General features: G+C 39.9%; 1 long non-coding RNA gene across 2 annotated transcripts; it reads left to right on the forward strand.

Annotated features, from left to right (window-relative positions):
* The first annotated feature begins 8,346 nt into the window (after window positions 1-8,346).
* Window positions 8,347-30,935, forward strand: LOC127868084 (uncharacterized). 2 transcript variants are annotated; one of them, XR_008043879.1, is made up of 3 exons: window positions 8,347-8,440; window positions 24,307-24,456; window positions 29,987-30,935. It is a non-coding gene; the product is annotated as an uncharacterized LOC127868084 (long non-coding RNA). The 2 variants fall into 2 exon arrangements; XR_008043878.1 differs by lacking the exon at window positions 8,347-8,440 and adding an exon at window positions 14,875-14,968.
* Window positions 30,936-72,089: the final 41,154 nt, after the last annotated feature.

The following is a 72,089-nucleotide window of genomic DNA, read 5'->3' on the forward strand; positions in this document are numbered from 1 at the left end:
TAGCGTATTACGCGACATTTTGCCTCTGAGTGGGTATGCTCCTTTAAGGCCCCTTTCGGACGAACAAGAGTTATCCCCCGGAAGCGACCTAGTGCACGCTAACCAGCCGTCGACTGCATATCGGGCTGAACTAGATTCGGCCTGGACTTTTAATTAGGATCGGAGTCAGGTGCAGCCTATTTAGCGTATTACGCGACATTTTGCCTGTGAGTGGGCATGCCCCTTTAAGGGCCCCTTTCGGACGAACAAGAGTTATCCCCCCGGAAGCGACCTAGTGCACGCTGACCAGCCGTCGACTGCCGATCGGGCTGAACTAGTTTCGGCCGGGACTTTTAATTAGGATCGGAGTCAGGTGCAGCCTATTGAGCGTATTACGCGACATTTTGCCTGTGAGTGGGCAAGCCCCTTTAAGGGCCCCTTTCGGACGAACAAGAGTTATCCCACGGATGCGACCTAGTGCACGCTGACCAGCCGTCGACTGCCTATCGGGCTGAACTAGTTTCGACCGGGACTTTTAATTAGGATCGGAGTCAGGTGCAGCCTATTGAGCGTATTACGCGACATTTTGCCTGTGAGTGAGAATGCCCCTTTAAGGGCCCCTTTCGGACGAACAAGAGCTATCCCCCGGAAGCGACCTAGTGCACGCTGACCAGCCGTCGACTGCCTATCGGGCTGAACTAGTTTCGGCCGGGACTTTTAATTAGGATGGGAGTCAAGTGCAGCCTATTTAGCGTATGACGCGACATTTTGCCTCTGAGTGGGCATGCCCGTTTAAGGGTCCCTATCGGACGAACAAGAGTTATCCCCCGGAAGCGACCTAGTGCACGCTGACCAGCCGTCGACTGCCTATCGGGCTGAAACGTGTGTGAAGTAAGCCTATTAATCCTATTTATCAAGTTTAGTTCATAGGTTAAAACTTTCATCCTATTTAGCATATTTAACACCCTTTTCAGCCTATTTGGACTAATTAACAAGTTAAGTACATACGTTGACACATGCACCCTATTTAGCCTATTTAGCAAGGTTAGGACATATGTTATAACATACATCATATCAAGCCTATTTAGCCTATTTAGCACCCTGTTCAGCCTATTTAGCCTATTTAACAAGTTAAGTACATAGGATGACACATGCATCATATTTAGCCTATTTAGCACCCTTTTCTGCCTATTAAGCATATTTAACAAGTTTAGTACATAGGTTGACACATGCATTCTATTTAGCCTATCTAGCGTATTTATCACCCTTTTCAGCCTATTTAGCCTATTTAAACAGTTTAGTACATAGATTTACATATGCATCCTATTTAGGCTTTTTAGCATATTTAGCATCCTTTTCTTCCTATATAGCCCTTTTACAAATCTATTACATAGGTTTAAAACATGCATCCTATTTAGCCTGTTTAGCCTATTTACCACCATTTTCTGCCTATTTAGCCTTTTTAACAAAACTTGTACATAGCTTGACACAGACATCCCATTTAGCCTATTTAGTACCCTTTTCAGCCTATATAGCCTATTTAGCAAGTTAGGTGCAAAAAAAGGTTGACACATGCACCATATTGAGCCTATTTGGCATCCTTTTCAGCCTATTTAGCCTATTTAACAAGTTAAGTGCATACCGGTAGGTTGGAACATGCATCCTATCTAGCCTATTTAGTGCCCTTTTTAGCATATTTAGCCTATTTAGCAAGTTAAGTACAAAGGTTGACACATGCATCATAATGAGCCTATTTAGCTTATTTGGCACAATATTCAGCCTATTTAGCCTATTTAACAAGTTTAGTACAAAGGTTGAAACATGAATCCTATTTAACCTTTTTAGCCTATTTTTACACCATTTTCAGCCTATTTGCCTATTTAACAAGTCTAGTACATAGGTTTAAACATGCATCCTATTTAGTCTATTCGAAGGATATATTCGATTTGAATGGATCACTTTCTATGGCTTCGCCCATGAGAGACTTGATAACACTCGTGTCAAAACTTTCTTACAGCTTAAATTAAATCGGCTTGTTTCGCTATTTAGTAATGCAACAATTAATGGAATTCGAAGGATATATTCAATGTGAATGAAGCACTTTCTGGATCTCGACAGTTTGACATGGCAAAACTGGCATACTGATGATACTGGTATTTTTAGTTATCAATGTAAGTAACATTTTGCTTTATAAATTTTGTTTAAACATTTTGCGACTTATTGAATGGCTATGATACCAGATATCAACATGTCATATGGGATTTGCATATCACCAAGCTATCCTGAAATACAACATTGAATACAAACTCTTTACTCAAATTACTGGTAAGTATGAATTCTTTCTTCTTTCTAATTAAGTAGTTGATGTCATTACAGTCAAAATAATTAGACGTAATTTACCGTTTAGTCCATGTATATTGACCTCATATTCATAGGATTAGATATTATGTTAAAAGGGGCCTTTTCACAGATTTTGACATGTTTTGAAGTAAGTCATTAAATGCTTTATATTGATAAATGTAAACATTGGATATTAAAAGCTCCAGTTAAAAATCCAGAATAAAATTCTTTAAAAAAAAGTAGTCCGCAGCAGGGCTCGAACCAGTGACCCCCTTAGTCCTGGAGTAAAAACGCATTAGCCTGCTCGACTATTCTGCCAAGTATAAATGGTTGACGTATTTTATACCAAGTATAAGCAATCTTTGTAGTTTCACACAATTAAACAACAACAACATAACTCTCCAAATTATTCAATCGTTTCGCGTTGCAACGCTTTATAATTTTTAAATCGTTAAAAGATGCACATAATGGCTATATTAGACCATGGTAAATGTTCAGTAATACTGTTTCCTAAAAATAACATAACTAAAACGAAAATTTGCAAATCCGATACAACTTTTTTCAATTTTTGTCAATTTACCAAAACGTGAAAAGATCCCTTTAACGTTAAATGAACCATATCCCAGTAAAAGAGACATTGAAGCGATTGTGGCCAGTTTAGATCCAGTTCAGCCTGCAGTTGCTTGAAAGCTGTTTGCTTAAGAGCGGTTTTCTGACAATGACAAATAGTTTAATTGGATACTGATTAGACTGCCCTTTTCCTGTGACCTGGCTAATTAAATTCAGATGCCTGGTAACAGTTTAACGTTAATGTTACCAATGTGTCAGACCAGGGCCTGGATTTTGAAATCTAGGACATGCATGGTCAGAAGATGTCATTAAAGATTATACATTTTTTCAAACACATACAAATGCATACAAATATAAATAGTAAAATGCACTAAGTCAGAAGGCATTTGACTTCGGCTGGTGCCTTGGCACACCAGGTGTTTCGGTTGCAATAGTTTCATGGACTCACTACTTGGATGTGTAGTTACATTATTTACAGTATATCAAACAGTATTTAGCATGAACCAATGATTTTTTCAAACATAAATTATTGATGTAAAATGCTTGAAGGAATAATATTTAAGGTTTAACTCTTTCAGTGCTGGAACCCAATTTTGAAGGTCTTTGCAAACAGTTTGGATCCAGATGAGACGCCACAGAACGTGGCGTCTCATCTGGATCAAAACTGTTTGCTATTCTGATAGTATTCTTTGAAAAAAATTGAAGAAAATGCTAATTTTAGAAATTCAGCAGACAACATTTTAGCAGACTACAAATTTCCCAGAATGCAAAGGGTTAAGAAGGCATTTTCTTTTTGTTTAAAGGATATCTTTTAAAATTATATTTTTCATGATTTTTTTGGCAACAAGGGATAATGCATTTTTTAAAAATGTGATTAATTTTCTGACAAAAAACTGGTACCATGAGTAGCATGAAACAATAATTTTTTAAACATTTGTAATTGATGAAAAATGATTGCAAAAATAATATCTAAGGTCATATAAAGCATTTGTATGCCCCCCTTCGAAGAAGAGGGGGTTTATTGCTTTGCACATGTCGGTCAGTCTGTCGGTCTGTCGCTCCGTCCACCAGGTGGTTTTCCGGATGATAACTCAAGAACGCTTGGGCCTAGGATCATGAAACTTCATAGGTACACTGATCATGACTCGCAGATGACCCCTATTGATTTTCAGGTCACTAGGTCAAAGGTCAATGTCAAATTGACAAAAAACATAGTCACACAATGGCTGTCACTACAACGGAGAGCCCATATGGGGGGCATGCATGTTTTACAAACAGCCCTTGTTTATTTTATTTTAATAGGTTACTCTGAAAATTCTATTTTTCATGATTATTTTTGGCAACAAGGTGTTATGAAATTTAAAAAATCTTACGGGATCTTTAGACCAAAACTGTACTATGATAATACTATGATGCACTGCGCCAAAACATATATAATTATATTGTTTATTCTTGAAAATGTATTTCCCCTATTCACTAAAAATAACACTTTTGATCAGAAAATTCATATATAATGATGTTTACTTTTATTTTCAAGAATCATAATGCCTCTTTTTAGTTGTATTTAGCCACAAGTTCTCGTCAGCCACTTAAGGGTTATGTGTTGCCTTTCTTTTACTAAATGCAAAATAATTCTACACTTTGAGACATTCATAAAATATTTTATGTCTTTACAACACCGACAGGCTAATAAATTTATATATCAAGTACTTCCATACTAACAGGACCATTCTAGGCGGGCAACCTAGCAACCTTGATTTGTTCATATCTTCCTATCAATCTGTTATATGTGTTATGAGTCATTTGTTCGGAGAACATTTAATGTTTGTTATAACTTTTAAATAATTCAATGTTCAAAGTGATATTGTTATTGACCGATAAACCAACATACTGATTAAAAGGGAATCTTTTATTAATTATTTGCATTTTATCTTACATGAGAAATATTTGCCTAAATGTTTTTCAAACAATAGAGAAATCTATATACAATTAATAATTGACGACGTTTAACAAAAAAAAGAAATAGTAAAATGGTTTCCAGATGATAACTCAAGAACGCTTATGCCTAGGATCATGAAACTTCATAGGTACATTGATCATGACTCGAAGATGACCCCTATTAATTTTCAGGTCACTAGGTCAAAAGTCAAGGTCACAGTGACCCGAAATAGTAAAATGGTTTCCGGATGATAACTCAAGAACGCTTATGCCTAGGATCATGAAACTTAATAGGCAGATTGATCATGACTCGCATTTGACCACTATTGATTTTCATGTCACTATATCAAAGGTCAAGGTCACGGTGACCCGAAATAGTAAAATGATTTCCGGATGATAACTCAAGAACGCTTATGCCTAGGATCATGAAACTTCATAGGTTCATTGATCATGACTCACAATGAACCCTATTGATTTTCAGGTCACTAGGTCAAAGGTCAAGTTCACGGTGACCCGAAATAGTATAAATGGTTTCCGGATGATAACTCAGAACGCTTATGCCTAGGATCATAAAATTTCATAGATACATTGATCATGACTCGCATATGACCCCTTTTGAGGTCACTAGGTCAAAAGTCAAGGTCACGGTGACCCGAAATAGTTAAATGGTTTCCGGATGATAACTAAAGAACGCTTATGCCTAGGATCATGAAACTTCATAAATACATTAATCATGACTCGCAGATGATCCCTATTTAATTTCAGGTCACTATGTCAAAGTTCAAGGTCACGGTGACCCGAAATAGTAAAATGGTTTCAGGATGATAACTCAAGAACGTTTATGCCTAGGATCATGAAACTATATAGGTACATTGATCATGACTCGCAGATGACCCCTATTGATTTTCAAGTCACTTGGTAAAAGGTCAAGGTCACAGTGACTCAACTTTAAAAAAAGGTTTCCAAATGATAAGTCAAGAATGCTTACGCCTATTATCATGAAACTTCTTAGGTGCATTGATCATGACTTGCAGATTACCCCTATTAATGTTTAGGTCACTAGGTCAAAGGTCAAGGTCAAAGTGACTCAAAGCAGTAAAATAGTATCCAGATGATATCTCAAAAATGCTTACGCCTAGGACCATTAAACTTTATAGGTACATTGATCATGACTGGTATATAGCCCTTATTGATTTTCAGATCACTTGGTCAAAGGTCAAGGTCACAGTGACTCATAACAGTAAAAAGGTTTCCTGATGATAACTCAAGAAAAACAAGGCCTAGGATCATGAAACTTCATAGGTAAATTGATCATCACTGGCAGATAATCGCTAATGATTTTCAGGTCACTAGGTCAAATGTCAAGGTCACAGTTACAAAAAATGTATTCACACAATGGCTACCACTACAACTGACAGCCCATATGGGGGCATGCATGTTTTACAAACAGCCCTTGCTTGTCTTATGTTGGTAAATGATCATCTCTGTCAATTCTAGGTTAAGTTTGAAAGTAGGTCATATGTGATCCAAACTAGGTCAACAAACCAAATCACAGAAAAGGTTAGTGAACACTCCAGAGGTCCCATTTTCTTCCAGATCTTCATGAAAATTGGACATAATTGAATGTTATCTCGATGAAATAAAGTTTCAGTTTGAAAGTTGGTAGTTTGTCAAAAACTAGGTCATTAGGTCAAAATATAGCAAACTTCCTTTACCTTTCTACAGGTCACATTATCTTCCTGATTTTCATGAAAATTGCTTACAATGTCCATCTTAATCAAATCAAAAGCTTAATTTGCAAGTTGGTCCTGGCAGGCTAAAGCTAGGTTACAACTTAGTAAAATCAAACACAAGTTTTTGACACTATAGAAGGAGTTTTGGGTGAGCGATACAGGGCTATCTTGTTTTAGAACAGCCTGTAGTAAGAAAGGGAAGGTATTGTATTTGTTTCGAAAGTTACATTTTATTGTTATTGGAAGTAACTGAGCAATTATATGATGTCATAGTTTTGGTTATTTTGCTCACTTGTTATGATGTGACAAGGTGAGCTTTTGTTATCACTCTTTGTTGTATTTTATCCAAAGTTTATTGTGAACACATAAGATATCATTTTACAATGTTTAAATTTGGGTGTCACCTCTTTGCCAGATTGTTATGAAACTAGTCACCTCTATGTCATTTTTGGTTTCATATTCTATCAAAAATTAGGGAACTAGGTCAAATATAAGAAAAGGTCTGTGAATACTTTAGTGGTCACATTCTCTCTTTGATCCAATTGTTAATTGGTTAGAATTTGGTTACTTTAAATGCTTTCAAAGTCAAGCATGAAAGTAGCATATTTAACATTTAGGTCACAAGGTCTAGTCTCAGTGATTAACAGGTCACGTTCCAAAGTGGGTCATGTGCTTCCAAGCATTTGATCAATAACTCAAATCATTAAAATCCATGTTAAAACTTACATTTTTTACCTGATCTTCATGGCAGTTGATCAGAATGTCCAAATAAATAAAAGTAGGAACTCGGTACAAGACTCAACTAGATCGGATAGACGCAAATAGTTTGTTCATACTCACAATGTCTTTTTTTTCTAGATCACAATGTCTTTTTTTTCTAGATCTTCATGAAAAATTAGTTAACACCACTAGGAAACAATCAATTTCATGTGAGCCACATTGTGAGCTATTGTTGCGTTACTGGATCACGGAGTCCCTGGCGTTGAATTCTGACTTCATGTAGCACACTAACGCTACACGGTCAACCAATATGCCTTTGAATTCAAGTCGGAAAGCAATTTAGCCCTTATTTGGGTATATCAAGGAGGGGGGTCAACTTGAAAAACAACTATTCCAGGTCAAATTATCTGAATTCATGGATGTAAGGCACTTATTTTCTTCTCTTTTGTTAAGAAATGACCAAAAATCAGCTTTCCCAGTCATATTTTGCACTTGCAGATGATATTTCATTTTTACCTAAAGCTAGTTTAGGTTACAATATACCAAAAGATTTCCTACACAAATTCAATGTAAAAGCAATAACTTCAACAAAAAATAAAGTCAAACTTTTGCGCATAGAGACCCCCATAACCATACCTTTTCTTAAAGAACATTCCGAGCCGCAATGATTAAGACAATAAAAAAGGCGGTTCATGCGTTTTGCAAGAAAGAACTCGATGCGAATCAGCGGTCACTGTTTTACAGCCATCAATTTACCGGGTTCGTACCAGTGGATGAGGGTTTCCCGCCATCTGTCAAATTCTCATGTAGTCTTTAACCTTCAAGCAAATGAGTGAATTTCTGTTAAACATCAATGTTTTCCCTACCACATGCACAAAGACACTTCTAAAATAAAGTCATGGCTAGTGCCCACACAGAAAATTGTGTCTTCTTATAAATGATGTTTTGGTTTTTAAAGAGTATAGCATTGCACTCCCAAAAGATTTAGTATATGGTAACCTAAACACTAACAGACGCCATATTGAAAACTACGACCAACTTTCGGTATCAGTCTCTTTACGGCATTTTTTTTTTTGCCTTCCATTGTTGCCATAATTCCCATACGAAACTGACTCGACGTAAAAATTTCGCGCGGCCACCTTCGATAAATCTGTTGGCAAGTAAATGGTTCATGCATATATTTAAAGTTCATTTAGTAGTCTTTCTGCCTGCAAAAGACCCTTTCAGTATTGTTTCGTTTTTTAGAGTTTTCACCACCGTAAAGGTTATGAAGAATTAGGGCAAAAGCGGATCAAGCGTGACGTGTTTACATGAGTAAAACGCATGAAAAGGGGATGTCTCAAACGTTCGAAAAGCCATCCAATTTTGTTACTGGCATTAAAATTATGTGTAAAAGCTGTACGGGATGCTAACTGTTTTGTTATGGATACAATTTCAATGTACATTGTGTCATACATGTAAGCATAATTACAGTATTTTTTTCACCCATTTGGGAACGGGTCTGGTACCCATGCCATTGGGAATTTTTCGCGTCGTGAAATCACCAAATTGGGAAAAAAACGAGTCGCAAAATATTCCAATTAGGAAAAACCAAGTTGTGAATTGTACAAATTGAAGAATGGTATTTTAATTACTTTGTTTAACTTTTGTCAGTTTTAAATGACACAGAAAAGCATCATAAACTTTTATCCACAGTCACGCTCTATCGCACAAACAACATGCTATCGGAACACAGATTGTGTTACAATTATAGTTGCATTATTTTACCCTTGTAAAATTGCTGAATACAAGATGCGCATTGATGATTATAAACCTGCTGATTCAATTAAAACAAATAAAATCAACAATCAAGTATGAAGAAAACAACACAATAAGCAACCCTCTTACCGCATTAATTGTGCATCGAAGTGCTTAATATAAATAGTATTTACATACACCTCCCATCCAACCCACAATTTAAATAAAAATAAGAAATAAAAATTATAATTTTTTTGGAGGGGGGAGTATTTTTGGTATTATACATTTAATATTAATTTTGTCTTCTGAATAAAACATTATAATTACCCTATTATCAAACTCCAGTAGAAACAACAATAACACAATTTAAGAACACAAGTCTTTGACAATCACCACAGTGTTCCGAAAATGGCATCAATTAAACCCATCCCTCAAAATAGTCTGCAAGCAGTCAATGCTGTCGGTAGACATCGAAGGTCTTTGATGTTTGGGCCGATTTCTATGAGTTAAGACTGTAAACTTGTAACACTCTCAGCAGGTGGCAAAAAGGCATTGATCAATACTACGTTACCGGCAGCATGCAGTACTGTCAGATACATAACATAACATAACATGTGTTATGTTATGCAGTACTGTCAGATACAGTATTAATACATTTGCTCCATAGAGGATGCAATGTGTGAAAACTATCCGAGATTTGACATGATTGGATTATTCATATTTATTTTAATCGAGTGTGAGGCAATACATAATGTTTGCTGGCATATTATTTATGAATTTAGACAGTTTGTCAACCAGTTCCAGATAATCAGCAGTTTTGATTAATTTGTATTTAATTTTTTCATTATGCCCCAATAAAAACAAAATGATGAGTGTCTAAGGTATGCATTGGGTAAAGAAATAAATTAACAAAGACTAAGTTTTAGCAAGAAAGCTTTTGTATAATGCTTACAGGGGGTTTAGGTCCAGAAAGGCCGAAAACCATAAAGGCCGCACACATGTACCAAAAAGGCCGAATAACAAAAAGGCCCCAAAGCGTACCAAAAAGGCCAAAAAATGAACCAAAAAGACCTTAAAGCAATAATTGTTATTATAGGTTTCAAATTTTGTTTGCAAACAAATACTCATAAAAATGGAATAAGGCACAAAACAGGTATGAAGTTAATTATTTGCTTTATTTGTTGTTTATGTTTAAATATACATTTACGATATATACAGTCAATGTACAAGCACAATCACACAATTTATATAAGAAAAATATACAGTTACAACATCTACATCTATGGTATACTGCTGACAATTGTTAACGATTATTATTAGCAGGCGCGTTGTCTGGAAACAGTGTTAGTATTCTTGTTATGTGCAGATTAAAATCAGAAGGTGAAGATAGGATAAAAATAAGTGTAGAATACATGGATAAAAGATAAAAACACAGTTATAATTTAGAATTTGAAGGTTGGAGGAAGCTGCTCAGCAAAGATGTTTAAGCTGGCGCTTGATTGTATTGATATAGGTAAACTGTTCCATAGGCGAATGCTCTTTGGGAAGAAAAAATGTCCATGGTAGTTCGTCTTAGAATGAGGTATAAGGAAGTTCTGGTTTCTGGTTGGTATAAGATGGTTATGGTCAACATGTACAAGGTTGTGGTGGATTTTGTAGATGAGTGTGACTTGGCTTAGTTTGCGGCATTGTTCAAGGGTTTGCCAGTTTAGGGATGCTATCATGTTGACACACTGCTGGTGTAGGTGTAATCTAGATAGATGTATCTGGCGGCTGACCGTTGAACCTGTTCTACCTTATAAATAAGGTACTGTTGCCAAGGATCCCAAATTGATGAACAGTATTCTAATTGTGGTCTTACGTTAGTTTTGTATGCTCTTTCTTTTACTGCTTTGTTTTTAGCGAGACTGTTTTTGGAGAAAACCCGAGCTATTGTCATAGCCAGCTCAGTCATTGAAATTCAGATTTAAATTTACAAGCAAGTCGGGCTTGTACTATGGGAATTTGAACAAGCCCGAGTCAGATTTTACTAGCCCAAACATTTTTGTTAAAAATGCAGATGAACATAACATAAAACATCCAAAGAAGCATTCATTTATTCAATCTTTAGAATACAATACAAATCTCTTATTAATTTCATCTTCATTCAAGTTAGCTTCCTCGTCATCTGAGCCAGCCTCTTTCGGATCCTGAAATAAGAAGAAATTAATTTCACACACAGATTTCAATCAAATCACAATTATAAATATATACATAAAGTTTAGGTATAAAATTAGCAGAAATGTATCCCATATATCCATGTGAAAGAGAGAGCAAACCTGAACCACCAGAAAATATATAAGCAATTAAGTTCCAGGTTATTCTACAAAAAGCCAGTCGACAAATGCGTCAATCACAGTTACCTCAGATTCGCATTCCTCAACGACGTACTTGAATGACAACTGTTCGGCCATTACTCTCTGTGTCCCGAACGCAACGCAAAACATTTATTTTACATAATAGTTATCTGGGAACCACAAAACCATGCGCTTTATGCGCAGTAATCCAATTATCGGCTGATTGCCCAGCACATGTGTGCAGTGTGTTAAAACATAAGCGGCTGTTGATTTAAGCGGCTCAAAACTTTGTTTACAAATATTGAAAATGAAAGTGGAACTCGTTTTCTGTTTAATGAATTGTACAAGCACGTCGGGCTTGTAATAGTGGATTTCCTAAAAGCCCGAAAGAAAAAATACTAGTTTTTTGCTGTCGGACTAGTGCGAATTTCGACGACTGTGCCAGCTCGTCGTCCGACGTCCGCCGTAGGCGTCGTGATTAAACCTTAACATTGGCCATAACTTTATAAATATTGAAGATAGCACCTTGATATTTGGCATGCATGTGTATCTCATGGAGCTGCACATTTTCAGTGGTAAAATTTCAAGGTGAACATCATCCTTCAAGGTCTAGGTTCGTAAAATCAAAGTCAAGGGAAGTTATAAGCTTTAAATGGACATAGTTATCTGACCTGCCCACATATATATTTTTGTTAAATAAATCAAAGCGGCACAGTAGGCGGCATTGTGTTTCTGACAAACACATTGTGGTGAAAGGTCAAGGTCATCCTTTACGGTCTACGGTAAAAAATACAAATTTAAGGAAAGTAATAAGCTTTAAAAAGGGAGATAATTATTCAATACTGAACATAGCCACATTATATATTTGGCATGCACGTGTATCTCATGGAGCTGCACATTTGATTGGTCAATCACAGTCACGGTAGTGGCTTTTAATTATTTTCTGCTAAAAAAATAGATTTCTTGTAGACAATTATTTTCAAGGGAAGTAATTTATATAATTATAAATCTCATATTATATATTTCCTTACCAAGAATTGAAGTTTTTTTCACAGTTACTGTACAGATTTATTATTTTGATTATTTATAACTCAAATGATTGATTCGGCAAAGTTTTTTTTTTAAATGATATAATTATAATTTCTGTAATGTACTCGGTCAGCAGCTGGAGCGAGCTCGTCGCGACCGAGACCAGGAGCCGCCTGCAGAAGATTGATATCTCGCGGCTTGATCTTCTGCGGATGGCTCAGCAAATCCAGCTGAGTCCGTCACCCTCGAGCCGGACGTCTTCTTCACTGCTGAGACTGCTGTCATCTCCAGGATGCAGCGGATCCCCCAATAGGCTGTTTATCGTTGAGAGCTTGTCTGCCCGTACCGGTCCAGAGGTCCCGTCTGTAGAGGGACGGGTACGGCGGGACAGCAAGACCACCAGTGGAAGGACATACGGGACAGACTCGGGGTTCCTTCATTATGGGAGGGAACCCCTGAACATCGATGGGGTGGCTTTGAAGAGGGACCCCGGGAAGCGGTACCTAGTGCGCTCAACGTGCTGGGTAAACCGTCTCGGGGATGAAGACGACAGCCGGTGACAGCGAGAGGGGCCATAAAGGCAGAGCGGTGCTTGCACTCCCTTGGCGGAGGCGTACAGACAAGATTTGTCTTTGAATTGTCAACTACCAGTGCACATTAAGGTATCATTGGCTACCGTGCACTGGTCTATTTGGATCTAAATTATACCTTTGGCGAATACCCGGGAAGCCGGGGTAAATTTGACCTACTTTGGCTCTAAATTAATCTTTTTCCCCTGAAAGGTCACAGGGGCAGGTCGGGCTACCATAACCTCGTGAAGAGGCCAGTAGGACCTGTAAATAAACTCTGAAATAAAAAAAAAAGTTCATAACATACTTGTGGACTTATGTCCATAGATACATGATCAACTCTGGCTGTGATCTCTTTTAAACCACAGGCCTTGGTTGTCAGTGATGTCTGACATGGTCATAAGTGACTGTGAGACCCCCCCCCCCCCCCCCCAGTTGCATTGGACAAAATTCAAGGGAAGTAATAAGCTTTAAAGGGAGATGATTTCTATACCTGCCTAATGATAAATAGCAATTTTATTTCAAAGCAGCGCATTATCGGGCATTGTGTTTCTGCCGAACACATCTCTTGATATAATTATCATTTCTTACCTGTTCTAATTTGTGAATGCTAGTTTTCATTAAATACCAGGTGGACTTATGTCCATACATACCTCATGAACTCTGGCTATGATCTCTTTGATAAACCACAGACATGTGTTGTCACTGGCATACCCATAAACGCTTTTAATCTACACTTGGGACATTGCCTCCCATTGAGCGAATTCGTTCGCTCATTTATTGCTCAGATGTCTTCTTTTTTTTTCAAGACCTTTATCTTACTGAAATTAATCATCCGTAATAAACGAAACAAAATCACTTATTTTTCGTGTTTTTATTTTTTAATCGTAAATTTAGACTTTATTACAAAAATTAAATAAAGACACACATTTAGGAAATCTAGAGAACACCATTGGAACTATTCAATTTAATTTAAGGCTCCATGTAACTTACACGGTTTCTTATTGAGTATCTCCGGAATCATAGAAGTACGGTATTTTATTAAAAAATATTAAAGGCAAATATCTACTTTTCAATAATTTTTACTACCTCGGTTTGAAGTCTTTCAAAGTTTCGCCAATTAATATTTTCGGCCCTATTTACGCTAAGATCACAAAGTTTACTTCAGACTTTAGATATTTATATAAACTTTATATTTTTCATTGAATAATTTTATTCCATAAAGAAATCATTACATTTTATACAAAGGCATTACTAAAAGGTACTGTATGCTTAAAAAAGCAAACTTGGCTTTAAACATTACGTGTTGTCACTGAATATTGTTGCAGAGACACATATTTTATAAATCTATCGTGTATATATCTTATTTAACTTATATTGATTAACAATGTTTAACAAATCGACACTTAGTTTCATGTTTCAATTGTTTTCAATCCTACTATGCGAAGTCATTAAGTACTGTTTATTGGAATAAAGCGGGTGTACACTATGATTAGGCTGTAATCTGCCAAATTCTTCAGTCCCGTCAGGATCAGCGGGGCACGTGATAGCCAATATGGCGGCGGTCAATTTATCGATTCTGGGATTGTCGATTGTCATAGCCAGCTCGTCGTCAGCCGTCCGTCGGTGTCGTGCTAAAACTTTGACATTTTGCTCTAAAATCAAAGTGCTTCCACCTACATCTTTGAAACTTCATATGTGGATGCACCTTGATGAGTTCTACACGCCACACCCATTTTGGGGTCATTAGGTCAAAGGTCAAGGTCTTTGTGACCTCTTTAAAAAAAAAATCTGACAAGCTTTCATTTATTAAAAAATGAACCCTCAGCACTCCCAAAAGATTTAGTATATGGTAACCTAAACACTAACAGACGCCATATTGAAAACTACGACCAACTTTCGGTATCAGTCTCTTTACGGCATTTTTTTTTTGCCTTCCATTGTTGCCATAATTCCCATACGAAACTGACTCGACGTAAAAATTTCGCGCGGCCACCTTCGATAAATCTGTTGGCAAGTAAATGGTTTATGCATATATTTAAAGTTCATTTAGTAGTCTTTCTGCCTGCAAAAGACCCTTTCAGTATTGTTTCGTTTTTTAGAGTTTTCACCACCGTAAAGGTTATGAAGAATTAGGGCAAAAGCGGATCAAGCGTGACGTGTTTACATGAGTAAAACGCATGAAAAGGGGATGTCTCAAACGTTCGAAAAGCCATCCAATTTTGTTACTGGCATTAAAATTATGTGTAAAAGCTGTACGGGATGCTAACTGTTTTGTTATGGATACAATTTCAATGTACATTGTGTCATACATGTAAGCATAATTACAGTATTTTTTTCACCCATTTGGGAACGGGTCTGGTACCCATGCCATTGGGAATTTTTCGCGTCGTGAAATCACCAAATTGGGAAAAAAACGAGTCGCAAAATATTCCAATTAGGAAAAACCAAGTTGTGAATTGTACAAATTGAAGAATGGTATTTTAATTACTTTGTTTAACTTTTGTCAGTTTTAAATGACACAGAAAAGCATCATAAACTTTTATCCACAGTCACGCTCTATCGCACAAACAACATGCTATCGGAACACAGATTGTGTTACAATTATAGTTGCATTATTTTACCCTTGTAAAATTGCTGAATACAAGATGCGCATTGATGATTATAAACCTGCTGATTCAATTAAAACAAATAAAATCAACAATCAAGTATGAAGAAAACAACACAATAAGCAACCCTCTTACCGCATTAATTGTGCATCGAAGTGCTTAATATAAATAGTATTTACATACACCTCCCATCCAACCCACAATTTAAATAAAAATAAGAAATAAAAATTATAATTTTTTTGGAGGGGGGAGTATTTTTGGTATTATACATTTAATATTAATTTTGTCTTCTGAATAAAACATTATAATTACCCTATTATCAAACTCCAGTAGAAACAACAATAACACAATTTAAGAACACAAGTCTTTGACAATCACCACAGTGTTCCGAAAATGGCATCAATTAAACCCATCCCTCAAAATAGTCTGCAAGCAGTCAATGCTGTCGGTAGACATCGAAGGTCTTTGATGTTTGGGCCGATTTCTATGAGTTAAGACTGTAAACTTGTAACACTCTCAGCAGGTGGCAAAAAGGCATTGATCAATACTACGTTACCGGCAGCATGCAGTACTGTCAGATACATAACATAACATAACATGTGTTATGTTATGCAGTACTGTCAGATACAGTATTAATACATTTGCTCCATAGAGGATGCAATGTGTGAAAACTATCCGAGATTTGACATGATTGGATTATTCATATTTATTTTAATCGAGTGTGAGGCAATACATAATGTTTGCTGGCATATTATTTATGAATTTAGACAGTTTGTCAACCAGTTCCAGATAATCAGCAGTTTTGATTAATTTGTATTTAATTTTTTCATTATGCCCCAATAAAAACAAAATGATGAGTGTCTAAGGTATGCATTGGGTAAAGAAATAAATTAACAAAGACTAAGTTTTAGCAAGAAAGCTTTTGTATAATGCTTACAGGGGGTTTAGGTCCAGAAAGGCCGAAAACCATAAAGGCCGCACACATGTACCAAAAAGGCCGAATAACAAAAAGGCCCCAAAGCGTACCAAAAAGGCCAAAAAATGAACCAAAAAGACCTTAAAGCAATAATTGTTATTATAGGTTTCAAATTTTGTTTGCAAACAAATACTCATAAAAATGGAATAAGGCACAAAACAGGTATGAAGTTAATTATTTGCTTTATTTGTTGTTTATGTTTAAATATACATTTACGATATATACAGTCAATGTACAAGCACAATCACACAATTTATATAAGAAAAATATACAGTTACAACATCTACATCTATGGTATACTGCTGACAATTGTTAACGATTATTATTAGCAGGCGCGTTGTCTGGAAACAGTGTTAGTATTCTTGTTATGTGCAGATTAAAATCAGAAGGTGAAGATAGGATAAAAATAAGTGTAGAATACATGGATAAAAGATAAAAACACAGTTATAATTTAGAATTTGAAGGTTGGAGGAAGCTGCTCAGCAAAGATGTTTAAGCTGGCGCTTGATTGTATTGATATAGGTAAACTGTTCCATAGGCGAATGCTCTTTGGGAAGAAAAAATGTGCATGGTAGTTCGTCTTAGAATGAGGTATAAGGAAGTTCTGGTTTCTGGTTGGTATAAGATGGTTATGGTCAACATGTACAAGGTTGTGGTGGATTTTGTAGATGAGTGTGACTTGGCTTAGTTTGCGGCATTGTTCAAGGGTTTGCCAGTTTAGGGATGCTATCATGTTGACACACTGCTGGTGTAGGTGTAATCTAGATAGATGTATCTGGCGGCTGACCGTTGAACCTGTTCTACCTTATAAATAAGGTACTGTTGCCAAGGATCCCAAATTGATGAACAGTATTCTAATTGTGGTCTTACGTTAGTTTTGTATGCTCTTTCTTTTACTGCTTTGTTTTTAGCGAGACTGTTTTTGGAGAAAACCCGAGCTATTGTCATAGCCAGCTCAGTCATTGAAATTCAGATTTAAATTTACAAGCAAGTCGGGCTTGTACTATGGGAATTTGAACAAGCCCGAGTCAGATTTTACTAGCCCAAACATTTTTGTTAAAAATGCAGATGAACATAACATAAAACATCCAAAGAAGCATTCATTTATTCAATCTTTAGAATACAATACAAATCTCTTATTAATTTCATCTTCATTCAAGTTAGCTTCCTCGTCATCTGAGCCAGCCTCTTTCGGATCCTGAAATAAGAAGAAATTAATTTCACACACAGATTTCAATCAAATCACAATTATAAATATATACATAAAGTTTAGGTATAAAATTAGCAGAAATGTATCCCATATATCCATGTGAAAGAGAGAGCAAACCTGAACCACCAGAAAATATATAAGCAATTAAGTTCCAGGTTATTCTACAAAAAGCCAGTCGACAAATGCGTCAATCACAGTTACCTCAGATTCGCATTCCTCAACGACGTACTTGAATGACAACTGTTCGGCCATTACTCTCTGTGTCCCGAACGCAACGCAAAACATTTATTTTACATAATAGTTATCTGGGAACCACAAAACCATGCGCTTTATGCGCAGTAATCCAATTATCGGCTGATTGCCCAGCACATGTGTGCAGTGTGTTAAAACATAAGCGGCTGTTGATTTAAGCGGCTCAAAACTTTGTTTACAAATATTGAAAATGAAAGTGGAACTCGTTTTCTGTTTAATGAATTGTACAAGCACGTCGGGCTTGTAATAGTGGATTTCCTAAAAGCCCGAAAGAAAAAATACTAGTTTTTTGCTGTCGGACTAGTGCGAATTTCGACGACTGTGCCAGCTCGTCGTCCGACGTCCGCCGTAGGCGTCGTGCTAAAACCTTAACATTGGCCATAACTTTATAAATATTGAAGATAGCACCTTGATATTTGGCATGCATGAGGATCTCATGGAGCTGCACATTTTCAGTGGTAAAATTTCAAGGTGAACATCATCCTTCAAGGTCTAGGTTCGTAAAATCAAAGTCAAGGGAAGTTATAAGCTTTAAATGGACATAGTTATCTGACCTGCCCACATATATATTTTTGTTAAATAAATCAAAGCGGCACAGTAGGCGGCATTGTGTTTCTGACAAACACATTGTGGTGAAAGGTCAAGGTCATCCTTTACGGTCTACGGTAAAAAAATACAAATTTAAGGAAAGTAATAAGCTTTAAAAAGGGAGATAATTATTCAATACTGAACATAGCCACATTATATATTTGGCATGCACGTGTATCTCATGGAGCTGCACATTTGATTGGTCAATCACAGTCACGGTAGTGGCTTTTAATTATTTTCTGCTAAAAAAATAGATTTCTTGTAGACAATTATTTTCAAGGGAAGTAATTTATATAATTATAAATCTCATATTATATATTTCCTTACCAAGAATTGAAGTTTTTTTCACAGTTACTGTACAGATTTATTATTTTGATTATTTATAACTCAAATGATTGATTCGGCAAAGTTTTTTTTTTTAAATGATATAATTATAATTTCTGTAATGTACTCGGTCAGCAGCTGGAGCGAGCTCGTCGCGACCGAGACCAGGAGCCGCCTGCAGAAGATTGATATCTCGCGGCTTGATCTTCTGCGGATGGCTCAGCAAATCCAGCTGAGTCCGTCACCCTCGAGCCGGACGTCTTCTTCACTGCTGAGACTGCTGTCATCTCCAGGATGCAGCGGATCCCCCAATAGGCTGTTTATCGTTGAGAGCTTGTCCGCCCGTACCGGTCCAGAGGTCCCGTCTGTAGAGGGACGGGTACGGCGGGACAGCAAGACCACCAGTGGAAGGACATACGGGACAGACTCGGGGTTCCTTCATTATGGGAGGGAACCCCTGAACATCGATGGGGTGGCTTTGAAGAGGGACCCCGGGAAGCGGTACCTAGTGCGCTCAACGTGCTGGGTAAACCGTCTCGGGGATGAAGACGACAGCCGGTGACAGCGAGAGGGGCCATAAAGGCAGAGCGGTGCTTGCACTCCCTTGGCGGAGGCGTACAGACAAGATTTGTCTTTGAATTGTCAACTACCAGTGCACATTAAGGTCTCATTGGCTACCGTGCACTGGTCTATTTGGATCTAAATTATACCTTTGGCGAATACCCGGGAAGCCGGGGTAAATTTGACCTACTTTGGCTCTAAATTAATCTTTTTCCCCTGAAAGGTCACAGGGGCAGGTCGGGCTACCATAACCTCGTGAAGAGGCCAGTAGGACCTGTAAATAAACTCTGAAATAAAAAAAAAAGTTCATAACATACTTGTGGACTTATGTCCATAGATACATGATCAACTCTGGCTGTGATCTCTTTTAAACCACAGGCCTTGGTTGTCAGTGATGTCTGACATGGTCATAAGTGACTGTGAGACCCCCCCCCCCAGTTGCATTGGACAAAATTCAAGGGAAGTAATAAGCTTTAAAGGGAGATGATTTCTATACCTGCCTAATGATAAATAGCAATTTTATTTCAAAGCAGCGCATTATCGGGCATTGTGTTTCTGCCGAACACATCTCTTGATATAATTATCATTTCTTACCTGTTCTAATTTGTGAATGCTAGTTTTCATTAAATACCAGGTGGACTTATGTCCATACATACCTCATGAACTCTGGCTATGATCTCTTTGATAAACCACAGACATGTGTTGTCACTGGCATACCCATAAACGCTTTTAATCTACACTTGGGACATTGCCTCCCATTGAGCGAATTCGTTCGCTCATTTATTGCTCAGATGTCTTCTTTTTTTTTCAAGACCTTTATCTTACTGAAATTAATCATCCGTAATAAACGAAACAAAATCACTTATTTTTCGTGTTTTTATTTTTTAATCGTAAATTTAGACTTTATTACAAAAATTAAATAAAGTCACACATTTAGGAAATCTAGAGAACACCATTGGAACTATTCAATTTAATTTAAGGCTCTATGTAACTTACACGGTTTCTTATTGAGTATCTCCGGAATCATAGAAGTACGGTATTTTATTAAAAAATATTAAAGGCAAATATCTACTTTTCAATAATTTTTACTACCTCGGTTTGAAGTCTTTCAAAGTTTCGCCAATTAATATTTTCGGCCCTATTTACGCTAAGATCACAAAGTTTACTTCAGACTTTAGATATTTATATAAACTTTATATTTTTCATTGAATAATTTTATTCCATAAAGAAATCATTACATTTTATACAAAGGCATTACTAAAAGGTACTGTATGCTTAAAAAAGCAAACTTGGCTTTAAACATTACGTGTTGTCACTGAATATTGTTGCAGAGACACATATTTTATAAATCTATCGTGTATATATCTTATTTAACTTATATTGATTAACAATGTTTAACAAATCGACACTTAGTTTCATGTTTCAATTGTTTTCAATCCTACTATGCGAAGTCATTAAGTACTGTTTATTGGAATAAAGCGGGTGTACACTATGATTAGGCTGTAATCTGCCAAATTCTTCAGTCCCGTCAGGATCAGCGGGGCACGTGATAGCCAATATGGCGGCGGTCAATTTATCGATTCTGGGATTGTCGATTGTCATAGCCAGCTCGTCGTCAGCCGTCCGTCGGTGTCGTGCTAAAACTTTGACATTTTGCTCTAAAATCAAAGTGCTTCCACCTACATCTTTGAAACTTCATATGTGGATGCACCTTGATGAGTTCTACACGCCACACCCATTTTGGGGTCATTAGGTCAAAGGTCAAGGTCTTTGTGACCTCTTTAAAAAAAAAATCTGACAAGCTTTCATTTATTAAAAAATGAACCCTCAGCCAAGGGTGCCCCGTTATGCGGTGCTCTTGCTGGTTTTTATGTTGCGTTTGATGAATCTTAAGGAGTTGTTTGCTATTAAGGTGATGTTGTTGATATGATTAGTCCATGTTAGGTCCTTTGTAATTTTTACGCCTAGATATTTTGCGTCAGTTGTTTTGAGGTCAATACTGTGGAGTTTATATTGGTGAAGTATGGGCTTCCATTTGCGAGTAATCCTAAGTACTTCGCACTTGTCCGTATTGAACTGCATGGACCAATCTGACTTTCATTTTTCGAGGCAAATGAGGTCATTTTGGAGTGTATGAGCATCTGTGGAGGATTTGATTGTGAGATATAGTATATAGTCGTCCGCAAATAGTCTGGTTCTGCTTTTGATATTATCGGGAAGGTCATTAATATAGGATATGAATAAACAAGGCCCTAATACTGACCCTTGAGGGACGCCTGAGAGGACTGGGAGATTTTCAGAGTTTTGGCCTTCAACGACGACCTGTTGGGTTCGGGCTTGGAGAAACAAGCGGATCCATGAGGTAACCTGGTCATTTATGCCTAATCTTTTAAGTTTATGGATAAGTTTATGATGATCCACCTTGTCGAACGCTTTACTGAAGTCCATGACTACAACGTCTGTTTGTTGGCCATTTTCAAGGCTGTCATGGACTTCCTGTGTGAAACCAATTAGTTGCGTCTCACAGCTGTGTTTGGATCTAAAACCATGTTGGTAGGGGTTAAGGATGTTATTTCTGTCAAAGGACATAACATACAAGCAAACATTTACATACGTTATACAGTCCCACTGACAAAATACAACATAATTACAAAATAATATTGTGAAACATGTGATTTCTATTATTTATTAAATCAAATGGCGTACGACATAAAACATTCTTTATTACAAAGTATACATAATTTCAATTAATTTAAATTACATAATAATATTGTTTAACATGTGAATTCTATTTTCTTATAAATCAAAATGGAGTACGACATAAAATATGTATGAACTTTTTTCATTTTCTTTTTTACAAAAAATACATAGTTAAGAAACTATTTTAAAATGCGCAAGTAATTATCAATAGGTGTCATGTTACACCAAAGGTGGGCGTTCTACTAATCAGTTATCAAAACAGATGCCGCAAACTGTGAATGACCCTTGACACACGGATGCCCGGTCTGATTAGGGAGTTTTTTTTGTACATGCAAATTCTTTCAACTTCTTATATTTTAAAAATTGCAAAAAAAATAGTTTAAGAGGAAATTAATAATATATATTGATATATTATGTACTTATATATGTTAAAAATATTAAATCTTTGTCTTTTAGCAGTCACTGAGTCGATAATTCGCGATATTTTTGCCGACTTTGATTATAAAATTAACGGTTTTTAAGTAGAATAATAAACAAGTTACGACTTATTTAATAGATATTATAATTATATTAAACATAGCTATACAATGATAATACAAAATATTGTATGGCCTTTCTGGTATACCATGAGGCCTTTTTGGTTCACTTATTCGGCCTTTTTGGGAAGGCCTTTTTTGGTACTATACCTTACAGGGGGGATAAATGCAGCAAAAAGTTAACCGGAACTAATTGAATGAGTTATGTTTTGAAATGTGCATATGGATATAGAAGTCTTTATTATTTTCAAAAAAACTTTTTGCTGATTGAAAACAACTGCCATGACAATGTTTTGAAATACTAATTTTGTAAGTTGAATGATTTTCAATTATTTTCCGAAGGGTGAACTTAAATTGGCTATTTTGAAAAAAAACTGCATAATTTGCCGTCTGGCCTAACCTGTTATCATACAAATAAATTTTACCCTTTATTTTTACATCTTCTCACATTTACACTAAATCCCGAAAGTAATTATTGTGGTCATTAACGTTTTTGCCGGGTTATTCTAAACTGGTTGACTGACTGTATATATTGCCATAGATTATTTTTGTGCCAGATTGTCGTAGTGTCTTAGTGTAATTTATTAGCCCAAGTAGTATTAAATGATTGATTATTCTTACCTGAAATTAAAGTAAATAATTAAATTCCATTCTTACCTGCAATTTAAGTAAATAATTAAAATCCATTTGTGTCTATCTTATCCTGACTAAGTCTAAAATATTTGTATTTCCTAGTGTATAATTGAAATGTGATACTTTGAAGAGGAGAGAGAATGTTCTTCATTTTCAAACTGTAAAAAATAAAATGATTTCCTTTCTTTAATCATGTTTAGAGAATGACCTTAATTTTTAAACTGTGAAAAAATCAAACAGTTTCCTTCTTAAATCATGTTTACAAAAAGCTGGTGGTGCCATCAAATGGTGTTTATTTGTGGTATAAATAAAGTAATTAGGTACATGTAAGTATGTAGTTATAAAATTATCACGGTCATTTTCAAATTTTTTTTTTAGTTAAGTTCTATCCACTTTTAACGTGACTGTATTAACCCATTTATGCCTAGTGGACTCTCCCATCCTTCTAAATTGGATCAATTTATTTCCAAAATTAGGGATGTCTAGTATATTTATTTCTATATTTATGGCCCCCTTCGAAGAATAGGGGGAATATTGTTTTGCACATGTCGGTCTGTCGGTCCGTACACCAGATGGTTTCCGGATGATGACTCAAGAATGCTTAGGCCTAGGATCATGAAACTTCATAGGTTGATCATGACTGGCAGATGACCCCTATTGATTTTCAGGTCAAAGGTCAAGGTCACAGTGACTCGAAATAGTAAAATGGTTTCCGGATGATAACTCAAGAATGCTTACGCCTAGGATCATGAAACTTCATTGGTACATTGATCATGACTGGCAGATGACCCCTATTGATTTTCAGGTCACTAGGTCAAAGGCTAAGGTCTCAGTGACAAAAACGTATTCACACAATGGCTGCCACTACAACTGACAGCCCATACGGGGGGCATGCATGTTTTACAAACAGCCCTTGTTTGCTGAATGTTGCTATTTTTTCCTTGCATGACTTTTATCTTTTTGCAGACAATGGGTGAAAAAAAACGAAAAGTTCTTGAAGTTGCAGCCCTTTCCAAGAGTCCTTCGCAGACATCTGCCAGAAAAATCGCCCGAAAATACAGCGGAAAGTGTATGACACCAGTTAAGGCAGCCAATGTGTGGAGAGCTTTAGAAAGCGTATGTAAAAATACTATGTCTTTAAGAAAAAAAGCAAGAGAAAATGTTTTTTCATATTGTTTTTATGCTCCCCCCAAAAAGATTTGGGGGGAGCATATAGTCGCCGCTTTGTTTGTCCATGCGTGTGTCCGTCTGTCCGTGCACAATTTTTGTCTGGGCTAATTCTCAGCAATTAATGACCGGAATTCAATTCAAATTTATGGGAAGCTTCACCACCAAGAGGAGATGTGCATATTATCAGTCCGTTATGGTCGGACGATTTTTCACATAGTTATGGCCCTTTGAAATTTTCTATAAACTGTACATATAGTGCAATTCTTGTCCATGCTATTTCTCCCCAACTACTGACTGGAATTAAATGAAGCTTTATGGTAAGCTTAACTACCTTCAGGAGATGCGCATGTTAATTGTGGGTTCTGGTTAGATGATTTATTTTTAGAGTTATGGCTGTTTGAAATTTTATAGTTGCTAAACCATCCATCGTATTATTTTGTCCAAAGTTATGCCCCTCAAGACGTTTCCTTTAATCTGAATATATAGTGCATTATTGTGACAAAAAAAACCTTGGGGAGCATCACCAGTCTCCGGCGGTTGCTTGTCTGTACAGGTGTTACAGTGGTGAAGTAGAGAATAATAAGGTGAAAGGTCCCCAAACGATATTCACAAAGATGGAAGAGGAAAGGATGGCGTCCTGTCTGAGTGAAATGGCTCAGAGAGGCATGGGGCTACGTGTTTGTGAATTTCTTGACTTTGTTCAAGGGGTAGTTAAGAAAGAAAATAGGCAGACACTATTCCACGACGGAAGATCCAGTTACCAATGGTACACTGCATTCAAGAACAGGAATGCCCACATAATAGACACCCGCACAGAGACATCACTTGAGTTATAACGGGCCTAATTAACAAAAGATGTGACTGATCTATGGTACAGTAACTTTTTCGACTTCCTTAAAAGTATTAATTGCAGGGCTGCCACTTAACTTGAAAAGTCAGGGAAATTTGATTTTTGTTCAAGGCAGTCTTTCCGAAATACCGTCGGTCCTCGGATTTTTCCGATAATAATTATGAAAATCCGGAAATGATTCTAATATTGCCGGACCTCGTGTCCGGTAATAAAATTGTGGCGAAATTTGGAATTCCACAAGCTTTTTCCAGAAAAGTTTCAAGGCAAAAGTAAGGAATTTACCGAGTTATTTATGAATACTCCAATCATAAAAAACATTTTTTTATTGGTTTCATTTCTTGAATTGAATAAAATGAAAACAAAATCACCAGTTATATATCTGGATACTCTGTTTTCCTTCGAACTCCTGTGTAGATATTGTCAGATCGCTTCGAACTCCTGTGTAGGTGTTGACAGATCGCGGGAAGATCACAATGACCTGTGTTAATGCCCTGTTTGCTTACGAATTTATCGGATATAACGGGAACCAAAAGTATATGGTATCGATTCTCTCCCTTTGCGAATCTACTCATATAGTGATGACTTGGTGTGTAATTTGCAATGACGACGCAGCAAAAATCTTTGGATACCGTATATGCACTGATAATATTACAATATTGTTAAAAATGTCACCTTTGTGTCTTTCGTCGTCATTTTTTACTTTTTGGGCCTGAAATAATCAGTCTGGGCCGGAAATGGCTGCATGATTGTAGGACCTCATTGCCGGCAATAAATTATAATTTTGGGAAGGACTGCTTCAAGGTCAGTGAAAAGTCAGGGAATTTCAAAAATGGTCAGTGAAAAATGAAATTTCACAAAAGTCAGTGAAAAGTCAGGGAAAAATAAAATTTTGGGTCGATGCAAAAGCTATTTAGTGGCTATGGCAGTCTTCAGGTATCATTTGTTTTAACAGATTCAACAGTATATTTTTTATTTGAAATGTTTCGACTATTCCTATGTACATAAAACATTAACATGTGTAAAGCATGTTCAAAAATGTATATTTTTCTATTTTTTTATCTTAGATTAATTTTTTGTATCCTTGAAGGCTGAAAGGCTGTGCAACCCTTGACCCCAGAGCTGATTAATTCTATATTTTATGCTTTGCAGGATCAGTAGAGATGACAGCATGAAAGAGCTATACAAACTTTGCATATTAGTCCCCTAACGGTAAAACCAGAGGGGACTTATGGTTTGCGCTCTGTGCGCCTGTCTGTCTGTCACACTTTTCTGGATCCTGCGATAACTTTAAAAGTTCTTCATATTTTTTCATGAAACTCGAAACATGTGTAGATGGCAATATGGAGATTATGCACATCATTTCATTTTGTTCCTACGTCAAGAATTCTGGTTGCTATTGCAACAAATAAGACTAGAAATATTGCTGAAAATGGTGGAGTTTCACCGGTAGGGGACTTTTATTGCTTGGCAATAGACCAGAGTTCATTGTTATTGTTTTGATTCCTGATATTCGCGCATGCGCAATGCACTGGTAGGCAAAAGCATTGCTTTCAGCTTACGCAAAGCAGGGACCTATACAAACAAAGTTTGTATAGGTCCCTGCGCAAAGCATATGGATAACGAGACTTGTTTAGTCAATAAATCGAAAAGAAACTTTAAAAAAAAACATCTAAATAATATTTAAAAAATATAATATTTAGTGCCAAAAGAATGCATTAACACATTTATTTGCATTTTAAAAGAACGCGTCATTGGCATCAAAGTAATTGAGATTGTCTGAAGACTAAACGACAGACAATTCGACACAACAAAGAGCTCTATGCATTAGCCGTATTTTTATTTGCAGAAAAGCTTCAATAAAAATAATGATACATCTAATTATAAAATTATAATTATCAATTGCATGCGTAAACTTAAGTAATAAAAAATTAGTGACAGTGTTTCATTGAAAATAAACGTACTACAAAGCCCTACTAAAAGCGAAGTTCATGACGGTATTTACATGTAATTTTAATTTGGATGGGTGTTGTTCAGAGAATCACTTGAGGAATATTAACATACAACTGAAAAACACAACCTCACATGATGCAAATTGAACTGTGTATTCATGTATATTGTAAACTCGTTACTAGTGATCGAGTATGAGTGACAACTATCTAACATTTAACACAAACACACACAACATAATATATATACATATATTATATAATATATACATATTGTTTCATTATTATTTACCCCCAATGATGTCAAACGTAATTTCTTGTTTTTATGATGTATTTCGTGCATTGCCGTAACGTTACATCTTCATACGGAATGACGTATTTATAATTAACCGATACCCGCTAAATACGTTAAATATTTTTTACTTACATTTTATAATTTATAAATACTTTATTTTTTTATAAATAAAACGGGCTTGTATTTTTACCGTGTTCAATTTCCGATAATCTATAGACTTCAAATTTGTACAATATGTAACATATCTAATTTATGCAACTGTTAAGTATGTCGGCGGTAAATTTATTCAACCAAATGCCTAGTTACTTAATACTACCAGAATGAAGACATGGTGGCATCATCAATTGCGTTTAATGACCAGACTCATCTGCCACCTAGTGTGGTTAATGACACCATGTTGTTAGTTAGGTCTGGACAATATCTGATCAAAACGAGATAATCGGATTATGCAGAACAAAGGGCAATTAAACACCGGAATACAAAGGCTTAAACGATTTTAAGATTGACGCAAACATTCAAATGAAAACTATTGCATTTAATTTAATTAAATGTTTATTTAATGTGTCAACATGTTATAGTTTTCCCGGACCAGGGTATAGGTCCCTGCCCAGACTAATACCATTATGGTTAATTTGCAAATGTTTTTTATTTGGAATTGATCTATTTATTCATTGTGTTCAATCTTATCTGTTTCAGTAAAGTAGAACAACTTGTTGGCATGTTGAAAAATAAAATCTAAATATAATCGTTTAAATATAACCGATCACGCTCTATTTCTCCCCATTTATTGTATCTTTCTTTTGCGTACCAATATAGTCCGGATTTAAACACGCAGGTGCGCGTGACGTCACCGATAATCCGAAGTCACCGTTATTTTGAAAGTATTTTCGGGTCCCAATTTTGGTTCTTTGTTTAATGTAAAATTTCATTGTTAATCCGAACTTCGTTAAACCGAAGAAATCGTTTATTCGAAGTGATTCAGTCGGTCCCAACACTATAATTCGAACATTATTATCAATCTTTAATCCGAAGTCAAAACTTCAAAATACTGAGCGTAATTTCACACCTTTGTCGTGGCGCGTCAAAAGCCGATAATTATACGTTTGTCGTCTGCGCAACAGGAAAACCCTTTAGATACATCAAAAGCAAGAAATGCTCTCCAAGTGTTTGAAGACTCACTCTCTACTCCAGTGCGTATCAAATACAAAAGACGACTTGAGGAAGCGTTTGACATACATGGTGAATCACCATGCTATGATGTTTATGCCAAAATGCATGCCAAAGCATATCCATCTAATAACACACGAGTGGACAATACAAGACAGATTTCTGGTTAAGCGTTGCTTGCAAGACACTGCACTTATGAAGACAACTGAGTCAACTGCTGAGAACTGTTCATTGAATCTTCCTTCCATATCAGGTCTGATTTCCCCAGCGTTAAGTGAAGCATTGGTCTTTCCAAAAGCTCATGCTTCAATAAAACCTGTAAGAAGAACATTGATAAATTCCCTGCCAGACAATCTTACTTCTCCAGAAAGTATACATTGGCACTCAAAGAACTGGAGAAAATGAAACTGTTTGCTGAAAAAGAGAAGAAAGCAAAAGCTAAATTCTTGAAAAAAAACTACAGAAAACTAATCAGTCAATGGAACATAAACAGATAAGCTCGAAGGAAAAACAGCCAAAGAAAAAGAACATTACATGACATTCTAGTATTGGAAAAGCAAACAGTAGCCAATCAAATGAGTATTGTCGTGGTTGCTTAGTAACCCAGACATGCAGTCAGGTGCTGAACAGATGTGGTTGCAAAGTGACAAATGTGATGGGTGGCTTCATGCAGACTGCATCTCTGGTCCTGTGGACAAAAATGAACCATTCATTTGTCCGGATTGTGTGTAAAGAAATGTAAATGAAAACAAGCAGATTATAAGAATTTATATTGTTAGTGTATTTTGCAGAAACCATGTATCCATTAATTTGTTATTTAAAAAACATGCTATTTTTACATGCTATTGTTAAACATCAAATCTTAATCCTTGTAAACAATGTTATAGCTATTCTCTATACAGTTCAAGCTTCTCTACTTATCTGTTAATTAGTGTTATGCATTGTGTATAGTTTAGATGGCAACATGGTGAACTTTATTATCTTAACAGCTTTTGAATTTGAACTTTGATAAATAGTTCATGTGCACATATCTAAAAAGGTTAAATTAAACTTCATATTTACAGTCACCATGAATTTTAGATGTGAAGGACACTTTGCACACTAAACATTCCTGTGTTATTTGTCCTTGAACACGGCTGACATGTGCTGGGGTTTAAATAATATTTTACAAAGTTATAGTTGTTGATTATTAACAGTATATGTATTTGTCTGTTTCAGGTAGGCAGGGATGAGGCTTATTATTGGGTAGCGGCCACCAGTCCGTCCAACACTGCTCCATCAACATCAATGCTTCTCGGGTCAGTAGCCGCCACCAGACTGTCAACCACTGCTCCATCAACATCAAGGCCTTCTCGGGTCAGTAGCCGCCACCAGACTGTCAACCTATGCTCCATCAACATCAAGGCTTCATAAGACCGTCACAACCACCAGTCCATCAAAGACAATCATAATTGACAATTCAGTGATTAAGGGATACCATGTTTTTAAAATCAAACCACCTGTTACAGACACTAACTTTAATGTTGACCGGGAGTATACCAAACTGATAGATAAAAATGCTTGTCTGGTGTGGATGCCTGACATTTCTTAATTTAATATGTCTTTGCATGACATGTACACAGTTGAAAAAAGACACTTAAAATTGTTAGATATTCCAGGCTTACCAGTAGGCCATGTTCACGGCATATTGTCGAGCTTCTTTCGCAGAATTTTGGACTCTGATGGCAATATTTATGCGATTGTGACAGGAGAGCCATGTCCATGTTTCCCAATATGGCCTGCCCCACATGAGAAGGGAGGTGGCGTTGTTATACCTTGTAGATATGTTTTGGTTGTTGATGATGCTGGCAGCATTTTTGCCACTCTTACTGAAGTTCTTTTAAAATGCTCAGATCTCTTCACCTTTTTTACTCCATTCAGTCATTCAGTTGAATCATTTCTAGTCATTGTAACTAGTAAAGTCTGTTTCAGTAAGTCATATTGTCTACAATAGTTATAATCTTAATAATGTTGTTTGATGTGTTCCCATTTTACATTGATATTTTTTTTAACATTGATGTTATTTAAGTTCTTGTGTGTAGTTGTTTTAGTTTTGTTTTGTTTGATACTGTTTTTGATAGTTTAGAACTACACTGATTGTTTACTGTTTTACATGATGATTTATATTTAATTATCTGTGATCCCATTGATTATACTATATATTGTATTAAAATGTATGCAAATTCTTTTGAATCTTCCAATAAATGATCTCAATCATGTGTTATCTTCATGTTTTATTTGTATTTCGTGTTAAACATTGATAAGAAATGATTCAAGCAATATAAATGTTTTGTAAGTTATTCATTTCTGTTGGATCTATTCAAGATTTTCAACAGATTATTCACACTGAAACAATATATGTATCTCCAAGTGAGCTAGCCTGTGGAGACCCACTTATTTGCTGTTAAATCAATGCCGACCTATTTATATTCCTTTTAAAATCACATAACATTGCAATTATAATTGATGGAATAGAACTACAATTGGTGGATACAATGTGCCAGTTGTTTGTTTTGAGGGATTAGGGAAATATGCCTATTTTTCAAAGCTTGCAATTTGTAAAATACAAGATAAAATACTGCATACTCACTTTTATGAGCATTTCAACATGATACAATCTTATATTGACACAATAAATGAAAACACAATGCACAAGGTAAAGATACAAGATCACGTAAATATGTAACAATGAATATAATTTAAACATCATGAAGACATTACAAACATTAAACAAGAGATGTGTTTGTCAGAAACACAATGCCCCCTTTTGCGCCGCTTTGAAGCCATAAATTTGACCTTGAAGGATGACCTTGACCTTTCACCACTCAAAACGTGCAGCTCCATGAAATACACATGGGTGCCAAATAACAAGTTGCTATCTTCAATATTCAAAAAGTTATGACCAAACTTTAAAGAAGGTTAAAGTTTTAGGAAAGAAAAACACAATGATGTTTGACCTTGAAGGATGACCTTGACGTTTCACAACTCAAAATGTGCAGCTCCGTGAGATACACATGCATGCCAAATATAAAGTTGCTATCTTCAATAAAGCAAAAGTTATCAAACTTTAACAAAGGTTAAAGTTTTTGGGACACACAATGAATGAATGACAGACATACAGACTGGCCAAAAACAATATACCCCCGATCTTTCGATCGGGGGGGGCATAAAAACTAACTGGCAATGTAAATATGCGATTGTAAACAACGTAGTTCATGTTTTGACAGTTCAATTTACGCTTGAGATAGCCCCCCCCCCCCCCCCCCCCGAGTTGTTTTGACCACGTGCTCCGTTATGGCTACAAGTGATCCGTTAATGCATGAATCTCGCTGCGAACAAAAACGTGCCACAAATACCTGGTACGTATTGTCTGCATTTAAAACATAAAATTTGCTGAAACAGTAAGAAAAGGTAATATTTTATTACACTGATGTAATAGAGGTCGCAAACAAAGTATTGCTTTTCTACAGCGCGACTTATTTTCGCTAGTGAGCCGCTATTGGTAACTTGACTTTACTTCATAAGACACAAATCACTTAACGAGTTATTCACAAGTTTATTTGCTCGACCAATCGAAAGATAGGTTATATAGGTTCGCTAAGTCAGCCACACCTGTTCTTAACCAATAAGATTTTACTTAATATGTTCTGTTTTCTTTCAAAATTAAGCGGTGTGTTTCAGTTTACCAATATTCACCGGCATTACACTTGGCAACTGGATAATAACACGTAAGCGATGTTGACATTAATATAATTGCACATAGTTGAAATCAACAATGAATGCTTTTTTCATATTCCATATTAATGCTGTTAGCAGTGTTAACCTCTTCAATTCTGATTAAAAAAATACGTTTAGGTAAACATATTAGTCGTTATCATTATCACTTCGAACAAAAACAATATTACAATCATGAAATTCATCGTATCTTCTAAATATATATGCATTGCAGGTTACAACATGGGCCAACAACAAAGTAGTGAAGCAGGCGGCATAGATGGATGCGCGGGATGCGGAGTAAGGCTCCCGCCTGCCAACAAAGATTTTGATTTCATTCAAGCGATGAAAAACACCAGTGCTGAGACATTTTGCTTTTGGACACCAACGCAAAATGAAGTCGTTATTACAGATTCAGTAAACGTAGGTTTGAACGTCTTCGATCATCGTTCCGCCAACGTTGGAGCTGGAAAGTCTGTTTCGGTCACAAAAGGAACAAAGTTATTTAAATATTTCAGAATTAAAGGTTCTTCGGAATATTGGTGCTCCAAGTGTTTTGCCATTAACAAACGTAAAATTGCTCAGTCAGTTTTCTATGAGTTGATGGGTGATGGAAAAATCGTCTCACCAGATATGGCAATGGTGAAGATTATTGGTGATGATTGATAAAGACCACTAAAGATTTACTCTAAGAAGAAATAAGGAAAAAGACACATTGGAAGTATCGGAAGGCTTAACATAGTTATATAATGAATACTATGTATATAGTTATGTTCATTCTTTAAACCTCTTTTCCTGAAGATCTATAACATGAATATTCGTTGTTTATTGTGACATTAGCATATTTCAGAGTTAAATGCATGTTCCACACAGACATTGCTTACGAAACTAGCATTGAAATATGATTAGCATGTTGTTTTTGTTCAATTTATCTAAGGTTACTGTTGCCAAAAATAATTTCTATTCACACTATTGAATATATATCAGTAAATGATTTTATTTTAATGTTCTCAATGTGTGTGCGTGTGATTCTTCGGATAGTTCGTTAAAAACAATAAATTCGCGATAATAGACTAGTTTCATTACAAGATAAAGTTTGTTTATGCCATGAGCTAGGATTCTGTGGAAATCGTAGGCCGTACTCCGAAACAAAGCCTGGAATGGTAGAAAATTAACCCATTTATATCGATAAACAGACTCTACTGTACGCATGTGCATGATTCAGTTCGTAATTAAAACACATAATTTATGTTGGATTGATATGCTGAAATTGCATCGATGCGTCTAGTCGTCTTCTAGGACGACAGTAGTTTACTATCATAATAACACCACAATATAAAGAAGTGAAACTCCAGCTGCGGGAGCAGTATTGAATTCTCATTATAAACTATTAGTTTGTCCTTTATTTAAGGCAAGTGACCGATTGCCCAAACAGTACAAAACAGCACAATACAAACCAACATAAACACAAAATATGAATAAAGCTGGGGTCACCGCCTTGGAACGGTCAATGCAAAGCATTGGGGGTTTAAACCGGTTATAGAGCTCAACCTCACACTTGGCCAAGCAATATTCATAATACATTTAAGTGTAAATAAAAGTTAACGTCATAGCATGGTAACTCAAATTAAACAATAATAAAAGGGAATTAAAACTCATTCAATTTAATTACTCAATGGTATTGAAGATACCAGAGCTTCAGAGTTACAACTTTTTGACGAACGATCAAATGAAACTACAAACAAGTGTCAACTACATTCCTTCTTTATAGAAAAAGATTTAAGAATATAGCGTCATTAAGTTAATATTTCAGATAATAATCGCGCAAATACAGGAAGAAGCAGCAATAATGGGTGTAAAAATCCCATATTACATCGCTTGGTTGTTTATGTGACTGCTAAAAAATAAAATAGTAATAATTAAATCAAACAAGAAACGCCTATCAGAGAGAAGATATCAATAAAATGAACGTTATAAACCCAATGACCTATGCATGTAGATTACAACTGGAAAGTTGATCGTATAACGTCAAAAAATCCATGTACCCAGGATCAGAGAAAGAGTTATGACGTAATTGACAAGCGAAGACACAATGACGTGAACAAAATCGAGGGGCAGTACTGTAAAGTAATAATAAAACTATTAATGGGGGGGGGGGGCTACTGCAAAATTGAACTACTAATAAAACAAGTTTAGTTGATTAAATATTAAGAATCAAATGTACAAAAATGATAATTCCATTAAAGCGACATTATTGGAATCAAACAGTATATAGGTGTACACGTCTCCATATCAGATTGTCGAAGGCCAATGGAGTTGGCTATTTTAAAGCACTAGTCGTAAACTGGCCTTGGCCTAGTGACTTTTGCACCAGCACACATGGGTCGCAGGTTCGATTGTCGGCTAAACCTTAACAAAAATATTCGTCTATCGCTTGTCTATACGAAATTATACCGATGTATAGTGCACTAGGTGCGTCATACCGAAAAAACATCGTCGTCTCGTCTATTTAACGTGATGTCTCTATCTCGAACAACACCGTAAGCCAAATTCTATGGTAATGAATATATGGGAGAATACTGCTGAACTTAATAACAATCTACTACAAACACGGCTGTACCATGGCAAAGATGTGAAATTTGCATGTTTGCATTTATGTCGTTCCCACTACATAGTTACTCCTTCCCAGGACTTAATAATTAACGAGATAAAAAAATCGTGGTTACGTCAAAGCTTACTCCTAGGGTCGATATAGTGACTCATGGGAACGAGATTTTTAACACCTGGTAACGACTTAATCAACCTGAACACGCAAAGTTTGAAAGACATTTAAAAGCGCAAACAGGTTAGATTTATGTGTCCGAAATTATGTCAGCCTCCCTGGTGTCAACCATTTCAAAAGACACGTTAAACAACATTTTGGTTTGCTTCTTATTTCGTTACCACGAGCTAGTTATTTCGTTCCAACGAATTGCCGGAAGTTTAAACGTACTCACAGGGTACTAAGGCGTTTTAACGATATTCTAACGCGATTCAACGACTTGCTTACTCGTTTCATTACAAATTCACGAGTTACGAAGTCAAAGGAACGAGTCAACATAAATAAAAAATATAATGCCAATTCTGTCACTATTGCTATCCGACGAGGCGTTTTATTTTTCATTGTTTTAAGCATTGCAATCTCATTAAAATCATTCCTGCTTGTATACTATCCAATACCTGCTATCACTAATAGCGAACGTTAATTTGAATAAAATTGTCAGGAAATTGTTACGAATGGCGTAATATAAAATTTTATAGCTATGTACAATCGGCATTTTGGTGAGGCAAAGAAAACTATGGTAATGTTTATAAGCCTGCCAATGTAACAGCGACCATATGTTACCCGACTTGGACAATATACTGTTGTCCAATTTAATGATCAGAGCTGGGGGCTTTAAATCTCTTGTGTAAACGACGGCAACAGCAAAGAGGCTCGTCTTTAACCGTCTCGTACGTACGTGTGTGAAGTAAGCCTATTTAGCCTATTTAGTACATAGGTTGAAACATACATCCTATTTTGCCTATTTAGCCTATTTGGCATATTTAACAGCATTTTCAGCCTATTTAGCCTATATATCCTATTTAGTATATAGGTTGAAACATACACCCTATTAAGCTTATTAAGCCTATTTAACAGCCTTTTCAGCCTATTTAGCCTATTAAGTACATAGGTTGAAACATACATCCTATTTAGCCTATTTAACAGCATTTTCAGCCTATTTAGCCTATTAAGTACATAGTTAACAGCATTTTCAGCCTATTTAGCCTATTAAGCCTATTTAGTGCATAGGTTGAAACATGCATCCTATTTAGCAGATTTAGCCTATTTAACAGCCTATTTAGCCTTTTTAGTATATAGGTTGAAACATACATCCTATTTTGCCTATTTAGCCTATTTAGCCTATTTAACAGCATTTTCAGCCTATTTAGCCTATTTAGTATATAGGTTGAAACGTACATCCTATTTAGCCTATTTAACAGCATTTTCAGAATATTTAGCCTATTAAGTACATAGGTTGAAACATACATCCTATTTTGCCTATTTAGCCTATTAAGCCTATTTAACAGCATTTTCAGCCTATTTAGCCTATTTACTACATAGGTTGAAACATACATCCTATTTAGCCTATTTAACAGTCTTTTCAGCCTATTTAGCCTATTGAGTACATAGGTTGAAACATACATCCGATTTAGCCTATTTAGCCTATTTAACAGCATTTTCAGCCTATTTAGCGTATAAAGTACATAGTTAACAGCATTTTCAGCCTATTTAGCCTATTTAGTACATAGGTTGAAACATGCATCCTATTTAGCCGATTTAGCCTATTTAACAGCCTATTAAGCTTATTTAGTATATAGGTTGAAACATACATCCTATTTTGCCAATTAGCCTATTTAGCCTATTTAACAGCATTTTCAGCCTATTAAGCCTATTTAGCCTATTAAGTATATAGGTTGAAACATACATCCTATTTAGCCTATTTAGCCTATTTAACAGCCTTTTCAGCCTATTTAGTACAAAGGTTGAAACATACATCCTATTTAGCCTATTTAACAGCATTTTCAGCCTATTTAGCCTATTAAGTACATAGTTAACAGCATTTTTAGCCTATTTAGCCTATTTAGTACATAGGTTGAAACATGCATCCTATTTAGCCGATTTGGCCTATTTAACAGCCTTTTTAGCATATTTAGTATATAGGTTGAAACATACATCCTAATTAGCCTATTAAGTACATAGTTAACAGCATTTTTAGCCTATTTAGCCTATTTAGTACATAGGTTGAAACATGCATCCTATTTAGCCGATTTGGCCTATTTAACAGCCTTTTTAGCCTATTTAGTATATAGGTTGAAACATACATCCTAATTAGCCTATTTAGCATATTTAACAGCCTTTTCAGCCTATTTAGAAAGTTTAGAACATAGGTTGAAACAAACATCGTATTTAGCCTGTTTAGCATATTTCACAGCCTTTTCAGCCTATTTAGCCATAGCTTGAAACATACATCGTATTTAGCCTATTTATCCTATTTAACAGCCTTTTCAGCCTATTTAGAAAGTTTAGTACAAATGTTGAAACATACGGTACATCCTAATTAGCCTATTTAGCCTATTTAACAGCATTTTCAGCCTATTTAGCCTATTTAGCCTATTTAATACATAGGTTGAAACATACAACGAACAAGAGTTATCCCCCTGAAGAGACCTAGTGCACGCTGACCAGCCGTCGTCTGCTTGTCGGGCTGAACTAGTTTTGGCCGGGAGTTTTAATTAGGATCGGAGCCAAGTGCAACCTATTTAGCCTATTATGCGCCATTTTTGCCTGTGAGTGGGTATGCCCCTTTAAGGGCCCCTTTCGGACGAACAAGAGTTATCCCCCGGAAGAGACCTAGTGAACGCTGACCAGCCGTCGACTGTCTATCGGGCTGAACTAGTTTCGGCCGGGAGTTTTAATTACGGTCGGCCCCGTGCATGCAGCCGATTTAGCCTATTTCTCGTATGCGTCATTTCCCAGTGAGCGGGTATGCCCCTTTAAGGGCCCTTTTCGGACGAACAAAAGTTATCCCCCGGAAGAGACCTAGTGCATGCTGACCAGCCGTCGACTTCCTATCGGGCTGACCTAGTTTCGACCGGGAGTTTTAATTAGGATCGGAGTCAGGTGCAACCTATTTAGCCTATTACGCGCCATTTTTGCCTGTGAGTGGGTATGCCCCTTTAAGGGCCCCTTTCGGACGAACAAGAGTTATCCCCCGTAAGAGACCTAGTGCACGCTGACCAGCCGTCGACTGCCTATCGGGCTGAACTAGTTTCGGCCGGGAGTTTTAATTACGGTCGGCCCCGTGCATGCAACCTATTTAGCCTATTTCTCGTATGCGTCATTTCCCAGTGAGCGGGTATGCCCCTTTAAGGGCCCCTTTCGGACGAACAAGAGTTATCCCCCGTAAGAAACCTAGTGCACGCTGACCAGCCGTCGACTGCCTATCGGGCTGAACTAGTTTCGGCCGGGAGTTTTAATTACGGTCGGCCCCGTGCATGCAGCCTATTTAGCCTATTTCTCGTATGCGTCATTTCCCAGTGAGCGGGTATGCCCCTTTAAGGGCCCCTTTCGGACGAACAAGAGTTATCCCCCGGAAGAGACCTAGTGCACGCTGACCAGCCGTCGACTGCCTGTCGGGCTGACCTAGTTTCGGCCGGGAGTTTTAATTAGGATCGGAGCCAGGTGCAACCTATTTAGCCTATTACGCGACATTTTTTGCCTGTGAGTGGGTATGCCCCTTTAAAGGCCCCTTTCGGACAAAGAAGAGTTATCCCCCGGAAGAGACCTAGTGCACGCTGACCAGCCGTCGACTGCCCATAGGGCTGAACTAGTTTCGGCCGGGACTTTTAATTAGGATCGTCCCCGTGTATGCAGCCTATTTAGCCTTCATCTCGTATGCGTCATTTCCCAGTGAGCGGGTATGCCCCTTTAAGGGCCCCTTTCGGACGAACAAGAGTTATCCTCCGGAAGAGACCTAGTGCACGCTGAACTCCCGTTGGCTGCCTGTCGGGCTGATCTAGTTTCGGCCCTGGGTTTTAATTAGGGTCGGCCTCATCTACAGCCTTTCAAGCGTATATATTAGGCTTCATTTACATGGCGAGTGTGTATGCACCTTAAAGTTTCCTTATTGGACAAACAAGAGTTATCCCTCGGAAGCGATCTAGCGCAAGCTTAACTCCGTTGGCTTTCTGTCGGGCTGATGTAGTTTCGGCCCGGTGTTTTAATTAGGGTCTGCGTCATCTACAGCCTATTTAGCTAATGAGGCTTTATTTACATGGCAAGTTGGTATGCACCTTTGAAGGCCCTTTTCGGACAAACAAGAGTTATCCCCCAGAAGCGACCTAGTGCAAGCTTAACTCCCGTTTTCGGAGCCTTTCAATATACGAAGATTTACAATCATTTCAATTTCAGTTAAAAATACCCAACATTTTATAATTATGTGACATGTTTGGATTACTTTATCTGTATATTGCAGATTTTGTATTCATTTGTATTGGTAATTTACAGGACAGAACAAAGGGTTATTAAGTTTTGACATCAGGGGCATAATGTTAAATAGTTCGGTAGATTTTTTTTATATTCTATATACTAAATGTGTAAGTCATGTGCATTGCGGTTTAAGTTTATCAGTTTAAGTTAAGTTAATAAGCCCTCGGGTCTAGGGGTTACTAGTTTTACTTAAACCAGTTTAATTCAGTAAGGGAGAACCCCGGTTTTAATATGTCTTCTATGGCAAAAACATTGATCATATTTCCAAACATTGTAGCAAAGCACAAAAGCAAGAGTATAAAGCGAGAGCTAAGTATAACTAATATAAATGGCGTTCTCTCCAAATTACTGTCATACACGGCATGTGCTCGAGTACTGTATTAACAGATATTGTTTTGCAATTTTGTGTTAAAGTTGTTAAAAAAGCGACGAGTGTTTCATTTCATTTAAATTTAATGATCAAATGTACCAAAGTATTTCTATTGGACCTATTATGTGTTTTTAGCAACCACTCAATATTGACACTGAATGAAGAAGACTACAGTTGGAATTGCATTCAGAATCATAACCAAATAAAGCTTTTAATCGTTCTTATTGACAAACGATCTGCATATATAATTAATTTACGACTGCAATAGACTTGCAAAAAAACTATTTTGAGATTGATCGCCTCTTCAAATAAAGACCAAAACGTTTATCGTGATTGCACGAAGTCTTTAGAATTACGAATAATTGAAACGGTATTGAATTATATCTTTTGCATTCATAACCCTGAACAAACGTGTCATATTTATCTGCAATGTATGAGATCTAATCTTTCATCTCCGTTGCTTTTCATTGCTTTTAATTGCTTGCAATACTCAAGATTCAATCCCTAAAGGTATTATACATACAGCACACAATCCAAACACGGTGCATGCCTCAACTAAACAAAAATTCAAAAACTAATTAACAAGATATCACGCAACAAATCATTTAAACCTTAATGTACTCCGGGTACAAAAAATATACTTACACGTACCCAGCCAATTTAGACTTTAACCGAGTTTTATTCCCGCCCAAAATCCGATGACGTACAACGCGCTAGGGAAAACATAACAAAATTCTCTTTGAACAAAGCCTGCTTCATCATGCTTTTTTAAGTGAGAGTTGCGATAATATAGCGGCAATTTTACAGAATATTGACATAAATATAAACATACTTAATTTAAAATAATTCGCCGAAAACAGCCAATTTCGCGTAAAAATTTCCGGGTTACTTTCAGTATATTTTTCGTACCAGAGATACATTTAAGTTTATTTAAGAGTACCCGGGGTACATTTAAGTAGTACCCGAGCCGACAATAACCAATCGAGCATCAGTAAGTTACCCTTAACGTAGGTAACCAAATACCACAAGTGGCACCAATTATAATGATAAAAGTCAATAAAATTTTAAAAAGTCTAACATGAATAAGGTGTTGTCGTGATTAATAAGAATAATCATGACCACATTTATCTGTTACTTATTTTCGATAGTTTTTTTATCCTCTTCTTTATTTACACTGGTTTTTTTTCATTCCATTCAAATGTGTGACACGCGTTCGGACTATTGTCAAAATGTTAATATGTTAACTAGTCCCGCACTCTGGATCAGCAGACGATTTATTGCTTAAATCTCACGGTGGATTCCGGAGATAGTTGATGTATCATGATTGCTAGTCCCTTTAGATAAAATAACATCTTGTTAGTCCTAAAGCGGCCCTTTAATGTGCATACCAACTCGCAATGTAGATAGCGAATTATACGCTAAATAGGCTGTAGGTGACGCGGACCATAATTAAAACCCCGGGCCGAAACTAGATCAGCCCGGAAGGCAGCCGTAGGGATTTCAGTGTGCACTAGGTCGCTTCCTCGGGTTAACTCTTGTTTGTCCGAAAGCGCCCCTTAAAAGTGTACACCCAATCGAGATGTAAATAGAGCATACTACGCGAAGTAGGCTTAGGTGAAGAAGAGACAACTTCAAACCCCGGGTCGAAACCAGATCAACCCGACAGGCAGCCGACGGGAGTTCAGCGTGCACAATGTCGCTTCCGGGTGATAACTCTTTTAAGTCCGAAAGCGGCCCTAAACCTCGTAATGTAAATAGCGACTATTACGCTAAATAGGCTGTATGTGACAAACACCATAATTAAAACCTCGGATCGAAACTAGGTCATCCCGACAGGCAGCCGACATAAGTTCAGCGTGCATTATGTCGCTTCCGGGGGATGACTTGTTTGTCCGAACACTGACCTTAAAGATGTATACCCACTCGCGATGTAAATAGCGCATAATATGCTAAATAGGCTGTAGGTGACGCCGGACCTAATTAAACCCCCGGCCGTAACTACATTGGCCCGACATGCAGCCGTCGAGAGTTCAGCGTGCAATAGGTCGTTTCCGGTGAATAACTCTTTTTTGTCCGAAAGCGGCCCTTAAAAGTTCATATTCGCTCGCCATCTCAAAAACCCCTTATACGCTAAATAGGCTGTATGTGTCGCCGACCCTATTTAAACCCCCGGGTCAAAACTAGGTTAGCCCGACAGGCAGCCGACGCCAGTTCAGCGTGCACTATGTCGCTTTCCAGGGATAACTCTTGTTTGTCCGAAAGCGGCTCTTATACACACTCGCCATGTACATAGCGCCTAACCCGCTAAATAGGCTGATTGTGACGCCGACCTTAATTAAAACCCGGGCCGAAAATAGATCAGCCAGACATGCAGCCGAAGTGAGTTCAGCGTGCACTAGGTAGTTTCCGGTGGGATAACTCTTGTTTGTCCGAAAGCAGCCCTTAAAGGTTCACACCAACTCGCCATGTAAATAGCGCCTCATGCGCTAAATACGACGTTGTATACGTTGTTGGTTTTATACGACGCCAACCCTTATTAAAACCCCGGGCCGAAACTGGATCAGCCCGACAAGAAGCCGACGGGAGTTTAGCGGGCACTAGGTCGCCTCCAGGAGATTATTTTTGTTTGTCCGAAAGCGGCCCGTAAAGGTGCATACCCACTCGCCATGTTAATTACGTCTTATAGGCTAAAAATCCTGTATGTGACGCCGACCCTTATAAAACCCAGGTTAAAAACTGGATCAGCCCGACAGGCAGCCGACGTGAGTTCAGCATGCACTAGGTCACTTCCGGGGTATAACTCATGTTTGTCCGAAAAAAGGCCCTTAAAGGTTCATGACAACTCGTCATGAAAGTAGCGCATAATACGCTAAATATGCAGTTTGTGACGCCGACCCTATTAAGACCAAGGGCAAAAACAAGGTCAGCTAAACAGGCAACCGACCGAAGTTTAGCTTACATTAGGTCGCTTCAGGGGAATAAGTCTTTTTTGTCTGAAAGGGGCCCTTAAAGGTACATACCCACTCGCCATGTAATAAGAGCATAACAAATACGCTAAAAGGCTGCAGATGAGGCCGTCCCTAATTAAAATCCCGGGCCGAAACTAGATTAGCCCGACAGGCAGCCGACGGGAGTTTAGCGAGCACTAGGTCGCTTTTGGGGAATAACTATTGTTTGTCCGAACGGGGCTATTATAGGTGCATACCCACTCACCATGTAAATAGCGCCTAATTCACTAAATAGGCTGAATGTGACGCAAACCCTAACTTAAACCTCGGGCCGCAACTAGATCAGCCCCATAGACAGCCGACGGGAGTTCAACACAAAAGGTCGCTTCCGGGGGATAACTCTTGTTTGTCCAAAAGGAACCATTATAGGTATATACCCACTTGCCAAGTAACTAGAGCATAATACATACGCTTAACTGGCCGCAGGTGACGCCTAATTTAAACCCCGGGCCGAAACTAGATCAGCCCGACAGAAAGCCAACGGGGGTTCAGCGTGCACTGGTTAATAAATCTTATTTGAACGAAAGGGGCCCTTAAAGACGTGTGTGAAGTTAGCCTATTTAGCCTATTTAGCCTATTTAGTACATAGGTTGAAACAAACATCCTATTTAGCCTATTTAGCCAATTTAATAGCCTCTTCAGCATTTTTAGCCTATTTTAGCCTATTTAGCCTATTTAGTACATAGGTTGAAACATACATCCTATTTAGCATATTTAGCCTATTTAACAGCATTTTCAGCCTATTTAGCCGATTTTAGCCTATTTAACAGCCTTTTCAGCCTATTTAGCCTATTTAGTACATAGGTTGAAACAAACATCCTATTTAGCCTATTTAGCCAATTTAAAAGCCTCTTCAGCCTTTTTAGCCTTTTTTAGCCTATTAAGCCTATTTAGTAAATAGATTGAAAAATACATCCTATCTAGCCTATTTAGCCTATTTAACAGCCTATTACGCGACATTTTTGCCTGTGAGCGGGTATGCCCCTTTAAGGGCCCCTTTCGGACGAACAAGAGTTATCCCCCGGAATAGACCTAGTGCACGCTGACCAGCCGTCGACTGCCCATTGGGCTGAACTAGTTTCGGCCGGGTCTTTTAATTAGGATCGGCCCCGTGCATGCAGCCTATTTAGCCTTCATCTCGTATGCGTCATTTCCCAGTGAGCGGGTATGCCCCTTTAAGGGCCCCTTTCGGACGAACAAGAGTTATCCCCCGGAAGAGACCTAGTGCACACTGACCAGCCGTCGACTGCCTGTCGGGCTGACCTAGTTTCGGCCGGGACTTTTAATTAGGATCGGAGCCAGGTGCAACCTATTTAGCCTATTACGCGACATTTTTGCCTGTGAGCGGGTATGCCCCTTTAAGGGCCCCTTTCGGACGAACAAGAGTTATCCCCCGGAAGAGACCTAGTGCACGCTGACCAGCCGTCGACTGCCTGTCGGGCTGACCTAGTTTCGGCCGGGACTTTTAATTAGGATCGGAGCCAGGTGCAACCTATTTTGCCTATTACGCGACATTTTTGCTTGTGAGCGGGTATGCCCCTTTAAGGGCCCCTTTCGGACGAACAAGAGTTATCCCCCGGAAGAGACCTAGTGCACGCTGACCAGCCGTCGACTGCCCATCGGGCTGAACTAGTTTCGGCCGGGACTTTTAACTAGGATCGGCCCCGTGCATGCAGCCTATTTAGCCTTCATCTCGTATGCGTCATTTCCCAGTGAGCGGGTATGTCCCTTTAAGGGCCCCTTTCGGACGAACACGAGTTATCCCCCGGAAGAGACCTAGTGCACGCTGACCAGCCGTCGACGGCTTGTCGGGCTGACCTTGTTTCGGCCGGGACTTTTAATTAGGATCGGAGCCAGGTGCAACCTATTTTGCCTATTACGCGACATTTTTGCTTGTGAGCGGGTATGCCCCTTTAAGGGCCCCTTTCGGACGAACAAGAGTTATCCCCCGGAAGAGACCTAGTGCACGCTGACCAGCCGTCGACTGCCCATCGGGCTGAACTAGTTTCGGCCGGGACTTTTAACTAGGATCGGCCCCGTGCATGCAGCCTATTTAGCCTTCATCTCGTATGCGTCATTTCCCAGTGAGCGGGTATGTCCCTTTAAGGGCCCCTTTCGGACGAACAAGAGTTATCCCCCGGAAGAGACCTAGTGCACGCTGACCAGCCGTCGACGGCCTGTCGGGCTGACCTAGTTTCGGCCGGGACTTTTAATTAGGATCGGAGCCAGGTGCAACCTATTTAGCCTATTACGCGACATTTTTGCCTGTGAGCGGGTATGCCCCTTTAAGGGCCCCTTTCGGACGAACAAGAGTTATCCCCCGGAAGAGACCTAGTGCACGCTGACCAGCCGTCGACTGCCCATCGCGCTGAACTAGTTTCGGCCGGGACTTTTAATTAGGATCGGCCCCGTGCATGCAGCCTATTTAGCCTTCATCTCGTATGCGTCATTTCCCAGTGAGCGGGTATGCCCCTTTAAGGGCCCCTTTCGGACGAACAAGAGTTATCCCCCGGAAGAGACCTAGTGCACGCTGACCAGCCGTCGACTGCCTGTCGGGCTGACCTAGTTTCGGCCGGGACTTTTAATTAGGATCGGAGCGAGGTGCCACCTATTTAGCCTATTACGCGACATTTTTGCCTGTGAGCGGGTATGCCCCTTTAAGGGCCCCTTTCGGACGAACAAGAGTTATCCCCCTAAAGACCAAGTGCACGCTGACCAGCCGTCGACTGCCAATCAGGCTGAACTAGTTTCGGCCGGGACTTTTAATTAGGATCGGCCCCGTGCATGCAGCCTATTTAGCCTTCATCTCGTATGCGTCATTTCCCAGTGAGCGGGTATGCCCCTTTAAGGGCCCATTTCGGACGAACAAGAGTTATCCCCCGGAAAAGACCTAGTGCACGCTGACCAGCCGTCGACTGCCTGTCGGGCTGACCTAGTTTCGGCCGGGACTTTTAATTAGGATCGGAGCCAGGTGCAACCAATTTAGCCTATTACGCGACATTTTTGCCTGTGAGCGGGTATGCCCCTTTAAGGGCCCCTTCCGGAAGAACAAGAGTTATCCCCCGGAAGAGACCTAGTGCACGCTGACCAGCCGTCGACTGCCCATCGGGCTGAACTAGTTTCGGCCGGGACTTTTAATTAGGATCGGCCCCGTGCATGCAGCCTATTTAGCCTTCATCTCGTATGCGTCATTTCCCAGTGAGCGGGTATGCCCCTTTAAGGGCCCCTTTCGGACGAACAAGAGTTATCCCCCGGAAGAGACCTAGTGTACGCTGACCAGCCGTCGACTGCCTGTCGGGCTGACCTAGTTTCGGCCGGGACTTTTAATTAGGATCGGAGCCAGGTGCAACCTATTTAGCCTATTACGCGACATTTTTGCATGTGAGCGGGTATGCCCCTTTAAGGGCCCCTTTCGGACGAACAAGAGTTATCCCCCGGAAGAGACCTAGTGCACGCTGACCAGCCGTCGACTGCCCATCGGGCTGAACTAGTTTCGGCCGGGACTTTTAATTAGGATCGGCCCCGTGCATGCAGCTTATTTAGCCTTCATCTCGTATGCGTCATTTCCCAGTGAGCGGGTATGCCCCTTTAAGGGCCCCTTTCGGACGAACAAGAGTTATCCCCCGGAAGAGACCTAGTGCACGCTGACCAGCCGTCGACTGCCTGTCGGGCTGACCTAGTTTCGGCCGGGACTTTTAATAAGAATCGGAGCCAGGTGCAACCTCTTTAGCCTATTACGCGACATTTTTGCCTGTGAGCGGGTATGCCCCTTTAAGGGCCCCTTTCGGACGAACAAGAGTTATCCCCCGGAAGACACCTAGTGCACGCTGACCAGCCGTCGACTGCCCATCGGGGTGAACTAGTTTCGGCCGGGACTTTTAATTAGGATCGGCCACGTGCATGCAGCCTATTTACCCTTCATCTCGTATGCGTCATTTCCCAGTGAGCGGATATGCCCCTTTAAGGGCCCCTTTCGGACGAACAAGAGTTATCCCCCGGAAGAGCCCTAGTGCACGCTGACCAGCCGTCGACTGCCTGTCGGGCTGACCTATTTTCGGCCGGGACTTTTAATTAGGATCGGAGCGAGGTGCAACCTATTTAGCCTATTACGCGACATTTTTGCCTGTGAGCGGGTATGCCCCTTTAAGGGCCCCTTTCGGACGAACAAGAGTTATCCCCCGGAAGAGACCTAGTGCACGCTGACCAGTCGTCGACTGCCCATCGGGCTGAACTAGTTTCGGCCGGGACTTTTAATTAGGATCGGCCCCGTGCATGCAGCCTTTTTAGCCTTCATCTCGTATGCGTCATTTCCCAGTGAGCGGGTATGCCCATTTAAGGGCCCCTTTCGGACGAACAAGAGTTATCCCCCGGAAGAGACCTAGTGCACGCCGACCAGCCGTCTACTGCTTGTCGGGCTGACCTAGTTTCGGCCGGGACTTTTAATTAGGATCGGAGCCAGGTGCAACCTATTTAGCCTATTACGCGACATTTTTGCCTGTGATCGGGTATGCCCCTTTAAGGGCCCCTTTCGGACGAACAAGAGTTATCCCCCGGAAGAGACCTAGTGCACGCTGACCAGCCGTCGACTGCCCATCGGGCTGAACTAGTTTCGGCCGGGACTTTTAATTTGGATCGGCCCCGTGCATGCAGCCTATTTAGCCTTCATCTCGTATGCGTCATTTCCCAGTGAGCGGGTATTCCCCTTTAAGGGCCCCTTTCGGACGAACAAGAGTTATCCCCCGGAAGAGACCTAGTGCACGCTGACCAGCCGTCGACTGCCTGTCGGGCTGACCTAGTTTCGGCCGGGACTTTTAATTAGGATCGGAGCCAGGTGCAACCTATTTAGCCTATTACGCGACATTTTTGCCTATGAGCGGGTATGCCCCTTTAAGGGCCCCTTTCGGACGAACAAGAGTTATCCCCCGGAAGAGACCTAGTGCACGCTAACCAGCCGTCGACTACCCATCGGGCTGAACTAGTTTCGGCCGGGACTTTTAATTAGGATCGGCCCCGTGCATGCAGCCTATTTAGCCTTCATCTCGTATGCGTCATTTCCCAGTGAGCGGGTTTGCCCCTTTAAGGGCCCCTTTCGGACGAACAAGAGTTATCCCCCGGAAGAGACCTAGTGTACGCTGACCAGCGGTCGACTGCCTGTCGGGCTGACCTAGTTTCGGCCGGGACTTTTAATTAGGATCGGAGCCAGGTGCAACCAATTTAGCCTATTACGCGACATTTTTGCCTGTGAGCGGGTATGCCCCTTTAAGGGCCCCTTCCGGAAGAACAAGAGTTATCCCCCGGAAGAGACCTAGTGCACGCTGACCAGCCGTCGACTGCCCATCGGGCTGAACTAGTTTCGGCCGGGACTTTTAATTAGGATCGGCCCCGTGCATGCAGCCTATTTAGCCTTCATCTCGTATGCGTCATTTCCCAGTGAGCGGGTATGCCCCTTTAAGGGCCCCTTTCGGACGAACAAGAGTTATCCCCCGGAAGAGACCTAGTGTACGCTGACCAGCCGTCGACTGCCTGTCGGGCTGACCTAGTTTCGGCCGGGACTTTTAATTAGGATCGGAGCCAGGTGCAACCTATTTAGCCTATTACGCGACATTTTTGCATGTGAGCGGGTATGCCCCTTTAAGGGCCCCTTTCGGACGAACAAGAGTTATCCCCCGGAAGAGACCTAGTGCACGCTGACCAGCCGTCGACTGCCCATCGGGCTGAACTAGTTTCGGCCGGGACTTTTAATTAGGATCGGCCCCGTGCATGCAGCCTATTTAGCCTTCATCTCGTATGCGTCATTTCCCAGTGAGCGGGTATGCCCCTTTAAGGGCCCCTTTCGGACGAACAAGAGTTATCCCCCGGAAGAGACCTAGTGCACGCTGACCAGCCGTCGACTGCCTGTCGGGCTGACCTAGTTTCGGCCGGGACTTTTAATAAGAATCGGAGCCAGGTGCAACCTCTTTAGCCTATTACGCGACATTTTTGCCTGTGAGCGGGTATGCCCCTTTAAGGGCCCCTTTCGGACGAACAAGAGTTATCCCCCGGAAGACACCTAGTGCACGCTGACCAGCCGTCGACTGCCCATCGGGGTGAACTAGTTTCGGCCGGGACTTTTAATTAGGATCGGCCACGTGCATGCAGCCTATTTACCCTTCATCTCGTATGCGTCATTTCCCAGTGAGCGGGTATGCCCCTTTAAGGGCCCCTTTCGGACGAACAAGAGTTATCCCCCGGAAGAGCCCTAGTGCACGCTGACCAGCCGTCGACTGCCTGTCGGGCTGACCTAGTTTCGGCCGGGACTTTTAATTAGGATCGGAGCGAGGTGCAACCTATTTAGCCTATTACGCGACATTTTTGCCTGTGAGCGGGTATGCCCCTTTAAGGGCCCCTTTCGGACGAACAAGAGTTATCCCCCGGAAGAGACCTAGTGCACGCTGACCAGTCGTCGACTGCCCATCGGGCTGAACTAGTTTCGGCCGGGACTTTTAATTAGGATCGGCCCCGTGCATGCAGCCTATTTAGCCTTCATCTCGTATGCGTCATTTCCCAGTGAGCGGGTATGCCCATTTAAGGGCCCCTTTCGGACGAACAAGAGTTATCCCCCGGAAGAGACCTAGTGCACGCCGACCAGCCGTCTACTGCTTGTCGGGCTGACCTAGTTTCGGCCGGGACTTTTAATTAGGATCGGAGCCAGGTGCAACCTATTTAGCCTATTACGCGACATTTTTGCCTGTGATCGGGTATGCCCCTTTAAGGGCCCCTTTCGGACGAACAAGAGTTATCCCCCGGAAGAGACCTAGTGCACGCTGACCAGCCGTCGACTGCCCATCGGGCTGAACTAGTTTCGGCCGGGACTTTTAATTAGGATCGGCCCCGTGCATGCAGCCTATTTAGCCTTCATCTCGTATGCGTCATTTCCCAGTGAGCGGGTATTCCCCTTTAAGGGCCCCTTTCGGACGAACAAGAGTTATCCCCCGGAAGAGACCTAGTGCACGCTGACCAGCCGTCGACTGCCTGTCGGGCTGACCTAGTTTCGGCCGGGACTTTTAATTAGGATCGGAGCCAGGTGCAACCTATTTAGCCTATTACGCGACATTTTTGCCTATGAGCGGGTATGCCCCTTTAAGGGCCCCTTTCGGACGAACAAGAGTTATCCCCCGGAAGAGACCTAGTGCACGCTAACCAGCCGTCGACTACCCATCGGGCTGAACTAGTTTCGGCCGGGACTTTTAATTAGGATCGGCCCCGTGCATGCAGCCTATTTAGCCTTCATCTCGTATGCGTCATTTCCCAGTGAGCGGGTTTGCCCCTTTAAGGGCCCCTTTCGGACGAACAAGAGTTATCCCCCGGAAGAGCCCTAGTGCACGCTGACCAGCCGTCGATTGCCTGTCGGGCTGACCTAGTTTCGGCCGGGACTTTTAATTAGGATCGGAGCCAGGTGCAACCTATTTAGCCTATTACGCGACATTTTTGCCTGTGAGCGGGTATGCCCCTTTAAGGGCCCCTTTCGGACGAACAAGAGTTATCCCCCGGAAGAGACCTAGTGCACGCTGACTAGCCGTCGACTGCCCATCGGGCTGAACTAGTTTCGGCCGGGACTTTTAATTAGGATCGGCCCCGTGCATGCAGCCTATTTAGCCTTCATCTCGTATGCGTCATTTCCCAGTGAGCGGGTATGTCCCTTTAAGGGCCCCTTTCAGACGAACAAGAGTTATCCCCCGGAAGAGACCTAGTGCACGCTGACCAGCCGTCGACTGCCTGTCGGGCTGACCTAGTTTCGGCCGGGACTTTTAATTAGGATCGGAGCCAGGTGCAACCTATTTAGCCTATTACGCGACATTTTTGCCTGTGAGCGGGTATGCCCCTTTAAGGGCCCCTTTTGGACGAACAAGAGTTATCCCCCGGAAGAGACCTGTTTTAAACACCTAAGTGACACGTGTAAAAGATGTAAATCACACTTATGTAAAAGTATAATATGTATATACATGTACATATACACGTATGTACAGAGAATGACGTCTTTAGATGCAGATTTGCTTTTAAAATTGAAGCTCACAAACTTTAGTATCAATTGAACATAAAGATTATTGAACTTTTGGATTCATACCAATAAATGTTTAACACCTTGGTTAGATGTTGAACGACGCAGGTATCAAGAGGATTGAGTTGCGAAATGTATTCAGAGATCAGCCTTGTTTGAACTGTATTGTTCAATTAAAGAAGCACTCTTGAACACTCGATTTTAAGTGTTTTCGTTGGCATATACGAATGATTAAAAGGCCTTATATGATGAGCAAATGGTACGCGGTGCGGATCATGTCATAATAATATTTAAATAAACATTTTTAATGAGTTTAAACAAATTTTACTGACGGGCAAACATATTGTAAACGGACCAATTTTTTTTATTCGGTATTTTAATGTTTTGAAACGATTATTATGGGAAAATAACAAACGACACCAAACGAAATTTACTGGCGCATAGTTCCCCACGAACGTCCATAAGAGCAACGACGATTTTAGGCTTGACTTAAAATCGAACCATTCTAATGATTAATGTACCACTCTTCCCATATCACTTCAATCTACCATATTGTCCCTGTTCTGGCATTATTCAAATACCTGGGGTTGTGCTCTTCCCACAAAAGCCTCTCTTTCCAAGTGTATGCATGTTAGCCTGTCACAACCAGGTTCAAATCTTAAAACATGTGTTTTTCTTTTTCCTACATCCAATGAATTGCCCTTTACAATCTGAAATATCGTGTTTGATCATATGAGTCAGTCCGGCCTTTGGACTTTTACGTACAATAATACGAATAGATACATAATATGATATACACGCATTATTTTTATTTCATTATATGCGTTCTTAATAATTATTGTTTGTTATGCTATTTTTTGTAACCTAACTTTTTACTGAATTTATTGTTTTTAACCAACACATGATTAAGTATATGTTAAATCATATTAATCAATATGGTCACATTAGCTCCTTCGTCAAATCAAAATCAATCTTGGACAATGTTGATATGATAGTTAACAAGGCATCGTGTGTAAAATATATTTTTTATGAAATTTAACACCAACCTATACTTCTCGGTCATAGTATGCCATGTCCTAATAGGGTCTCCATGCACCCCCCCTGGGATTAATTTTCACCTATACCAAGTTGTTCAGTAACTTAAGTAAGTAATTTTTTCACTTGTCCTCAAAGATAAACTCAAGTAAAAGTGTGCATATCAACCAGTTTCCATGGCAACCGCCACTCAAAATTGGAAAACGGACCAGGGCGACTATATCACATCATTATTATATTATATCTTATCGTAATACAAACAAATTAATGTTTAAACAAAGGCTACACATTGTGCTTTATTTTAAAGACCAAATTATAATTATTTATCTCATTTGCATATTCATGAATATTAATGAGAAACTAACAAAATCGCGAAAAAATACTATTTATGAACATAAATATGTTACTATACAATCAAATTTGATGAATTTGGTGTATATACCTAGGTTTCTAGGGGCAAAGAACACATATAGATCATCGGAGCTTGTTGAAGTTTACAATAGGACACACAAATCCAACATGGCGCCAAAAATGGCCGCCAAAATGGCCGCCAAAACCTATAAATGATCATACCTAGGTAAATATCCACTAAAATTTGATTATTTTGGTGGCTTTACATAGGTTTCACGGGCCAAACAACACATTAAGATCATCAGACATTGTTTTAGTTTAATATATTACACACGAATCCAACATGGCGTCCAAAATGGCCGCCAAGATGGCCACAAAAACCTGTAAATGATCATAACTATGTGACTATCGACTCAAATTTGATGAATTTGGTGTCTATACCTGGGTTTCAAGTGGCAATAACACATAAAGATCATCATACATTGTTTATGTTTACAATAGTACACACAAATCCAACATGGCGTCCAAAATGGCCACAAAGATGGCCACCAAAACCTATTTATGATCATAACTATAAAACTATCTACCCATATTTGATGATTTTGGTGTCTATACCGAGGTTTCGAGGGGCAAAGAACACATTGAGATTGTCAGACATAGTTTAAGTGTATTATGTTAGACAGAAGACAGAAATTTCACAAGGCGTCCAACGACACAATACGAAGGACCACAAGTCCATTAATTTTGACGTGATTAGTGTTATATGAAATGACATCGTTTGGACCTGCCTGGATTTTGACAAGAGGATCGATATTTTTCAGCTTCAGGCAACACTGAGTTGGCAGGGAATAATGCCTTTCTTGCATCTGAACAAAATTCTTGCCTATGATTAATAATTATGAACAATGGGGACAAAGCATGCATTCTGTCAACATAAGCCTTAGTTTGCAACCTTGCCACAACTTTCACACCATTGTAATGTTTGACCAACCCTTGTATTGGAAGGCTGCCGCAATCATCATTGATGCGCCACAAAGTAGTTGCAAATGTTGTTCAGAATTTGGGATGTTTCATAAACGTGTGAACTTGTGGGGGGGGGGCAAGGAGCCCTCATGGAAGAAACTGCTCTCAAAACATACTTGAGGCTGATATGGAGAACATGCAATTGTGCACATTTTGACACGAAAATCTGTCCAGGGCTTCACGGGACCATGCTCTTGTTGAAAGGTGCATACACAACCAGGACACATGAAGATCCAGACATTCAGATACTTCTGGATAATGCCAAGGATTTGTACTCTAACAACGCTAGCAGATGATACATGTTATGCGATTTTGATCAAACTCGAGAGAGCTACAGAGAAAAAGAAACATGAACTTGCCATGACCTCAAAGACACGCATAGTATGGCTGAATTATCAGCTAATGATTACAAATTTAAGCATATTGTTCTGTGTGTTGGCTGATACATTAGCAGGCAGTGTCCGATATGCTATCCATCTTTGCTGGGTACATTACCTGCAATCTGCTTATTACTACATGTATCTGCAGCAAATAATCAACCTAAAGGAAACGCACCCGTATGTTTATCGAAAGTTTGGTATTGGTTTTCACGTTGTTCGTAGGAAAAATCTGTGCTGGGCTGGGCTAGGATGTGATCTTGTCATTGCGCAAACATTAATGATGTTTTTATAGAGCGCATGTGGTCTAACCCGCGGCAGTGAAATGACCGAGAAAATGCAAACCCCTTGGACCCTATCTGCAATATTCGAGCACAACAGTGCGATGCAAGATTTTACAGAATTGACATTTACAACAAGTCGACAACACAAAGACTCAACTGAGGCGTGCATCAAGGGGATTCTTCTGATGTAGAGAAAATGCAGACACAGATTACAACCTTCTCACCATACACAGCTGACCTTACTCTGAGAAACATGGTCTATGGGATAGTGGCTGGGTCAGATATGAATTTTCGTGCAATTGAGGTGGTTTGGAAAACGATCATACGAGATATCATAGGAAAGTCAGTCTTTGTTTATAAATTTAAGAGAAAATACAGAGCCAAAGCTAATGGGAATAGCTTGGCTGTTAAGATCGCTTCTGACCGTGCTTTTTATCCTGCTCTTCTGTTCCAGCGTTTCCTGGTGGTCAAAATCTGGAGATGCTTCCCTTTCAGTCATATTGTCTTATGAACTGAGCTTCCATCCTGCTGCCTTCTTTGAAGCTAAGAAAATACTTTGTACAGCAGATAAGCCTCAGATCGCGACACATCATGTGAGGCTGTGATAAACTGTATTCATGAAACAGATGCATGATGGTGGCAGTTTGCTGCATTGTTGACCATGGAGAAGGGCGATTCAAATAACGCACTAGTCGAGTCTTATGTAGATTCAGAAAAAGTGGGGTTCGATGGCTACGAAGACGGTCATTATAACAAAAGACACTACGCACCGGAGACGATGAAACAAACGTGAATCATATTGTGAGTTTCAGCAAAGAAACAGAATGCTCATGTAAAAAAGGAAGACTTTTTGACTCATGACAGAAACAAGGCCAGCATGATTGCTCTGATCCGCACAACTCTGACTAAAGTGTGATGCTATGTTGTTCTGTCTTCAGGGGATGCAGACGTTGAAATTGTTAAATCAACAGTATAACGATCCCGTCGTAGCCCCAAAACATTGGTGGACGAGGATACAGATTTGCTCATCTTGATCCTGCATTACTTTGAAAGGGACAATAAGACCAACTACATCCGCTCTGATGTAAATTAATGATCAAAGGAACACAAAGTGTTTAATATTAACCTTTTGAAAGAACAGCAACGGTAAAAAAGAAGTCTACAGAAGTTGGTAGAACCTGATCCTATCATGAAGTCATGTGCTATTTCATTCTCTCCTTTAAATGTCGTAAACTGGCTGGCTGGCTGGCTGGCTGACTGGCTGGCTGGCTGGCTGGCGGGTAGGCTGGCTGGCTGGCTGGCTGGCTGGCTGGCTGGCTGGCTGGCTGGCTGGCTGGCTGGCTGGCTGGCTGGCTGAAAACAGAAAGTACAACCCTATGACCGAGAAGAGGTATACGTGGGTTTTAAATTTTATAAAAAATATATTTTACACACGAAGCCTGGTTAACAATCATAACAACATTGTCCAAGATTAATTTTTGATTGGACAAAGGAGCTCATGTGATCTTTTAGATTAATATGATTTGACAATTACAATATCATTTGTGGGTTTAAAACAATTAATTCAGTAAAAAGTAAGGCGCATATGAAGAGATAAAAATAATATGTGTATCTTATATTATTTATCTTTTGGTATTATGCTAAATAAAAGGTCAAAGGCGAGACTTACTCATGTGTAGTAAACAAACACAGTATTGTTGATTGAAAATGGCAATTAATTGGATGTATGAAAAAGAAAAACACATGTTTTTATATTTGACCTGAAGAAGGTGGCTGTTACAGGCTCACAGGCAAAAACTTCGACAAAGAGGCCTGTCTGGGAAAGGCACAACCCCAGTTATTTGAATAATACCAAAACAGGACCTGAAAGTTTGGTAGATTGAAGTGATATGGGAAAAATGGTACATTAACCATTAGAATGGTTCGATTTTAAGTCAAGCCTAAAATCGTCTTTGCTGTTATGGACATTCGTGAGGAATTACGAGGCAGTACATTTATTTTGGTGTCGTTAGGTATGTTCCCATCAAAATCGTTTCGAAACTTTAAAATACCGAATAAAAACTTTGGTCCGTTTTCAAGTCTATTTGCCAGTCAGTAAAATTTGCTTTAACTCATTTTAAATGTTTATTTGAATATGAATATAAGAAGATCTGTACCACGTACCTTTGCTTATCAAATAAGGCCCTTTTATTTTTCGTATATGCCAATGAAAACATTTGAAATAAACTATTCAATAATGCTATTTTATGTAAACAGTGTGTTTAAACAAGGTCGATCTCTAAATACATTTTACAACTCAATCCTCTTGTTACTTCCGAAAGCAGTCTGGAAATGCACGCCAGTCGTTCGTTAATAGTTGTTTGTTTATGAAAGAAAAGAAAGAGAGAGAGAGAGAGAGAGAGAGAGAGAGAGAGAGAGAGAGAGACAGACAGACAGAGAGACAGACAGAGAGACAGACAGACAGACAGACAGACAGACAGACAGACAGACAGACAGACAGACAGACAGACAGACAGACAGACAGACAAACAGACAGACAGACAGACAGACAAACAGACAGACAGACAGACAGACAGACAGACAGACAGACAGACAGACAGACAGACAGACAGACAGACAGACCGACCGACCGACCGACCGACCGACCGACCGACCGACCGACCGGCGGGCGGGCGGGCGGGCGGGCGGGCGTTCGGGCGGGCGGGCGGGCGGGCGGGCGGACGGGCGGGCGGGCGGGCGGGCGGGAGGACGGGCGGGCGGGCGGGCGGGCGGGCGGGCGGGCGTGGGTCAGACAGACAGAATCATTAAAAGGTAAAACAAAGATAAGATGTCCATGTCACTTATCTGTACAAAGTGTATTTGTATTTAATATAACTTTGACCGAACAAAGGATCCAAAGCAGGAAACGTTTCTGTAAATTTTGGAGTAATCTACACAGACATGCATCATAGCTATTTCCCTTTTTCATCTCTCAGTTTACTGTTAACATGCAAACTACATACCGCTTTAAAGACAGAGGCAAATTTTGGTAAATAAAATTGTGTATATCTATACAAAATAAGGATTCAAATTCAAACCGAAATAGAGCTGTGCAATGAAGGTCAATATAAAGAAGTAAAATCCAGCTGCTGGAGCAGTATTTCATTCTTATCATATACAATTTGTTGGTACTTTATTTAAGGCAAGTGACCAATTGCCAAAACAGTACGATACAGCATATTACGAAACAAACATACACTCATAGAAGAATAAAGCTGGGGTCACCGCCTTGGAACGGTCGATGCAAAGCATACGTCACTTGCATGACACATCCGTTACAGGCAGAGATTGTTTCCGCTTACTGCTTTTTAAATCAATATGGGAACGACCACGTTATAAACCAGACACAGAACGCATACTGACAGATCGACAAAGTAAAAAGTATAGTATATGCGCAACCAAAATTTGCTTGGAAGCAGAACGAGAGGACCTTGGGATGTTCACCAGTGGCTAAGCCTCCGATGAATTTTCATTATTCTTTTAGCAATATTCTTATCGTGTACCAAATTTGAATGCTAAATTGTACAATTTCAGTTAATTTTTCAGTCTGCTTTTTTTTCAAAGCTCTTTCTTCGTCCTGTGACCTAATTACCCAACTTAGCGGATTTAGCTATGTTGCTAGATGGTTTTCTGTAAATTGGAATCACATTTGGACAAGGAGTTTGTCAGTGGGTATTTGATGGTTTTTCTTTATTCTATGGAAAATGTTGATGCTGAGACGGGACCATTCTTACCACAAGGGCATTGTGTTACCAAAATTAAAGAGGACTTTAAGATGATGCTACATGACACATTTGAAACTTTAACCCTTATAAATTTGGGTGATGTTTTATTTTTACATTTTTAAAGCCACTTATAAAACCTTCCGGCCTAGTATTTTCGCCCATCTGAGCAATTTAAGTTATTTTGGAATAGGGTCACCAAAACATTAGTGCAGCGAACTTTCATCAACTTAAGCAATCAATATAGAAAAAAGTTGTTTAAAAAAAATTACTGACCGCGGCAAAGTAATAATATTAATATACCCAAATGTACATAGGGGATATCAATACGCACGTAAAAATGGTCAAATTAACAACAGACAAACAAAATGATTTAAGAGCTTTATTTGAAAACTAGAGTCCTGAAACCTGCTTTTTGACGATGCAGCTCGTCTAAGTTATCATACCATGAAAACATTCTTCCCAATGGCGACCTAAGTAAACGTTCGAGCCAGTCCGATTGTGTTAGCTAAATTGTATCAATCGGCATACATCGCTTATTATCATTGATAAAAGGTTAAGTTAGCTTGGTTCCCGACCTCTTTCAAATTTATCGAGAGGTTCGGGATAGGAAACAAACACGAAACTGCCAGGTGGCACTTCAAACTCTCTGACGCTGGGAAAAGATCATATGTAGTTATTTTTAAATTGGATCGATAATGTAACCCGACTCCCAGTTTCGCAGAATGGGTCAAGTTCCCTACGGGTACTACTTCCCCATACCCACAAAAAAATTCGTACCCATAATTTGCCGTACCGAATTTTTTATCGTACCTAAATTATTTTTGTGCATACTTTTTTCGTACCCAATTTTGTTTTTCGTAACTAAATTTTTTTTCGTACCCACATACACAAATGTGGTGATGTAGATAAACTTAAATTGATACTTTTATATCCATCCTCTTCAAAAGCATCGTCATTCCATTACTGTCAGTACTTTGATTTTATATGCATTTTTACGTTTGTTGAATCGTGATTTAAATATGTATACATGGAAGTAAGTGATTAACTCTATTTTGTATCTATTGGTGCAGATAAACACACATTCACATATGTGAATGTTATGTTTGGTTTCATATTGGAAATGTTTTAAATTGTTAATAGTGTACACATTTATTTCAAGGATGTGTATTTTTTCAAACGATCACTAAACAATGATGCATCAGGAAAATGGGCAATTTGAGAATAAGATACATGTTACTAGTAATTATTTATTTAAGCAGATTGTTTGTACCATAGATAGCAAACAAGATGTGTTTGTAAAACCATAGTTATGCCCCTCGCCGCTTTTTGACAATAAACATAGGACAATAAATTCAAAATTAACATAAGGCATTGTTACTTGAAATAGTTTAAAAGATCTAAATGGTTAATAAATTATATCAGATCTTTTTTTAACAAATGGTAATGATTCTGATTTGCATTCAGTATAGTTAACCATGACTTCATTTAAAAGGGCTCATCACAAAGAACATGTAATCAAACACATTCCGCCGCTTAATAAACACCATAACTTTCATATCAATTGGAAGGAATAGAATGTAAACTATTAGATCACCGTTATTGTATAGACTACTATACCGAGGAGATCTGAATGAACCGATCATAACGTAATGACAACCCAACATAATGTCAACTGAACTCAACATAATGTCAACTGAACCCAACATAATTAACAAAAAAGCAACAAAACAGAATTAAATCGACTTGACCATGTATTTAAGACGTACGCGAAAGTTATATAAATTAATTAATCTTGGTACACATATCGTTCTATAAATTTTGGTAGTTTGTCTGAGCTGTCTTTTTCTGATATAAAATTGTAAAACAAAATCAAGAGCCACCTGTTTTATTAATTTGTTATTGTGCCTTAAACAATATTATCGTTTGGGTACCTCACAACTATGTCATTAAGTGTGTAAAAAGTGGGACAACTGTTGAATGAACCTCATTTTTCATTTAATATTTATAAGTATTATTTACATTAAATTTCATATCCCAAAAGGCAAGTATATATCAACAAGTGGTTAGTATTTGGGTAGATGTGTTTTTGTTCTGCTGTTCCCAAAAAAGTAAAACATTCCATATAAAAGATTATGTTATTATTTGTTACTCTCACACACATAGACTTCATTCAAATAAACTCAAATGATTGGACGATTTTTATTTTTATTTTCTTCCCGAACAAACAAACCATACACAACTCCCGACCCTAAACTAAGCAGTTTTAAGCATATTCAACATATTTTGTTATATATTCAATTGATACACAAATGTCAGATCATATCGGAATTGAAATGATTTGAAAAGCATTGCTTTTTAATTGGCAAATCAACAGTTCGAATGGTGAAATGCAAATCTTTGTTCATTTGTCTATAAACAACGTTCCATCAAACATTATATCTCAATGCTTGCTATACACAAAATATAGCAGTAGTGTAAAGAGACTCACTCAAAGGACCACAAACAAAATGGCAGGTATTTATGAATTCACGTCCTTGATCTTAACGTCCTTAAAGGGCTGAAATGACAAAATGTTAAAAAAGAAATATGAAAAGGCCTTATAAATTATGCATAATGCTTTTATGTGATAACAATTGAATGGTTGAAACGGTTCTATTTAAAGCAACGTTTTATTATCGACGGGGATACAACTTTTCTGCCACACAAGAAAGGACATGGTGGGTTGTATGTCGTTTATGAGGCACAGTAGCAACGTGAAGTCACACATCTTTTTTGTCAAAGAGAATGAATACACACAGCGTGATAATCGCGTTTTGAACCCCCTAAGAACTTTGAATGCTACGGATAAAAGACTACGGGTCAACAAGTAATAGACCGAAGTACTGAACCATGTTTGTTTTCACAGTTGTAAACTTCACTCACATAATGTGGGGCATTGATCGCGTGGGAATTGAACAGGCTATACGACAAATTTAACTAGTAATTTAAACCCTTATACAATGATAAAATACGTTGTTTGTTCCCATGTTATGTTATATGTTTTGAAGCGAAATTGTAAAGTTTAGAGCAATTAACATGAAACGTAAACTATGTAATTACTATGAAGTGTAGATGAGCTCCATATCACCACAGGGAGACATTTTGGGGAATATTGAGTCCTAAATAAATCCTTTTATGAAATCGAAATACCAGATACCCATGCATTAAATCATCTTTGATAATTTGTTATGCCTCCGGTTGGATGGCATATACAAGTCGCACTGTCCGTCCGTCCGTCTATCCATCCTTTTGTCCGTCCGTATATCGTTCTTGCGTTAATATGATTGTTGGTATGTTAGTCTTCTGAACTGGTTTACAGATACAAATAGAGTTTCGTCCCGGTCCATGGCTTTTGATGTTGTTACGTACCTTAACCTACGGGCAAGGGTGCATTTATATTTCCACTTACCGCCGTTAATAGACTGAGATAACGGCGCAAAGCCCTATCTTTGTCACTATCATATATATTCATCAAGGATAAGTATGCACTTAAATCATTTAAGATGAAAAATTGTCATTTGAAAAATCCTTCTATTATGTGTTAGTCATTCATATAGACTAACACAACACATATATGGTCAATGTCTGCAAGCGTTCTGAAAAAAGGTCAGAAAACCTTTATTTAAGAAAAATATTTTGTCTAAGGCCTGTTTCTTTTTCAAAGATCAACAGACCCTAAACTCGTCATGATATTTTGGGGGATAAAACTGATGTGCGGGTATAAAGGTAAAAAAAGGGGAATTGTGTTTCACAAACACAACTCTTGTTGTAATCTTGATATCAATACGAACCCATTTATGCCTAGCGTCTAGAAAATAGGCCTTGGCAAACAGCGTAGACCCAGATGAGACGCCCCATGATGCGGCGTCTCATCTGGGTTTGCGCTGTTTGCTTAAAGAAATTTCTGTAAGAAATTTTCTAAATATAGAAATAAATATACTAGACATCCCTAATTTTGGAAATAAATTGATCCAGTTTTGAAGAATGGGAGAGTCCACTAGGCATAAATGGGTTAATATAGTTATAGTTAAACTCTTCGATGAACGCTTTTGTTTGATTTGTGCATGAAATGCTTGTGAATGACATGTACTTGCCAAGTCATCCATCCTCCTCTTAAATATGCTACCAATCAGCGGAATAAAACTATTGATGAACACCTTAAATGCGTTTTTAGACATTTGTCGGAAGTCAAAAGGTTTAAGTTGTGAAATATATTCAGTGATCGGTCTTGAAGGGACTACACTGTTTAAATAACGGACCAATCTGAGCCACCCGATATTAATTCTTTACGTGCGCATATAAAAATAGTAATCATGCTTTATTTGATGTAAACACGGTACGTGGCACAATTCTTGTCATCAGGAAATTTAAATTGATTGTAAAAAAGAGCGATCACTTATTTTTATGAAATGCAAACATATTCCAAAAACATCAAAGTTTGTTTTGTTTATATATTTAACTCTATTGAAATGATTGATTTTAGAACATACAAAAACGATAACACAATTAATTTTCGTCCGGATAAATCCCTACGAACGTCCAGTAAAAATGGCGCGTTAAGGCTTGACTGAAAATCGAAGCACGTTTACGTGCGTCATGAAGTGCTTCGTTACAAGGTGATGTTTTGTAAGCAGTGTACGTTTGTTCAATAACTTGCACGCATGCGCACTAAAGAATGTACGCATGCGCAACTAAGGAATCAGGCTTCATATACCGGTACGTTACCAGCCGGTTGTCATTTGATAGACTTGTATCAAAAAAGAAACATGGTTGGAGCGAAAACCTTCGTGTCGGCATGCATGTGTGTGAAGTTAGCCAATTTAACGTATTTAGCCTATTTAGCCGTTAAAGTACATAGGTTTATACATACATAATTTTTAGACAATTTAGCCTATTAATCTGAAATATAAAGTTTAGTAAGCCTATTTAGCAGGTTTGGTACATACTTTCAGAATATATTACACAAAATTAATATGATTGTGAATGATTCCCATGGCGAGTGGGTATGCGCCTTTAAGGGCCCATTTCGGACAAACAAGCGTTTTCCCCCGGAAACGACCTAGTGCACGCTGAACTTCCGTCGGCTGCCTGTCGGGCTGATCTAGCTTCGGCCCGGGGTTTTAATTCGGGTAGGCGTCACGTACAGCCTATTTAGCGTATTATGCTCTATTGTCATATAGAGTGGGTATGCACCTTTAAGGGCACATTTCGGACAAACAAGAGTTATCCCCCGGAAGCGACCTAGTGCACGCTGAACTCCCGTCGGCTGCCTGTCGGGCTGATCTAGTTTCGGCCCGGGATTTTAATTTGGTTCGGCGTCACGTGAAGCCTATTTAGCGTACTGTGCTCTATTGTCATATAGAGTGGGTATGCACCTTTAAGGGCCCATTTCGGACAAACAAGAGTTATCCCCGGAAGCGACCTAGTGCACGCTGAACTCCCGTCGGCTGCCTGTCGGACTGATCTAGCTTCGACCCGGGGTTTTAATAAGGGGAGGCGTCACGTACAGCCTATTTAGCGTATTATGCTATATTGTCATATAGAGTGGGTATGCACTTTTACGGGCACATCTCGGATTAACAAGAGTTATCCCCCGGAAGCAACCTAGTGCACGCTGAACTCCCGTCGGCTGCCTGTCGGGCTGATCTAGTTTCAGCCCGGGGTTTAATTTGGGTCGGCGTCACGTACAGCCTATTTAGCGTATTATGCTCTGTTGTCATAAAGAGTGGATATGCACCTTTAAGGGCACATTTCGGACAAACAAGAGTTATCCCCCGGAAGCGACCTAGTGCACGCTGAACTCCCGTCGGCTGCCTGTCGGGCTGATCTAGTTTCAGCCCGGGGTTTAATTTGGGTCAGCGTCACGTACAGCCTATTTAGCGTATTATGCTCTATTGTCATATAGAGTGGGTATGCACCTTAAAGGGCCCAATTTGGACAAACAAGAGTTATCCCCCGGACACGACCTAGTGCACGCTGAACTTCCGTCGGCTGCCTGTCGGGCTGATCTAGTTTCGGCCCGGGGTTTTAATTTGGGTAGGCGTCACGTACAGTCTATTTAGCGTATTATGCTCTATTGTCATATAGAGTGGGCATGCACCTTTCAGGGCCCATTTCGGACAAACAAGAGTTATCCCCCGGAAACGACCTAGTGCACGCTGAACTCCCGTCGGCTGCCTGTCGGGCTGATCTAGTTTCGGCCCGGGGTTTTAATTTGGGTCAGCGTCACGTACAGCCTATTAAGCGTATTATGCTCTATTGTAATATAGAGTGGGTATGCACATTTAAGGGCCCATTTCGGACAAACAAAAGTTATCCCCCGGAAACGACCTAGTGCACTCTGAACACCCGTCGGCTGCCTGTCGGGCTGATCTAGTTTCGGCCCCGGGTTTTAATTTGGGTCGGCGTCACGTAAAGCCTATTAAGTGTATTATGCTCTTTTGTCATATAGAGTGGGTATGCACCTTCCAGGGCCCATTTCGGACAAACAAGAGCTATCCCCCGGAAACGACCTAGTGCACGCTGAACTCCCGTCGGCTGCCTGTCGGGCTGATCTAGTATCGGCCAGGGGTTTTAATTAGAGTAGGCGTCACGTACAGGCTATTTAGCGTATTATGCTCTATTGTCATATAGATAGGTATGCACCTTTAAGGGCCAATTTCGGACAAGCAAGAGTTATCCCCCGGAAGCGACCTAGTGCACGCTGAACTCCCGTCGGCTGCCTGTCGGGCTGATCTAGTTTCGGCCCGGGGTTTTAATTTGGTTCGGCGTCACGTACAGCCTATTTAGCGTATTATGCTCTATTGTCATATAGAGTGGGTATGCACCTTTAAGGGCTCATTTCGGACAAACAAGAGTTATCCGCGGAAGCGACCTAGTGCACGCTGAACTCCCGTCGGCTGCCTGTCGGGCTGATCTAGCTTCGGCTCTGGGTTTTAATAAGGGGAGGCGTCACGTACAGCCTATTTAGCGTATTATGCTATATTGTCATTTAGAGTGGGTATGCACCTTTCAGGGCACATCTCGGACTAACAAGAGTTATCCCCCGGAAGTGACCTAGTGCACGCTGAACTCCCGTCGGCTGTATGTCGGGCTGATCTAGTTTCGGCCAGGGGTTCTAATTAGGGTAGGGGTCACGTACAGCCTATTTAGCGTATTATGCTCTATTGTCATATACATAGGTATGCACCTTTCAGGGCCCATTTCGGACAAAAAAGAGTTATCCCCCGAAAGCGACCTAGTGCACGCTGAACTCCCGTCGGCTGCCTGTCGGGCTGATCTAGTTTCGGCTCGGGGTTTTAATGTGGGTCGGCGTCACGTACAGCCTATTTAGCGTATTATGCTCTATTGTCATATAGAGTGGGTATGCACCTTTAAGGGCCCATTTCGGAAAAACAAGAGTGTTCCACCGGAAGTGAACTAGTGCACGCTGAACTCCCGTCGGCTGCCTGTCGGGCTGATCTAGTTTCGGCCCGGGGTTTTAATTTGGGTCGGCATCACGTACAGCCTATTTAGCGTATTATACGCTATTGGCATATAGAGTTGGTATGCACCTTTAAGGGCCCATCTCGGACAAACAAGAGTTATCCTCCGGAAACGACCTAGTGCATGCTGAACTCCCGTTGGCTGCTTGTCGGGCTGATCTAGTTTCGGCCCGGGGTTTTAATTTGGGTCGGCGTCACCTACAGCCTATTTTAGCGTATGAATTATGCTCTATTTAGCGAATTAGGCTCTCTTTACATGGCGAGTGGGAATGCACCTTTAAGGGCCCCTTTCGAACAATTAAGAGTTATCCCCGGGAGCGACCTAGTGCACACTGAAATCCCGTCGTCTGCCTGTCGGGCTGATCTACATTTGGCCCGGGTTTTTATTAGGGTCGGCGTCACCTACAGCCTATTTAGCGTATGTATTATGCTCTATTGAATGGCGAGTGGAAATGCATCATAAGGGCCCTTTTCGGACGAACAATAGTTATCTCCCGGAAGCAACGTAGTGGAAGCCAAACTCTCGTTGGGTTTCAGTTTCAGCCCGGGGTTTTAATTAGGGTCTGCGTATTCTACAGCCTATTTTGCGAATCAGGCTCTATGTACATGGCGAGTGGATATGCACTATTAGGGGCCCTTTCGGACAAACAAGAGTTATCCCTCTGTAGCGGCTTAGTGCACGCTGAACTCCAGTCGGCTGCCTGTCGGGCTGATCTGGTTTCGGCCCGGGGTTTTCATTAGGGTCGGCGTCACATACAGCCTTGTAAGCGTTTGTATTATGCTCCATTTGCATGGCGAGTGTGTATGCACCTTTAAGGGCTACTTTCGTACAAAAAAGAGTAATCCCCGGAGGCGACCTAGTGCAAGCTAAACTCCAGTTGGCTGCATGTCGGGCTGATCTAGTTTCGGCCCGGGGTTTAAATTAGGGTCGTCGTCACCTACAGCCTTTTAGCGAATTAGGCTCTATTTACATGGCGAGCGGGTATGCACCTTTAAGGACCCCTTTCGGACAACGAGTGTTCCCCCGGATGTGAGCTAGTCCACGCTGAACTCCCGTTGTCTGCCTGTCGGGCTGATCTAGTTTCGGCCCTGGGTTTTAATTAGGATCGGCGTCACCTACAGTCTTTCAAGCGTATATATTAGGCTTTATTTACATGGCGAGTGTGTATGCACCTTAAAGGGTCCTTTTTGGACAAACAAGAGTTATCCCCCGGAAGCGACCTAGCGCAAGCTTAACTCCCGTTCGCTTTCTGTCGGGCTGATGTAGTTTCGGCCCGGTGTTTTAATTTGGGTCTGCGTCATCTACAGCCTATTAAGCGAATGAGGCTTTATTTACATGGCAAGTTGTATGCATCTTTAAGGGCCCTTTTCGGACAAACAAGAGTTATCCCCCAGAAGCGACCTAGTGCAAGCTTAACTCCCGTCTTCGGAGCCTTTCAATATACGAAGATTTACAATCCTTTCAATTTCAGTTAAAAATACCATTTTATAATTATGTGACATGTTTGGCTTACTTTATCTGAATATTGCAGATTTTGTATTCATTTGTATTGGTAATTTACAGGACAGAACAAAGGATTAACATCCTTATACGTTTATGTCAAACAAGTGACTTCCAGCGTTAGGCAAGTTTTGACATCAGGGGCATAATGTTAAATAGTTCGGTAGATTTTTTTTAAATTCTATATACTAAATGTGTAAGTCGTGTGCATTGCGGTTTAAGTTTATCAGTTTAAGTTAAATTAATAAGCCCTTGGGACTAGGGGTTACTAGTTTTACTTAAACCAGTTTAATTCAGTTAGGGAGAAACCCGGTTTAAATATGTCTTTTATGGCAAAAAAAACAACATTGAACATATTTCCAAACATTGTAACAAAGCACAAAAGCAAGAGTATAAAGCGAGAGCTAAGAATAACTAATATATATGGCGTTCTCTCCAAATTACTGTCATACACGGCATGTGCTCGCGTTCTGTATTAACAGATATTGTTTTGCAATTTTGTGTTAAAGTTGTTTAAAAAGCGACGAGTGTTTCATTTCATTTAAATTTAATGATCAAATGTTCCAAAGTATTTCTATTGGACCTTTTATGTGCTTTTTAGCAACCACTCAATATTGAGAGTGAATAAAGAAGACTACAAATGGAATTGCACTCAGAATCATAACAAAATAAAGCTTATATTCGTTCTTATTGACAAACGATCTGCATATAGTATTAATTTACGATTGCAATAGTCTTGCAAAAAAACTATTTTGAGATTCATCGCCTCTTCAAATAAAGACCAAAACGTTTGTCATGATTGCACGAAGTCTTTAGAATTACGAATAATTGAAACGGTATTGAATTCTATCTTTTGCATTCATAACCCTAAACAAACGTGTCATATTTATCCGCACTATGTATGCGATCTAATCTTTCATCTCCGTTGCTTTTCACTGCTTTTAATTGCTTGCAATACTCAAGATTCAATCCCTAAAGCTATTATACATACAGCACACAATTCAAACACGGTGCATGCCTCAACTAAAAAAAAATTCAAAAACTAATTAACGAGATATCACGCAACAAAACATTTAAACCTTAATATACTCCGGGTACAGAAAATATACTTACACGTACCCGGCCAATTTAGACTTTACCGAGTTTTATTCCCGACCAAAATCTGATGACGTAAAACGCGCTACGGAAAGCAAAACAAAATTCTCTTTGAACAAAGCCTGCCTCATCATGCTTATTTAAGTGAGAGTTGCGATAATATAGCGGCAATTTTACAGAATATTGACATACAAAATATAAACATACTTAATTTGAAAATAATTCACCGACAACGGCCAAATTCGCGTTAAAATTTCCGGGTTACTTTCAGTATATTTTTCGTACCAGAGATACATTTAAGTTACTTTTAAGAGTACCCGGGGTACATTTAAGTAGTACCCGAGCCGACATTAACCAATCGAGCATCAGTAAGTTACCCTTAACAAAGGTAACCAAATACCACAAGTGGCAACAATTATAATGATAAAAGTCAATTAAATTTTAAAAAGTCTAACATGAATAAGGTGTTGTCATGATTAATAAGAATAATCATGACCACATTTATTTGTTACTTATTTTCGATAGTTCTTTATCCTCTTCTTTATTTACACTGTGTTTTTTTTTCATTCCATTCAAATGTGTGACACGCGTTCGGACTATTGTCAAAATGTTAATATGTTAACTAGTCCCGCACTCTGGATCAGCAGACGATTTATTGCTTAAATCTCACGGTGGATTCCGGAGATAGTTGATGAACCATGATTGCTAGTCCCTTTAGATAAAATAAAATCTTGTTAGTCCTAAAGCGGCCCTTTAAGGTGCATACCAACTCGCAATGTAAATAGCGCATTATACGCTAAATAGGCTGTAGGTGACGCGGACCATAATTAAAACCCCGGGCCGAAACTAGATCAGCCCGGAAGGCAGCCGTAGGGATTTCAGTGTGCGCTAGGTCGCTTCCTCGGGATAACTCTTGTTTGTCCGAATGAGCCCCTTAAAAGTGCATACCCATTCGAGATGTAAATAGAGCATACTACGCAAAGTAGGCTTATGTGAAAAAAAGACATCTTCAAACCCCGGGCTGAAACCAGATCAACCCGACAGGCAGCCGACGGGAGTTCAGCGTGCACTATGTCGCTTCCGGGTGAAACTCTTTTAAGTCCGAAAGCGGCCCTAAACCTCGTAATGTAAATAGCGACTATTACGCTAAATAGGCTGTATGTGACGCACACCATAATTTAAACCTCGGATCGAAACTAGGTCATCCCGACAGGCAGCCGACATAAGTTCAGCGTGCACTATGTCGCTTCCGGGGATAACTTGTTTGTCCGAACACTAACCTTAAAGCTGTATACCCACTCGCAATGTAAATAGCGCATAATATGCTAAATAGGCTGTAGGTGACGCCGGACCTAATTAAACCCCCGGCCGCAACTACATTGGCCCGACATGCAGCCGTCGAGAGTTCAGCGTGCAATAGGTCGTTTCCGGTGAATAACTCTTTTTTGTCCGAAAGCGGCCCTTAAAGGTTCATATTCGCTCGCCATCTCAATAGCTCCTTATACGCTAAATAGGCTGTATGTGTCGCCGACCCTATTTAACCCCCCCCCCCCCCGGGTCAAAACTAGGTTAGCCCGACAGGCAGCCCACGCCAGTTCAGCGTGCACTATGTCGCTTTCCAGGGATAACTCTTGTTTGTCCGAAAGCGGCTCTTATACATACTCGCCATGTACATAGCGCCTAACCCGCAAAATAGACTGTTTGTTACGCCGACCTTAATTAAAACCCGGGCCGATAATAAATCAGCCCGACATGCAGCCTAAGTGAGTTCAGCGTGCACTAGGTAGCTTCCGGTGGGGTAACTCTTGTTTGTCCGAAAGCAGCCCTTAAAGGTGCATACCAGCTCGCCATGTAAATAGCGCCTCACGCGCTAAATACGAAATTGTATACGTTGTTGGTTTTATACGACGCCATCCCTTATTAAAACCCCGGGCCGAAAATGGATCAGCCCGACAGGAAGCCGACGGGAGTTTAGCGGGCAATAGGTCGCCTCCAGGAGATTACTCTTTTTTGTCCGAAAGCGGCCCGTAAAGGTGCATACCCACTCGCCATGTTAATTACGTCTTATAGGCTAAAAAGCCTGTATGTGACGCCGACTCTTTTAAAATTCAGGCTAAAAACTGGATCAGCCCGACAGGTAGCCGACGTGAGTTCATCATGCACTAGGTCACTTCCGGGGTATAACTCATGTTTGTCCGAAAAAAAGCCCTTAAAGGTTCATGACAACTCGTCATGAAAGTAGCGCATAATACGCTAAATATGCAGTTTGTGACGCCGACCCTATTAAGACCACGGGCCAAAACAAGGTCAGCTAAACAGGCAGCCGATCGAAATTTAGCTTACATTAGGTCGCTTCAGGGGAATAAGTCTTTTTTGTCCGAAAGTGGCCCTTAAAGGTGCATACCCACTCGCCATGTAAAAAGAGAAAAACAAATACGCTAAAAGGCTGCAGATGAGGCCGTCCCTAATTAAAATCCCGGGCCGAAACTAGATCAGCCGACAGTCAGCCGACGGGAGTTTAGCGAGCACTAGGTCGCTTTCGGGGAATAACTCTTGTTTGTCCGAACGGGGCTATTATAGGTGCATACCCACTCACCATGTAAATAGCGCCTAATTCACTAAATAGGCTGAAAGTGACGCAAACCCTAACTGAAACCTCGGGCTGCAACTAGATCAGCCTCATAGACAGCCGACGGGAGTTCTACGTGCACAAGGTCGCTTCCGGGGGATAACTTTTGTTTGTCCAAAAGGAACCATTATAGGTATATACCCTCTTGCCAAGTATGTAGAGCATTATACATACGCTAAACTGGCCGCAGGTTACGCCAAATTAAAACCCCGGGCCGAAACTAGATCAGCCCGACAGAAAGCCACCGGGAGTTCAGCGTGCACTAGGTCGCTTCCGGTTAATAAATCTTATTTGAACGAAAGGGGCCCTTAAAGATGCATACACGCTCGCCATGTAAATAGAGCATAATAATACGCTTAATAGGCTGGAGATGGCGCCGACCCTAATTAAAACCCCGGGCCGAAACTAGATCAGCCCGACAGAAAGCCGACAGTAGTTCAGCGTGCAATAGGTCGCTTTCGGGGAATAACTTTTTTTTCCGAAAGGGGCCCTTATAAATGCATACACACTCGCCATGTAAATAGTGCATAATACGCTAAATAAGCTGTAGGTGACGCCGACCGTAATTAAAACCACGGGCCGAAGCTAGATCAGTCCGACAGGTAGCCGACGGGAGTTCAACATGTACTATGTCGCTTCCGGGGGAAATCTCTTGTTTGTCCGAAAGAGTCCCTCAAAGGAGCATACCCACTCGTTATGTAAATAATGCATAATACGCGAAATAGGTTGTAGGTGACGTCGACCCTAATTAAAATCAAGGGCCGAAACTAGATCAGCCCGACATGCAGCCGACGGGAGTTCAGCTTGCACTAGGTCGCTTGCGGATGATAACTCTTATTTGTCCGAATGCGACCCTAAAAGGTCCATACCCACTCGCCATGTATATAGTTCATAATGAGCTATTTTGGCTTAAGGTGACTTCGACCCTAATTAAAACACAGTGCGGAAACAAGATCAGCCCGACAGGCAGCTAACGGGAGTTCAGCTTGCACTAGGTCGCTTCCGGTTGATAACTCCTGTTTGTCCGAAAGGGGCCCTAAAATGTGCATACCCACTCGCCATGTTAATAGAGCATAATACGCTTAATAGGCTGTAGGTGACGCCGACCCTAATTAAAACCCCGGGCCAAAACTAGATCAGCCCGACAGGCAACCATCGAGAGTGCACTAGGTCGCTTCCGGGGGATAACAGCCGAAACTAGATCAGACCGACTTACAGCCGTCGGGAGTTCAGTCTGCACTAGGTCTGATCCGGGGTATAACTCTTGTTTGTCCGAAAGCTGCCGTTATAGGTGCATATCCACTCACAATGTAAATAGCTCATTATACATATAATAGGCTGTATGTGACGCCGACCCTTATTAAAACCTCGGGTCGCAATTAGTTTATCCCGATAGGCAGCCGACGTGAGTTCAGCGTGCACTAGTTCGCTTCCGTGGGAAAACTCTTGTTTGTCCGCAAGGGGCCCTTAAATGAGCATGCCCACTCTTAATATAAAT

Source organism: Dreissena polymorpha, chromosome 2 (genome assembly GCF_020536995.1).
Source record: "Dreissena polymorpha isolate Duluth1 chromosome 2, UMN_Dpol_1.0, whole genome shotgun sequence".
NCBI lineage: Eukaryota > Metazoa > Mollusca > Bivalvia > Myida > Dreissenidae > Dreissena > Dreissena polymorpha.